This window comes from Desmodus rotundus, chromosome 6 (genome assembly GCF_022682495.2).
Source record: "Desmodus rotundus isolate HL8 chromosome 6, HLdesRot8A.1, whole genome shotgun sequence".
Classification (NCBI taxonomy): Eukaryota; Metazoa; Chordata; class Mammalia; order Chiroptera; family Phyllostomidae; genus Desmodus; species Desmodus rotundus.
The window spans coordinates 115,605,077-115,674,528 of NC_071392.1; the positions used below are offsets into that span (position 1 = coordinate 115,605,077).

Genomic DNA, 69,452 nt, shown 5'->3' on the forward strand with positions numbered 1-69,452 from the left:
GCTGTCGGCCGGGGGGCGTCGCTCGGAGTTCCGGAGGGGGTCCCGGCGGCGGACGCGCCGGGCGAGGGGACGGCCCCACCACAAAGCGCGCTTTGTTCTGCACTCCCCCCGGGAGCTGGAACCAATGGATTGGCGGCAGCTGAGGTCATCTGTCAGGCAGAGCCGGGGGTCAGGCCCGCGGAAGGGGCCGCGAGGGCGGGCGGGGCGGATGAGCCGGCGGGGTCGGTGTGTGCGGGCCCACTAACCAGGCTGCTCTGGCTGGGGGCTCTGCGGCAGGTCGCTGCTCCTCTAGAGGCCTCATTTCATCCATCTGTCCCACAGGAAAGGTCATTTCTGTCCACCTCTCGAGACTACTGTGCCAAGGACGGAAGGGATGACGATGGTGGTGGCGGTGGCGGTGAGGGGCTATGTAGTGCGCGCTCCCACCTTCCTGTTCTGTGGAAGCGCTGCAATCGGCATTGGGACCCCGGAGGCTGGCAGCAAACGTGGTTGCTAGCACCCAGCACCTGTGTCTGGTCTAGGGGAGTCAGAGCCTCTTCCTAGTTCCCTGCTTTGACCCCTGATGCCAGATTTGTCTGCCTTTTGCCAGGGCTGCTAGGCGGAGCTGTCAAACCTGAGTCCTGGGACCCCTTGAAGACCATCCGGGTGGAGGGTGTGTTCCAGCTCAGAGCAGGGCTAGGACCCCTTCCCCTGCTGCCCGCCTAGATGTTTTTTCTGACTGGAGGTGCATCCGGGTCTGGATACTTCCCTCCACCTCCCATAAAACTAGATTCCACTTATCCCTTCATTCACACCCCCTCAGCCTGTGTCTCCATGTTCCCATCCACATCATGAGACGATTAGGCTTCTCAATACTCCACACAGGGTCCCCTGGGTGGGGGGCAAGGCAATCAAATCCAGGGAGCCCCAGCAATTGCCCCAAAGAGTGTGTGTGTGTGTGTGTGTGTGTGTGTGTGTGTGTCTGGAGAAAGGGCTTACGGCTTTCTGAGGATTCTCAACTGTCTTCATGACCCAAAAATGGGTCAGAAGAAAGACTGGATGGGTGTACAGAGGGCAAGAAGCCCCCCAAACTCTGCCACTCTGGACAACAATGTGCCAGTACCTTAGAAGTTGCAAATTGAACCCTGGCTGGTGTGGCTCAGTGGATTGAGTGCTGGCCTGCAAACCAAACTGTTGCCAGTTCGATTCCCAGTCAGGGCACATGCCTGGGTTGCAGGCCAGGTCCCCAGGAGGGGCCGAGTGAGAGGCAGCCACACATTAATGTTTCTCTCCCTCTATTTCTCCCTCCCTTCCCCTCTCTGAATATAAGTAAACAAAATCTTAAAAAAAAAAAGAAGAAGTTACAAATTGAGCTATGTATTTGGCCAGGCTGTCCAATCCTAGGCGCACAGTTCAGAGAACACAGAGTGATGGGTGAAGGTGTTCACAGCAGCAAAATAACCGTAAGCCCTCAGATGTCCATCAACAGGAGAATGACCAATAAATGGTTATATTCAGACCACAGAACACCATGCAGCAATGAAAAGAATAAGCTCAACCTATATGGAGCTCATTCATTCAACAGGTTCATTGGACACTTGCTACGCACCATTCGTTTTGGGCACTAGGCCTGCAGTGATAAACAAGACAGACCAAGTCCTGTTTCGAGAAGTTACATTTTAGTGGGTGAGAGAGTCATCAACAGACACAGAAGATGATTTCATGGAGTGTGATAAAGGCCAGGAAGAAAGTCTGAGTCAGGCGATGGACTGATGGGGACGGGGCTGTTTTAGACACAGGTCAAGGAAGGCCCCTCTGAGGAAGTGGCCGGAATGAGAGAGGCTTTGGGAGAACAGAGGCACTAATGAGGCAGATGGCTAGGGCACAATGACAGGGAAGAAATGCAATCTGCAAAATAATGTATAAAACAAACACATTCTTTACTTACCCACACTAACACTACCAGAAAAAGTTCTGGAAGGAGATTTGCCAAATTAATGAAGGTGATTGTTCCAACCAGGGAGGCAAAGGGACAACCAGGACTAGGACTCACGGTAGACTTCAGCTGGCCTCTCATATTTTAATTTAAAATATTTAATTACTTAGCATTTCAATATCATAATGTTTAAAGGTGAATATACTCACATATAACTTGTGAAATTCAAAAAGTGTTTAAATCTACCGCGGTGAGGAGGGTTGGTTCCCAGGCAGTGAGGGGACGAAGGGAGCCTTTCACTGGACCCTAGCTCCGAGGGGCAGTGGTTTGTTTGGGGAGGGGCAGGCACACCGTTGGATCAGGGGAGCCCGTAAGAGACATGTGGCTCAGCCTAGAGGATCAGGACGCTTTTTGGAGGAGGTGCCACCTTGGCTGAGCCAGGGACTGGCTGGCTCAGCATCCCTAGACTATACCAGACAGGCCTGGAGAAGTCATGACGTGTCCACCGGCACAGCGCTAGAGTGGTTAGAATACGGAGAACCTGAAGCTATATACTCCCAGCTCAGTCTCCTCATGCCCAGACTCCCCGCTTCTCTGGGTAACTGATGGGTCTTCTCTCAGCCGGGCCCCTCTACCCACCCCCTTCCCAAAGCCTCGTGGGCTAGAGGCCCAGCCCGGCTCCAGCAGACCGGGAAGCATCGCCACCTGCTGGCTGAAGAGAGAAACGCAGCTTTCAGCCTCCACTGAGAACTAGGTTTCACCCTTCAAAACCCACCTCCTCTTCCTTACGAATAATCAACACCTCAGGTCCAAGTCTCTTCTGCACCCCCAAACAGTGTCTAGCAGGGCCCCTAGTATTGCCTGCTGGAGTCTTATCTGCAAGAAGGAAAAACCCTTTCAGGAAGGGGCAACCATTGTGTCACTAGCCAATCACTGCAGGAGGTCATTACCCTGGTGAGCTGGGGGCACCTCCTGACAGCATAGTCTACAAACCATGTCCTTAGATCCCTGACCCTGGCTGCCAACCTTGGGGATAGACAGTCCAATGGACAGCTTGGAGAAAGCCCCCAGGGAGGGGCTTGTCCAATGTCATGGTGGAATGCATATGAGCTGGCCCTAGAACACGGATCTGCTGGGAGCCAGCCTAAGGAGGGTGGAGGGGGTGTCGCCACGTTTGGTGACTCAGTCTAGATCAGTAAGTCCCAGCTTCTGGTCCCTGGCCAGCAGCAGCAACACTACCTGGGAACTTGTTAGAAAAGCAAATTCTCTTCCCTCACCGGTGTGGCTAAGGGTTGGTTGGGCGTCAGCCCGCAAAGCTAACGGTCGCCGGTTTGATTCGGGGTTAGGGTGTGTCTTGGGGGTTGGAGGGTGTATGGGAGGCAACCAATCCATTTTTCTCTCCGTCTCTTTCTCCACCCTTTACCCTCTCTCTAAAACTAAATAAGTAACATTGTTTTTTTCAAAGCGAATTCTCAGGTCGCACCCAGACTACTGAATTAGAATCGCTGGGTGGGGGGGGAGGGGGCCCAGCCATCTGCTTTAACAAACCAGTCTGAGAGCCTGAACCATTGGTCCGAAGCAATCACACCCCTCTTTTTACTAAATACACTTTTATTTCGGAATGATATTCGATGTATGGAAAAGTTGCCGAGACAGTACAGAGAATTCCCAACCTGAGCCATTGTCAACATCGTACATGGAACTAAGTCGTCAAAGCTAAGAGACTATCATTTGCTATTGTCAACTAAAATCCAGGCTTATTCGAAGTTCCAGTTTTTCCCACTGATGTCCGTTTTTGGTTCTAAGGATCCAATCCAGGATATCACACTGCATATAGGACTACATTCCTTTTCGATTCTATCGGTCACCTCAGTCATCTTTCCCTGGGACAGAGAATGGGTGGGACAGCTGCCGTCTTCATTACTGAACCACAGAGACCAAGGCTTGAAAATGCCAAGTGACCAAGATCCCTTAGCAGGGCGGGGCAAACAAGGCCTGCCTCACTCCCTGCCCTTCCTCTAAGCCTTCCCTTCCCCCAGGACTCTTGGACCCCTTGGAATGTTCCACCTGACCTACCCCACCTCACCAGTGCAGATAACGAGATGCCCCTCCTAAAGTGGGCCCAGCCCTGGGAGAAATCCACCCCCTGCCCAATCAACTCTTCCCCTAGATTTGAGGCTGGAACAATGTCTAGTGACTTCACCTGGGCGGAGAGAGGCCCTCCCTGTGCAAGAGTGAGAGAAACACTGCTATTTGCCTATGCAAATAATTTATGAAAGATGAAAAATGCCACATTATTTTCAGTTTCTCTAAGAGGAACAGTCTGTTTCCCCACCCCTCGAATCTGGGCCAGCCTTATGATGTGTTCTGACCCAAAGAACTTACCAGAAGTGACATTGTACCAATTCTGGGCCTAGAACTCAAGAAGCTCACAACTTCTGCTCTCATCCTCTTGGAATCCTGAGGCCATCATGTGACTAAGCCTGAGCTAGCCTGCTGGAGAAGCCACATGGAGAACTAGTCACTCAGCCAACAGCCCGCCAACTGCCAGACAAGTGAGTTAGAACATCCTAGATGCATCTGAGGTGACAGCTGATTGCATGCAGTCCCAGGAATCCACCTTAGGTGACATCAGAACTGTCCAGATGAACCCAGTCCAAACTGCCAACCCACAGAATTGTGGGCAAATAAATGACTTGTTTTTAGCTGCTAAGGTTGGGGATGGTATGTTACACAGCAAAGGCTAACTGATAACAATTACTCATTTCTCTCTCGGTAGTGGGATTCCAATTTTGTTTCAGGAGGCAGTGTGCCAGTCCCAGGAGTTGGGATATGATTGGTCCACTCAATTGTGACAATTCTGTTCCCTGCTGTCTTAGCCTTCTTTGCATCTAGGGGAGACAATGGTAGCTGGTTAGGGCCAAGGAAACCTCAGTGGAAATATGCAGGGAAGAGAGCAGGAAAAAGACCTCTGAGAAAGGTTTGACTTTATGATAGAAGTTGACAAGTCCAGCTGGCTCCGCCCTTCCTTCTCCCCCACTACTTGTTTCCTTGAACATAGACATGATTCCTGGAGGCACAGCAGCCATCTTGTGACCATGAAGCAACGATAATGAGGGAAAGACTGAAAGGACTACAGAGATGTGCGTAATACCTTTGCTGAGTTGTTAAACCAATGCCGTTAGTCACCTGCCTCTAGAATTGACACTGTACAGAAAAACAAATTTCTCCATGCTAAACTAGGTTTTCCTTTGCTTAGAGCTCAATGAGTCCCACATAACTGGATATACAAAGACAAAAATGCGGAAGGATCCTTGTCCTTGGTACTCTGGAGCCTGCAGCTTGTGGTTCTCCAAACCCATCTCCTTTCTCATTTCGTCCTCCCAATAATCCCTCAAAAGCAAAGACATGACCCATTTTCACAGGGGTAGGAACTGGGCCTCCCACACCATTCAGCAGTGAGTCCACGGCCTTGCTGCTAGAGAAGAGAGTGCTTAGTGCCCTTCTCCCTCCAGGCACAACGAGAATGTCCCCCTGCTACACCTTTTGCATGGCCCCGTCCACTAGAGGCCAGATGAGTCTTTTGGGCTTTCCGGAGTGGTGGAAGGTGCCAAGAAGCCTGCTATTGCAAGTCTGGTGTCGAAGCACCTAGGTATACCCTTAGGTCCGAGATGGTGGACTGGACAAGCTTGGCGGGGATGGTCTCTCGCTGTAGCTGCTGGTAGGCCGCATAACGGTGACAGCCCCCAAAGGAGTAGAAGTAGTCACCACCCTGGGCTCCTTTGATCCACAGGACATCGATGGGGGGCACGCTGTCTGGGTCCTCCTGGAGAGAAGGGGACACAGGGTACGTGAGTACGGGACAATGCCTAACAGTTTACAAGGCAGACTTTGCTGGCCGGTGTTGAGTTCCCACAGGGGAGCACAGTGGCTCAGGCCGGCTTGCGGGAAATGCTGTCAAGTATTCAGGAATTCTGTGAGTTGGTTGACATCACCTTGGTAGCTTGAAATTCAGCCACAGTGAGAGTATTTACACCAGGGAAATGGGCAGATGCTACAAATCTGGGGTTTTCCTCCCTGGAAACCAGGTGGTTAAACATTTATCAACATACCACATGCACAGATATGTGCATATACGTACATGCATGCCATTCATCTCTCCGGCACTGTTCTAGGCTCTGGGCATAAGGTACAGCCAGGATGAGACAGACGCAGCCCCGCCTTCGTGGGTTTCAGTCTAGCGGGACAGATGGAATGAAGAAGTGAGTGTTGGAGAGAGAAAGCCTAGGAAGACAATAACACCGGTCACCATGACACGGATGGGGGTCCCCAAGGCCTCTCTGAGGTGACAAGGGAGCAGAGAACTGAACATAGAGAAGCCCACTTGGAAAGATAGAGAGTCGGAATAGTTTAGAATAAGAGCCTGACTGCCAGGTTCAAACCTCAGCTCTGCTACTTAACTGCTATGCGACCTTGGACAATTAATCTCTTCGTGCCGAAGTCGTCCCATCTATCAAGTGGGCAGGAAGGAAACACACACACACACACGTGCGGCACTTCGAACAGTGCTTGGCACACGCAAAGTGCTCGATGACAGATGTGAGGGAAGACCATTCCCGGCAGAGGACACGGCAGGGGGCAGGGGCCAAAGGCCTGAGGCCAGCACAAGTTCACCACATTGGAGGTATGGCAAAAATGCCAGCTGACCAGGGAGCACTCAACGGGGACCGAGGAGAAGTCAGAAAAGTCAGCAGGAGCCGGACCACGCGGGCTTGTTTCTAAGGGCGGTGGGTGGGCCCTGGAGCACTTTAAACAGGGGAGGGCGGCAGGATCTAGTGAACATTCTGTGAAGTTGTCACAGGAAAGCTCCAGGCTTGGGGGGTGGACACGGGCCAAAGCAGGGAGGGCAGAGGTGAGGCCTTGGCAGGTATTCCGTGAAGACACCAGCCTGGGGGAGTGGGGAGGGGAAAGAGAGAGGTGGACAAGTTTGGGACATGTTTAGGGGGCCGACCTGAGGGGACTGGCGGAAGGGGTGAATGTGAGGAGAAGAGAAGGGGAATCTAAGTTGACTTCCTGTTACGGGCCTGCAGCCAGCTGGAGTGGCTGGTCCTCTAAGTAGGGAAAACCTGAGGTGGAGCTGGGTGGGGGTAGAGCATGCTGGGGAGACCACATTAAGTGGGAGCTGCTTGGAAGTCCCTCCTCCACTGGCCCATGGGTTCTCCCTTATTAGGCTGCTTTGATGGGTTCATTCATCCACTTATTCCAGAAATGATTATTGAGCAGTTATGAGCAGTTACGAGCCAGGGCTCTGGACCCAGGCAAACCTGAGTTTGAATTTCAGCTCCTCCAAACAGTGGCAGGGGGACCCTGAGCAAGTGGCCTTGTGTCCCTGAGCATCGTCCCTAACTGGTACCATGGGAGTGAGACACCCTGCAGGGCTGCCGGTGAAGGGCTAAGAAGCTGGTGCAGGGAGGCACAGAGCGCAGCCTGCAGGGCAGCGGAGCGCTGGCGAGGGGCAGCTGTGCTGGTGCTGGTGGCGTGGTGGGCGGTGGATGGGCAGAATAACAGCTCCCCAAAACGGCCACATCCTGCTCCCTGGAGCCTGTGAATACGTTACTGACGTGGCACAGGGGACTTGGCAGATGCCATTAAAGATCTTGACAAGGGAGATGCTGCTGGCTTTGAAGACAGAGCAAAGATGCTGTGAGCCAAGGAACGTGGTGGCCTCTAGAAGCTGGGAGAGGAGGCAAGGGAACGCATTCTCCCCGAGAGACTCCGGAAAGGAATGCAGCCCTGCTGACAACTTGATGTTAGCCCAGTGAGACCCATTTGGACTTCTGACTAGAGAATAACAAGCTGTATTGTTTTAAGCCACTAAGTTTCTGGTACTTTGTTACAATAGGCATAGAAAACTAACTGGTTCTTGCCCTCACAGAGCATAGGGTTCTAGCATGGAAGGCAGGTGTCTAAACAATCCATTAAAACCCAGAGGGATCAGAACTATGCCGGTGGGTGTTCAGGGGGCCCCCATCCCAGGAGGGGTCATCAGGGAAGACACTGACCCTGAGACAGGAAGACCGAGGGGTTAGAACTAATAAAGAAGAGATGGAAGAGTGTCCCTGGCAGGGTAAGAAGCCTGTGCCAAGGCCCAGGGTGGGAGACAGTGTGCAAGACCAGATCCTCCACGAACAGCCAGGCACTGAGCTAGTGCCGAGGAAACAGCCAAGACACGACTTCATATGAGGGGGGGTGGCAGACAAGGAAACACCAACAAATAAATGTATAATATAATTCCACGTGGCCATAAGTGCTTCATGGGGCAATCCTTCAGGTTAAGGGGACACAGAGAGAGGCGGGGGCTCCATTTGCCCCGATGGACAAGGAGGCGGAGACTGAATCAGGTGCGGGGTGCAGGCCCTGTAGCTGCCCGGGGAAGCAGTTCCAGGCGGCGGGGCAGCGGCGCAAACCCTAGGACTCAGGGACATTTGGGGGGGCTGTAGAGGTGTTTGGCGCAGGCTCGGGTCTCACGCGGTCAGCTTCCAAGGGTCTGAGGGAAGGGGACAAGATGCCCCGCAGGCCTAACCTGACACATATGCCCCCTCCCCAAAGTTCCTGCCAGGATCCCACCTGCATTCTTGAACATCCTCCTTCATTGATGGGGCCGATCCCATCCTCTCCCTGTTCCAATTCAAACAAGGTCCTCCCAGCAGACAGGACTTGCCAGGTTCTCCTGCTACTCACTTGCATCGCCAGGGGTGGCAGCATAGCTTATCTTCAGGTAGTATGGTGGCCATGCTGCTGGGCAGTGGGGCCAGGCTGTGCCACTTTCTAAGTGACCTTGAAAAAGTTGCTTAAATCCTCCCGTGCCTCAGTTTCCTCTTCTGTAAAAGAGGAACAATACTATCTACCTCATAGTGTTGGCAGGAAGAAGCTAAGGCACTTAAAACTGCTGCTGGGCACTGCAAGTGCTATCTTTGTGTTAGCGATCCTTATTTTAACTATCCTGTCAATCCCCTGCTTGCTCAGGTGAGGTAACGAGGCCCAGAGAGGCCCAGCCACTTGCTCAAGGTCACACAGCAAATCCAGTGCTCCGGCGGAGCTGGGAACCAGCCCCCTCTAGCGTCCTGTGCGACCTGCCTCCTCTGGCACCCTTCCTCCGACGCGCGTTCCCGGGGCCTCACCCGGATCGTGTCCACGAGGCTCTGCACCTTGGCCGGGTCCAGCACAGACGGCAGAGGCCGGATCAGCACGCTCAGTGGCACGTTGTGCACCGCGTCGATGCAGCCCGAGTGGATGCTGCCCCCCTGCGCGCCACCGCTGGGCCCGGGTCCCTCGGACGTCCCCCGGCCCGCCCCGGCCCTACTCAGTGCTCCTCCCGCGCGCAGCCCCATTGCGCCGCCACCGCCGCTGGACTTGCGCCTCCGCCCTCACCCTCCCCACCCGGGACTTTAACCCGGCCGGGCCGTACCATTCCTCGCAGGCCGGCGGGGGCCCGGGTCAGGATGCCTTTCTCCCCAGACCCGGCGGTGGTCCGGTCCCATCCCGGCACCCCACAACCCGACGTCGGCTCGGCTCGCGGGGCGCTGCGGAAGCCGTGCGGGGCTCCGGCTCTCCGCTGGGGGGCGCCTCGTCCTCTCCCCTGTGCCGCGTGGAGTCCCGGCAGTGGAAGCGCCCGGACCGGCTGACTCAGGGTGAGTCTGCAAGTCGTGGGCCTGGAGAGCGCCGGTGACGCACAGTCCGGGGTGACTCAGGCCCGCGGGGTCGGGGTGGGGACAGGGGGGCGGTGACTGAATCTATGGAGCGAGGATGAGTAGGCAAAACCGCGATACTTGGCCGCCCGGCAGTCAAAACCCTTTGGATAATAGCCCCGGAGGTGACAATAATAACCACAGTGACAGTACGAATCTGGAGCTGTGTCAGACACTGTCCTAAACACTTTGCATGTACACCAACGTGCTTAAACCTTGAAACAATCCTGCAAGGTAGGTAGGATTATGATCCCCTCTTTACAAATGAGGAAACTGAGGCACAGTTATTTGTCTAAGCTCGTGGAGCTAGGAAGTGGCGGAAGCAGGGCTCCAGGGTGCGCCCCCTACCCCACCGCTGGTTGCCTCAGGTGCTGCAGAAGTCACTGTCACAAGAAGCCTTCTGGAGTCGTGCTGACAGTGTGTGGGCAGTGCCCTAAAGTTCCACACTGTCGCGCCAAATCCTGACAGCACCCCCGGTAATTATGGAACCGCGTGTCCAAGGTGCAGCAGCTGAAAATGAAAGTGGGGTCATCTGAGTCCAGAGCCTGGGGCCACTTAACCACGAACACCTGCTTACAGATGGGGACCTTGACCCTTCAGCGGATGGTGGCAATGACTTAGATGCAGGCGTGCTGACTGCCAGCCCCATTCTCCTCTGTTTAGAGCCCCCTGTTCCCTTGGGCCCACGTTCAGCACCCAGTGTCCTCTGGGGCCAGGGAGAGGTAGGCAGAGGGTCTGGGTTTAAATTCCAGGTTTTTATCAGCATCTGTGTGAACATGGGAGCTTTGGCACAGGTTCTCATTCAGCCAGTCCCTAGCTGTGTGGTCAGAGGCAAGTTGCTTAACCTCTCTGACCCTCAGCCGTCTCTTCTGTAAAGTAGTTGTGGGGAGATTTGGGAGACAGTCAGAGATAATGGCTGGTGGACGGCAGGGTAGGGGGAGTAAATTAGTGCTTAGTGGTTGGCCAGGTACATGGTGGTTTTATCAGGAACACCCAGAATGCTTAAGGAGATGTTATTTTTGACTGAGAGCGTCAGGAAAGGTTCCCTGGAGGGGGGCATTCAGACTGGACAATGGTGTGGTCCTGGGGAGGGAGAGGGAAGAAGCAGGTGATGGTTTAGGGTGTAGGCTCTGGAATCACTCGCATGGCATGGATTTGAATCCCGGCTCTACCACCACCTACCAGCTGTGGTATCTGGGGGCAGGGGTGGTTATTCAACTTCTCTGTGCCTCAGTTCCTTCCCTGAGTTTCCAGGCCGAGTAAGTGAGAATAGCACGTTAAGTGTTTAGAAAGGTTCCTGGCCCTAGAAAGGACTGGGTGAAAGGCAGGTATGAAGGACATTCCAGACCCAGGGTCAGCTTGAGCAAAAGCAGGGAGGTGGGACAGTGGCTTGGTTGTCCTCCTCACCCTGACGGGCACCTGCAAGGGGAGTGCGTAGTCACCCTCTCAGCTGGGGAAAACCAGGAATGGTACCCACTGGGGGGGCGGGGCTGCAACATGAGCCAGTTACTGACACTTTCTGAACCCCGTACAGAATGGGGTAATGCTGCCCATCGCTCCCAACTGTTGTGAGTGTGAATTGAGAAGATGTATATAATAAGTGCCCAGCGTGTGGCCCCCATTTTATTTTGAAGATCACTCATGTTGGGTTCTTAGTCTCTTGCAAACCACCTTAGAATACTGAGGCCCTCAAAATGTAAGCCCTGTGAACAACTCAATCATACTTTGTTTCTGGAAGTAGAACTGACACCCATACCTCAGCCCCAGAATTACGGAGAATTAGAGGATTTCATCAAGAGGGAAGTTGTCGCTTCTAGAGCCACTTCCTCATTACTTCCTCAATAAGAAGAGGCAGGAGAGCAGCATCTGGAATGGAAAAAACAGGGATTTGACCTGAATCTCTCACTGTGGTATGACCGGTGAGGCCCCACTCCTGGTGTCAAGTTCTATATGGTAAGATGCCTGTGGTTCAGCTCAAAATGCCTTAAATGTTAATTAAAATTTGTTTATTTCCAAATATGTTTGGAGGTAGGTGTATCCATGGTTGGTAAAGTAGTTGATCACTGTCGTCAAAGACCCAGGTTCTTTCCATCTTTTTGTACTGCCATTTCCCATGTTCTGGTTTTTATTCTCAGGCTTTCCCCTCATGGTCCCGAGATGGCTGCTGTGGCTCCAAACATCACATCACATCACTATAAAACAACTTTTAAAGGTAGAAGTTAGGATATCCCTTTGTGCCTCTTTTTTTAGGAATGAAGAAACCTTTACTGACCGCTGTGTCTACCCTTCTACCCCCTTGCCAAGGAGACTTTTCCTCATTACTCATTGGCAAGAATTATATAACATCTGTGCCTTAACCAATCCCTGGCAAGGGGGGTAGAGTTACCAAGGTAGGCTTAGCTTTACTCTCATTCACCTATGGGCTTAAGAGGGTTTGCCTTCCACCGAAGTTCATGGCCCCTGATCTCTGAACACAGCTGGCAAGGCCTGGTGGCTGCCACCTCGTTTTCCTGTGCAGAATCTTCTTTCTCCACTCCCAAGACTGTGTGGTCTGTGGGCCAGACCCCATTGTCAGGGGCTGGGGGAGGCAGCAGAAAGAAAGGAGGTCCTGACCGGGCCTGCCCAATCAGCAGTTGCATTGTATTGGCCCACCTGCCTCTAAATCAGTGAGACTGAGACTCCAACGTCTTGTTGGGTTTCATATAAGGTGCCTTCCGCGGGGGCTAAGGTACATCTGGAACTGGAAGCTGGAGAAGTTTTGACACATGCGCAATATCCTTTTGTTTTAGTTTGGATTCTCTCAGAAGGCGACCCTGAGATAGAAGCTTGTGAGGATGTAGTTTCTTTGGGAGATGTTCTAGTTATTATCGCTGTAAAACAAACCGCTCCCAAATGCAGTGGCACAAAACAACTGTTTTATTATCATCACGGATTCTGGGTCACGAAACCAGACGGGGCACAGTGGGGGCTGCTCGCCTCTTCTCTGCAATATCTGGGCCGTCAGCTGGGAGGTGACTGGATAGCTGGGGCTGGAATCATCCGGAGGTGACTTCATCCACACATCTGGCAGATGGTACTGCCTGCCAGCCGGAACAGCTCCACGTGGCCTCTCCACGTGGCCTGGGCTTCCTCATAGCATGGCGCCAGCTTTCCAGAGCTGCCGCCCCAAGAAAACCTGGCAGAAGCTTCATGGGCTTTTCCAGTCTGGTCTTGGAAGTCATACGGAATCATTCCTGCAGCATTCTATTTACAGGAGCTGGCACAACCCCAGCCTCTCCCCCCAGGCTCAAGGGACAGGACAGAGACTCCACCTCTTAATGGTAGAGTAGCAAGGTCGTAAAAGAGCCTGTGGGTGGGAAGTATTGATGTGACCATCCTAGAAGACACATCTGTTGTAGGAGACGATCCCAGGAATGCCCGGGGGGGGGGGAGGTGGCAGTAAAGGGCACAGTGAGGAGCAGGTTAACATGGCGGGCAACCAGGGCTCACTCTTCCTGGGGACTCTGAGAAGAACATCACATATCACCTGTCAGTCGTCACTGTCCCTCTGAGGAGCAAGGGGTGAGGGTAGGGCTGGGCCTTTTTTATTCACTGACTCCTGTCCTTTATTGGTTGAGGGTGGCCTGAGGCTGTTAAATCTTTGCCATTTCTGGGCTGCGCAGCACTCAGACTGAGCAAGCATCTGCGGGCCCAGAGGATGAAGCTGCCTGCTTACAGTGGCCTCAGAGTGGCCGAAGGGGATAAGGGGCAACCCTAACAATCTGTCCTCCCCATCCCGCTTCTGGGCCCCCCGCCCCTCCCCTCCTCTTTCATTTCTGACAAAGAATCTGGTCCCTCAAGCATTCACTTGGGTATGCGAAAGACTTCTGAGTGTTTGGGAGACAAAAGGATTTCTGTGCCACAAAAGGAACATTAAAATATCGTATTCCCCTGCCCCTAAAATGCTCTAGTCCATTTCCACAGCTTGGCTTACAGGGCTCTGCCCTGCTGCTTGGTGCCGTTCTTTCTGTTTTTTTTCTCCCATCTCCTCTATGTCACCTCTGCCAACCTGTAAGTTCCTGTACTTATTTTAGGCAGAAAGTTTGTCTCTTTCTTCTGCAGCTTCAGTGCCTGCTATCCATCTCCTTGGGGATCTTGAGGCAACTTTGCACTTAAACCACTTCTCCTCATAGTCACAAAATGACTGCCAGTTCCAACTGGGACAACCTCCTTCTTTGTCCACGTCTTAGCTTAGGCTGCTATACCAAAATTCCATAGATCTGTTGGCTAAACAACAAACACTTATTTCTCATAGTTCTGGGGGCTGAACGTTTGAGGTCAAGATGCCAGCAGATTTGGTGTCTGGTGAGGTTCCACTTCCTGGCTCTTCTTGCCGTGTTCTCACATGGTGGAAGAGGGGAGAGAGATCTGAGAGCCCTCTGGGGTCTCTTCTTATAAGGGCACTAACCCCATTCATGAGGGCTTCACCTTCGTCACCTTAAACACCTGCCCGAAGCTCTACCTCCACGTGCCATTATATGGGAGGGCTAGGATTTCAACATATGAATTTTATCGGGACACAAACATTCAGTCCATGGCAGTTCACATCCAGGAGAAAAGAAAGAGAACCTGTCCCCCAGCGATGATGGAATTAAAGCTTTTCCCCTCAGTCTGATTGGGCTAGCTTGAGTCACATGACTACCTGGGATTAACATTCTCCAGGGACTAGCTATGTGCTCAGCTGCTTAAACATGGGGGCTGGAACCTGTCAACCCACTGGGATACTGTGATTGGCTTAGAGGAGACCAGTCAGCCACCACACAGGAGTCAGCCTCTTCTGAGGCATCTGGATGGGTTAAGTGATGGGTGGGGGTCTGAAAGGCTGCTGAGGAAAGGGTGGAGCAAAGGCCTGAGTGTCAGGGACAGGTGACCTTGGCACAGCGTTGATTTCAGCCTATGCTGTGGTGGGAAGGTTTATGCAAGCCAGGGCTCACCTAGCGCTGCCCATTCCCCCACCCAAGCCCCCTGTGCCCCCACCTTTCCCATCCCTGAGGGAGCTCTGCCCACACACCGGCACATTGCAGAGGTGCTAGGGTGTTCGCCAACGGAGGTGGGAGCCGATGAGGAAAGGCCAGCCTCCACTGTCACAGGTAGACATGCCAGACCGTTTGGGCCCTTCCGGACCCCTCTCAGAGAGCGGTAGTACCCAGGCCCAGTGTTGCAGCAGCCTCGCTAACACCTTCTGCCTCCTTCTTCTTGCCCCTCACTCCTGCTTCCCGGGACCACCTCCCAAGGAAACAGCCGCACTCAAGTCTCAGGCTGCTGTCGGGGAACCCAAACTAAGGCAAAGGGGGAATGTCACAGGTCATCCCAATGGGTCTATGCCTTGCCTGGGTTAGAATCGCACGCATCTTGTTAGACGTGTGACCTTGGGCTGGCCACCTGTCCGTGCCCCAGTCTCCTACCCTGCAAAATGGCCATAACATGGCGCCTCGTTTGTAGGGTTGTTGGGAGAATGAAAAGAAGTGAGGTAGGTAAAGCCCCTAGAACAGTGCCCAACACATTGTAAGTGCTCAGTAAGTGTGAGTGGTTTGATCACATTCAGGGGTGCCCAACCTTCTGGGGTCTCTGCGCCACACCGGAATAAGAAGAGTTGTCTTGGGTCACACCTTGAATACATTGTGACATAAAATCACAAATACATCTCATACTGTTTTAAGTAAACTTACGATGTTGTGTTGGGCCGCACCCATAGCCATCCCGGGCTGCTCGCGGCCCGAGGGCCGCAGGTTGGACACCCCTGTATGAATAGATCTTCCATGCCTGCCCTTCTAGACTAGCCTTGATGTATTAGCCAAGACTGGCTTGCAAGTGAAGAGAGCTGATGTGAATTAGCTTAATGAAAATGGGAACACTCGGCTACTCCCTTTCCTGGGGGGTGAAGTGGGGCCTCGGGGCTGGAGTGGCTGCTCCATAGTCACTAGGGGCATGGGCCCTTTCAGTCTGCAGCTTCATCATTTTAGAGCAGGGTTTCCATTCTCAGGGCCACCTTCTGGTTCAAGATCGCTGCTGACACGCCAGCCTAGAAGGAGGGGGAGAAACAGAAAGGATATATGACTTCCTCCTTTCCAGAATGCTGTCTCACAAGTTTCATATAATACTATCTCTTGCAAGTCATTGGCCAGAATGTGGTCACATAGCCACCCCTGGCTGAAAGGGCAGCTGGGATATGTAGTTTTCATTCAGTGAAGCCACATGCTCAGCTAAAACTGGAGTTGTTTTACTAAGGAAGGAGAGAATGGAGGTGCATAAGTAGCTAGCAGTCTGAGCTAGGGCTCTCAAGTTACAAGTCTAATGACTCAGAGAAAGGGAGACAGAAAATTTCCGAGTTCTAGTCAGATGACCACATCTGAGCCAATCAGCCGTGGCTATTAGGGACAGAAACATTTTTTAAAAAACATAAGCAACCATAGTTGATTATGACTTAAATATATGTTGTTTATTAAAAAATAATTACTGGTCATCTGCTCTTGGCTGGACTGCTGTGCTAGACCCAGGGGATTTAATGATGAGCAAAAAGACACTTCAGTTTCTACCTCGTGAAACTTACAGTCTAGTGGGGGAGACAGAGGTGACCAAACAATCACGCTGATTGATGGAAAGGTGTACATCGATGGTAAGTGCTGGGAACAAACAGCGTGTGGTTCCCGAGGAAGTGACTGCCCCGCTGGGAGAGGAAGGGTGGTGACGATGGCTCTGTGAATGGAGTACGTTACTAGTAGAGAGAGCAGCTTGTGCAAGGGCCCTGTGGCGGGAGGGAGCAACATTGCTGAAAAGAGGCAGCAGGAACTCAAAGAGCAAAGGGCACTGGTGGAAGATGCAGCTGGAGTGATGGAAGGAGCCAGACCAGGTCGTGCTTCAAAAGCTGCCCTAAGCATGTTCTACTTTTCCCACACACAGTGGGAAGTCATGGAAGTGTTTTGAGCAGAGAATAGGGATAGGAGTGACATGATGAGATCTGCATTTTTAAAAGGATCCCTGTGGCTGCTGTGGAGAGACATGGAAGGTGTGGGAGGCAAAAGGGGTCCAGGGAGATCAGTGAGAAGGCCGGTCCATTTGCCCAGGTAAGAGATGATGGCAGGTATGGACTAGGCTGGAGACTGAGAAGACAGAGAGGAAAAATCAACAGAACCTGGTGATGGGTTGGATGGGAGGGTGGGGGAGACAGGGCTGGGAGAGAGGACTTCTGGGCTTCGTGGCTGAAACTAGATGGGTGCTTGTGTGCCATTCACGGAGGTGGGAAACCCTGGAGGAGAACCAGATCGTGGCTCCAGACCTGGGCTGGTCTGTGGTGCCTCCGGGACATTCTTGTGGAGGTGGCCTGCAGGCAGATACGGATTTGCAGCTCAGAGAGGAGGTTGGAATTGGAAATGTAAATTTGTGAGTCATGTGCATGTGGTTGGAAATGGAAGCCAAGGGTGTAATGAGATTACTTCCTGAGAATCTGCAGTGAGAAGAGGGGTCTAGGAGAGAGCCTTGAGGAGCACAAACTAGAACGCAGGGCGGAAGGGGAAGTAGGTTCCTTCCTCCGGTACAGGCTAGGTGGAGCCGCCAGACAGGTAGGAGGAGAACCAGAGGGTTGCACCATGGGGATCTTTGAGAGAATTGTGGAAAACAATCTATATGGATATTCCGGTTGAGGTGCTCTGGGCTGCAGGCAACAGCGACCTGGTCCAACGGACTTAACCAAAGAAGACATTCGCATCACTCACCACGAAGTGCAAAGGCAGCACACTGAGTGGGCTTCAGGGTGGCCTTTTCCGTGACTCCCAGGCGTCATCAGGGACGTGCACTTTCCCCATCTCTCTGCCCTGCCATCCAGGTTGTGAGCTTCGTACTACCAACCAAGGCTGGTTCCCTTGGTGGTCATGAGATGACACGCTTCTTTGTTCATGTCCGGGGGAAAAGAGACCTCATTCACTTCCTTTCTCTTAAGAGAGGGAAGAAGCAAAATTCCCCATAAGCTTCCAGCGAACTTCTTCAATTGGCTAGAATTGAGTCATATACCCATTTCCCAACCCATAGGGGATGAGATTACTCTTGGACCAGTTAAGGCCACCCCTTAAGCTGATGACCCCAAATTGCATTACTCCCAGTCAAGGAGGGAAGGATGGCATAGATGACAGACCTCCACCTGGGCCGGATATACTCCCTTCCCATCTCCCTGTAGTGTTAGCGAGTTAAAACTACATTTCTCAGACTTCCTTGCAGCAAGGGGACTGACAGTGAATTAGGTTCTGCCACTTGGATGTGCTTCTGTGGGGTTTGGGTGGCAGAAGTGGGCAGGGGCCATTTTCTTATTGCCTTGTGTCTTAACTACTGGCAAGATGGTCGTGGAGGTGCTAAGTTTTCCTGTAACATTGTTCCAGGGTGAGCCATCAGGGTGGTAGGAGACAGGAGACAGTTACAGAGGCAGTGGCAGGGACCTCTAGATCCCTGGGTCCCCCCTGCTGTGCCAGTTCTTGAACTCAGGAGGGCAGCCCCCTGACCACCCCCGTGCAGTTGTGGAAGGGGCAGCGGCTCCCTTCGTGGGCCAGTTCTGTGGGGTGGGCGGGGTCCCAGCTGAGGGCCTTCAGCCCTTGCAACAGTTTTTTTTTCAGCAGCTAATTCCCTGTGTTAACTTCCTTCCACTTGGAAGAGATTTAATACAGGAATGAGATGTTTCTAAAATGCTGAATGAGAGTGGGTTCTGTTCCCTGGGTTTGAAACAAATGGGATTGATGCATCAGCCGCTCAGGTGCAGTGTGTAGTAGCTGCAGAAGACGCGTGTGGACAGCTAGGGAAGGCAACAGGTGCCTCCTCCCCTCACAATCCCCTTGGGGACTCTGGGGGTTCCCACACTGCTGTCATTGCCGGAGACTCGCCCAGCGCCCAGCTCAGGGTGCGGCTGCCTGGGCAGAGTGTGTGAAGGGAAGGGCGGGCAGGCACCAGGGGCTAGAGGTGCACAGGACGAGGGTCCCAAAGTTGAGTGCACTGTGTACAAAAGGAGGAAACCTGAAAGGCAGCCTGAGAGGCGAGGGGTGAGAACCTCCAGCCCCTGCCCCCAGCCTGGCAGTCGCCCCCCGAAGTGCGCAGGCCCCACCACCCACCACTCAGTGCATCCGCGTGGAGGGCTGGGGTTTAGTGGCCTGGGATTGGTGGCCCCCGGTTTTGAGTAGGGCAAGGGCGGATTTGTGTTTTGAGAGCTCACCGAGACCGCTAGCACAGAAGGTGGACTGGTCGTGGCTTCCTGAACTCTTAATGACAGGTAGCCCGTGACCTCTAGCGGCAGTTCATTGTTTTTGGACAACTTTCAGCCAAAGTCAGCTTTTTTTGCAAGCATACCCTTGCTACTCGTGTGACCAGGAGGGCTGGCCAGAGACCTGGCCAGAGCAGGAAGGCGTGTGGTGGGGAAGAGTGCGGGGGCTGCGAGCTGGCTGTCCAGGGGCAAAGCCGGCTTCCAGTCTGTCTGGGAGGTGTGATCAGAATTGGGGTTCTTCAAGCCGAGGCACATTCCTTCCCGTTAGTCACAGGCTCCACCATTCCCCAATGAATTCCCCTGCTGTATTCACTTACGTCATTAATCCGGCTCTTGAACTCTTTGAGTGAGCGACCCCAGTGTTTGAGGACTATTTAGGACTGAGGGTGCCTGGAATCTGTGGAAGTCACGGGACCCCTGGGTGTGTGCGACCCCTGGTGGCAGCTACAGGCTGGTCAGGCTACAGGGAGGGAAATGGAGTAGGAAAAAATCCCTCTACCTCTCGGCACTTTCCCGCCCCCCGCCCCGTCCCCGCCCCCGCTCCCGCCCCAAACACAAGGTCTAGAGGCGCTGATGAGTGGCCAAAGTCCCTTTAATATCCCTGAATTGCGTTACAAGTAATACTGCCGGAGGTGAGGGAAGAATGGGGGTTCTGGGTCAGGAGATGGGGGGAGGAGAGAGGGGGAGCGCCAAGCGCTCATACAAAATATGGCCAAAAGGCTAGCATGCATGGAAAATTATTGCTGTCGGAAGTTCCTATTTACAGGGTGAACACCCTCCGTAATTGCTTCTGCGACGCCTTTTCCTCCCCCATCCCTGCCGCCTTCTTTCCGGGGTGGGCCTGGAGTCAGGAAGCCCTAGAGAGGTGGCCCTACTCCAGGGTCCCCTCCAGTCTCCACCCTCCTTTGTGGCTGGGGGCAGAGGGGGAGGGCTGGAGACCCCAGGACTCCTGTCCCCGAGGTGGGCGCCTAGCGATGGGGCAGAGGCGTGTGCTTAAAGCCGAGAGGGCCGGCCCCGTAAGCGCGGAGGTGTGTGCTTCTGTCCTCGCCCGGGCATGCCAAAGCGCGGCTGGGGAGGTAGTGGCGGCCATCGGGGAGCGACTGGCAGCCCCAGCCCCTCTGCCCGGGAGAGTTGCATAGACGTGGCCGGGAGGGAGCGCTCCTCCCGGGGAGCGAAGCGGGAGGGAGGCCCCAGAGGGGTCCGGGGCTCAGTCGGTCCCTGGAACCTGGGGTCCCTCGAGAAGAGGAATCAATAGGAAACAAAAGAGGAGGCTCCTCTCTCCGGCTCTCCCTGGAGTGAGAGTGGAAGGCTCGGGAGGGTGGGGACCTGCCCCATGCCTGGACCTCCTGACACCTCCCCCCACCCCCAGTTGAGGGTCAGCAGGCCAGCCTCCCATTTTTGTGCCTCCTTCCCCAGTGAGTTCAGGCCCTGATGAGGGTGGGGCTGCACTCTCACTCCCCGAGACGGGGTGGGGTGTGGTGGGGAGGACAGCCCTCTATGGCCTTTGCTGTCCGTCTCCCTGTCTGGCTCCCTGACCCCCCAGTCCAGCTGGGGAAGCCAGACCGTCCCTGGGTGAGGACAAGAGATTAAATATAATAATAAATAGATAAATAAATAAATACACAAATAAATAACTGGGGAGGCCCAGACGGACAGGGGAAGGGCATTTGTGAGGTGCCCCAGACCTCCCTGCAACAAATAAGGAGGGTACCTGCAGTCCTAGGGAGGGAAAGTGCTCGGAGAATCGGCATTGGGCAGCTTGAGTCTGGAAACCCAGGGAGAGGCTGTCGGGGTGAAAGAGCGGCTTCTTTAGGGGATGGGGCTTGAACTGCCCCTGAAGTCTGCCCCAGGTCATGAGAACTCTGAGGGGTGAGAGATGCTAGAGGGAAGTGGGGGTCTGGAGGGAGCAGGAGGTGGTTGGGAAGGACCCCCGGGATGGAAGAGGGTGGGCGGGCGATTGTGTGTGAATGTCTGGCCTAAGGCCCGGGTGTGGCGGGGATGAGGGCTGACACCTACAAAGAGACTCCCCGAAGAGGCCAGAGGGATGGCCGGGCGTTGGAATGTGGCTTAGGGGCTGCAGGCCCTGCATCCGAGTGCGGATGGGAAAACGAAGGCAGGCGTGACCGTCAAGGGCAGGTTTGAGCCTTAGACTGGGGCCTCCAGTAGAGGAGAGGTCGCGGCGACTCAGCTGAGAAGTGAGAGGAAAGGTCTGAACGCTGGAAGGGGAAAGGCGCGGGGTCTGGGCGGGAGAAAGTTCCGGCTCTGAGCCCCGGGAGGGGCGCGGACCTGGTGCCTGAGTTGGGAGCCTTGAGGGGGCGGACAGGGGGTCAAGGTCCGAGCGTTGCGAGCCGGAAAGGACACACTGGTCGGGATGCGCTGGGGAAGACAGTGCCAGGAGAGCTGTGGGTTTGGGACTGGAGAGAAAAGTTCTGGGCTGGGAGAGGGGACGCCACGAGGGTCGTGGACAGGGAAACGCAGCTGGGGGGGTGGAGAGGGCACGGGTAGGGGGCCCGGGGCGCGTGGAGAGCGAGTTCCGGGCGCGGCGGTGGCGCGGGAGGCTCAGCTGGCGGGGCCGGCTGGGGGCGGCGGGGGCGGCTCGGCTCCCTTGACGCAGGCGGCCTCGCAGTGCTTGTGGAGGTAGGACTTGAGCGCGAAGCTCTTGTCGCACTGGCGACAGCGGTAATGCTTGAAGGCCGAGTGCGTCTGCATGTGAGCGCGCAGGTTGGAGCGGTCGGCGAAGGCCTTGCCGCAGTGCGCGCAGCCGAAGGGCTTCTCGCCCGTGTGCGAGCGCATGTGGCCCTGCAGTAGCCAGGGCCGCGAGAAGGCCTTGCCGCACACGCCGCACTTGTGGCGCAGGTTGTGCGTGAGCACGTGCATGGCCAGCGCGGGCATGGACACGTAGGCCTTGCCGCACGTCGGGCACTTGCGCGCCTGCTGGCTGTCCAGGCTGCGGTGCGTCTGCTTGTGGCGGCTCAGGTTCGAGGACGTGGCGTAGGTCTTGCCGCACTCGGCGCACGCGTGCCGGTGCCCACCGCCCGCAGGTGCCCCCGCGCGCCCCGCGCGTCCCCCGGCGCTCGCGGCGTCCCCCGGGCCCCCCGCGTCCCCGCCGCCCCCGCCCCGCCGCCGCCGCGAGCGCCCGTCCGAGATGAAGAAGGCGTCCATGGAGTAGCTGTCGGTCACGGCCGCCTCCCCGCGGAAGTAGCGCGCCGACAGGCTGGACTGCGGGCTTTCGGGGTCGCTGTACTCTTCTGGCGCCGCCGGCGGGTACGGGGGCTCGGCGGGCGCCAGCTCCAGGCCTGGCTTCTGGTCCACATCGTAGCTGCTGGGCGGAAGGCAGTGCGGGGCGTAACCTGGGGCGGGGGGGCGAGAAGGGAGCGGGAGGAAGGTGAGGTGCGGAAGAGGGCTTCCCGCGTGGGGCAGATCACTCCCCAGGCCCTCCAGCTCTTGGAAGATGATGGCTGCTGGGAAGGCAATGGTCGCTGTCAGGCATCTTTGCTCTTGGTGTCAGGCTCTTGGTGCTGCGTGGGTTCAAATCCTTTTTGCGTGGACTGCAGTCAAAGTAATCCTCACCCCACCCTCCTGGAGCAGTGTCCCCGCTCTGTTCTGCTGGGTTTGTTTTCCCTAGCTTGTCAAGTGCTTGCAGTCATACGCTCTTATTTTTATTACACCCACTTTACAGGTAGAGAAACTGAGGCACAGAGTCTCAGCCCACCGCTTAGCCAGGTGATGGAGCCAGGACTCAAACCTTGGCAGCCTGAGGCCAAAGCTCATGCTTTCTCTGTTCGGACATTATTCTGCCATTCTAGTTCTGTAACTTCCCTGAATCTGTGTCCTCACGTACAAAACAGAGCTTATAATCGGACACTCCTTGCCCGGGTTTTGGAAATTCTCAGGGAAGTGGTGAGTAGAACCACGTATTAAGCTTGTATTGTGCGCCTTCCCCAGGCTGACTCTCACAACGGTCACAGACCCTACCAAGCAGGTGCCATTATAATCCCCGTTTTCCATGTAAGGAAATTGAGAAAGAGAGAAAGGGAGCACACAGTAATTGCTATATAAATATTAGCTATTAAAATTGTGCATTTTACTTGCTCAAAATAGTGATTTCACTGAAGATTATTTAATTGTCTGCCTTCCTCACCAGACGAAGCTTCCCAGGGACGGATCTGTGTGCCCAGCCTCTGCCTGGCCCAGAAGAGGTATGTGATGGGTAGATGTTGCATGAATGGATCACAAACCTTGTAGACGCCCCCCCACCCCGCCCCGTCCCCGCCCCTGCCCCCGGGGTTGCTGGGGGATTTCAGGCCAAGTGAGTGGCATGTAATAGGTGCTCCAGGAAGGGGACTTCCTTGTATTGCTCTGGAACCTGCTTTGCTCCCTGCTCCACTAGATGCCTTCTGATGTCTGCCTGTGAGAATTCACCTCCCCCTCCGCCTCCTCTTCCCTCCTTTCTAGAGTTGAACCAGAAATCCTGTCCATGTTGGGTTTGAGTGACTGGTGAGTGTGCAGGTTGGGGCTCTCCCAGGGGACTCCACGGTGGTTTCCCAAGAGCATGCCCCCCACCTTGCCTCCCAGCGCCTAGCATGGTCTTAGCACTCTCCCTGAGGACCCTGGGACCGGGGCTCCCGGGAGCGTTTCTGGCATGCGTACACAAGCTTATCAACCTAATACTGAATTAACCAAATGTTTCCACTGTCCTCCGCTTCCAGAGAGCAGTAGGGTTTAGGCGCCCCTTGCCTCTCATCTGGCATTTAGTGTGGTCACAGGGCGAATCTGTGCAGACTATCTGCCAACTGCGAAGACAGGATGTACCCTTATTTTTACCTCGGTCCCTTCCACCGCTTGCACAGGACCCTCTGCACATGGATGTGATTGGGGGTTGTCTGGGTGGAGGACTCGGTAGGGAGGGGCTGTGTGGTCAGATGCCGACAGGGCCGTGGTGGTAGCACTTTTTTAGTGGGGGAGGATTGCACAGCCTCTCAGCACCCCATTTCCCCCCTCCTGCCTGCCTTCAGGCTGAAGAGTGTCCCACCTCCCACTCCAGGAGTCAGGCCTAGTACTCAAGCCCCCAGTGTTCAGGGAATATTGTGTCAGACTGAGTTAAATACCCAGCCCCTCTCCTACTCCTTCAGTATTTCTTCCCATTGTAATTACTGATGGCAATACTATTAGCTTATATTTATCAAGCACTTGCTATGGGCCAGGTTCTGGGCTGAGTGCTTCGCTTCCATCACCTGCCTCATTGAACCATCACAAAAATTCTTATATTACAGAGAAGGAAACTGGGGTACGGAGTGGCGACGGTACTTGCTCAGAGGATGGAGCGAGGAGTAGAACTCACTGCGTTGCCCCCCAGTTTCCCTACATTGGAGGTCCCCGAGGAGGGGGCGGAGGCTGGGTGGCTCACTCCCTATAACCAGTGGCCAGGCTAGTTGGCATTCAGTATTTGTGAAATGGGTGATAAAGGTTTGCCAGGCCAGCCCGGCTGGGTCTGCTACAGGCTACCCTGCCTGCCTGGTTCGGGGTGACTTGATTCCCTACACAGATTCCAGCTGGGTGTCCTTGAGCAAGTCAGGCGTCTTTGTGTGCCTCAGGTCCTTTCACTGGTTATGGGAATAGAATGCAGTTTTTGTTGGGGGTGGCTGAGTATTCGACCAGTGCCTCGCACATTCCATCCCAAAGGAAGGATGGCGTAAGGGTTAAGCGCACCCATCAGAGCCTCTGCTACCTGGGTGGAGTTCCAGCTTGACTATTCCCAGCTGTGTGATCTTGGACCAACTGCTTGATCTCTCTTTGCTTCTTTATCCCTAGCTGTAATGTGAGGGGTAATAAAGGCATCTAGTTCACACAGTTGTAGCAAGGAGTCCACGAATGCGGGGGTGGGGGGTGGGGGCGGGGACAGTGGGTAGAGGGGATTACAGGAACTACTATAAAGGACACATGGACAAAACCAAGGGGGAGGGTGGAGAGGGGGGAGGGAGGTGGGTTCAGCTGGGGTGGGGTGGAGGGATGGGGAGAAAAGGCATACAACTGTAATTGAATAACAAAAAAAAAAAATTAAAAAAAAATAAATTAAAAAAAAAAAAAAAAAAGGAGTCCACGAATGAACAGTAAGTGAAAAGTAAATAATAACGGATACTGCTACAGGACTTATGTGTCAGACACCCGTTTGGGGGCCTCCCACACATGGATGCATTTCGCCCGTGTGACTCTAGGGTTGTCACCGTGTTACAGATGAGGAAGCTGAGTCACAAGGTAGTTCCGGAACATGCCCAGGGCCTCACAGCTAGTAACTTCGAGTCCGGATTCCAGCCCAGGGCCTGGCACATTGTAAACCCACAGTACGTGTTTGCCGTTATTGTTAAGTAGTAATAACGATCTCCCCACAGGGGTTTCCGTGCTGCAGTTTTCTTGGCGTCTGTCTGGACATACCTTGCTGCTCCTCTCTGTTTCCTCACCCAGGACATGTAATTTCTACTTCATGTTCTGGTGAGAAAACTTCTGGCAGGTAATAGAAGTGCAACGAACCAGGCAGTTCTCACCCAATCTGGGCTCCCTGCCCACAGCGCCCTCTGGCGGTGGCCTGCAGCACTGCAGCATCTTATTCCTGTATCTGGGAGATTCTTTACAGAAAAATAGGAGTACCTTCAAGAAAGGTTGCTCATCTGCCTAAGAACAGATGTGGAATTGCCTTCGGGACAGGAATTTTTGGGGCCACACCTGATGCCCAGAAGCTGTGGAGTTTGCCATGGGCTGTGGGATGGAGTGGGGCTGTTAGAAGGAGGTGGTCTAACTTGCTTTGTGAGCTTGGCCAGGTCGTTTCACCCCTCTGGACTTGGTCTCTAAGGATGAAGGTTGACTGAGATGCTTTGAAGACCCCTTCTGCCTGGTGCTGAATAGATTGCCCAGTGATGCCCATGGTCCTGTCCCTCACCCCCCATCAACCCCACCTCATTCTGCTCAGATCCACTGACTTCCTTAGCTCTGTGACCTCTGGCAAGTTCTTTAACCTTTTTATGCCACCTCTGTATAAGGAAGCTCATAATAGGATTGAATGGATTAATGCATGTAAAGACCTTAGAACAATGCCCGGCACACAATAGCTTCTCAAGCTGTTATAATCGTTATTATTATCCCTTAATTTCCTGGTGACATCCTTCCAGTGGGCCGGAGAGCAGGAGACGCATGAGTGTTTCGCGCACGTGGCAGTTAAGTAACACGCCCAGGGTCACTGGGCGGCCTTGTGCGAAGCACCTTACGTGTCGGGGCCTCAGCTCTGGAGAATTCTTTAGGACGCTCTAAGCCATACCTTAACTCTGTACATGGCACCCAGATGGGTTCTGGGTGCCTTCCTCTGCCCCACAGGTGACTACAGAAGGCTGAGCTGCTGTCCCTCAGCTGCCAGGGTGGGACAGGGCTCTCTTGTTTGGGTTCCCACAGAGGCAGGGAAGCCCAGAGACCCAGAGGGAGGAGACCCGGCTTCCATCCTGGCCCTTGCACTCATACCCTAGATCTGTGACCTCAGGCACGTCACGAAGCCTCTCTGGGCTCAAATGCCCCCATTTTAGAGTAGGAACTAGAGCCATCCCGGCCAGACGGGGTGATGGGGAAGGCTCAGAAACACTGGTGATGTGGAGATGCCGTGTACAGGTCACCTGAGAATGACTTCTGGTTTTCCCTAAGAGTCTCGATAGTTCAGATTGGAGGTCCAGAGTCCGTTTAAAAAAAATCCTCTGCACCCAGAAGAGTGGTGGGAAGGGGATTTTATGAGAATTAAGGTGCTGGACCCTCTCAGAGGCTGTCTCATCTGACTCTCTGACCCGTGGGGGGTGAGCGTGGGGGAGTCTTCCAGCACTACAGGCAGGACTGCGGCTCCTCCAGTTCCCCCTGCACCATTCCCTGGCACTGGGGGTGGAGCGCTGCACTCATAAGCCCAGAGGCCCAGAGAGGGGAGAGGATTTGCCCAGGGTTACCAGAGGAGGTGTTGGGGTTGAAACCCTCCAAAGCCTGTGTTTTTTTCAAAACACCTGAGCAGGCATGGAGACTGGCTCTGGGAGGAAAGATTTTTCTAATCAGTGGGGGTGGTGGATTTCTTCAGACAATATCCGCCAGTTGGCCTGCGTCTGAGGGGATGATGGGGTGTTCAGGGTGGGGAGAAGCTATTGTTCCAGAAAATGCTGCAGCCCCATGTGGATTTTTGTACATAATAATTAATAAAAGTGATGATTGACACTTACAAGCACTTACTGTACACAAGGTCCCCTGTTCAGTGCTTTAATTAGCTTGTGTGTTAGGGAGCGCGATGGGCACTTTTTCTAGGGTCCTGGTTCTGCAGAAACTGAGGCCCAGAGAGGGGCCCTGGCCCCACTCCATCACAAAGCAGATTGAAGTCAGAGCTCCTGCCTCCCAGTCCAGAGCTCCTTTTCTCAGTCTCTCCCAGATTCCCAGGGTCCCAAACTTCCTCCAGGGAACTTCTAGCCCCAATCCCACTTGACTTGTCTTGAGTAGGGCAGATACAGAGAGGGCTGCGTGGTGGGCCAGCTTCCCAGGTGGCCCAGTTTCCTGAGGAGGGCCTAGCCCCGCTTGGTGGTGGGGGCTGGAGGGGCTGCTGCCTGGGTATATTTAGAGCTGCTTCTTGCTGTGCCAGGGCCTCGGGCCTCGAGAATCAGCTCCAGCCAGCTGAGCAGAAAGCCAGGTCTGTCAGCAGCAAAGCGGGATAAAAATAGTTTCTCCTGTCTGCTCACAGAGCTGGGCAAAGGGGCTGGTACCTCCCCCTCCCCTTATTATAGCATCTTTGTTAGCAGTTCCCCGGGCACTGGACCAGAAATGACACCCACCTCCTCCAGGGGCCTGGCAGCTGGTATACCTGCCCACTGGGGAGGGGTCCCTGAGTCCAGATGAGCAGAGGCAGAGTGAGGTTTGGCCCAACACGACCAGGGCTGTAGGGCATGGTGCTGATGACCCTTGACCCAGACCCAGGGAGTGTCTAGAGGATTCCATGGCCCACCTCCACCTCCTGAAATCCCCCATATTCTGGTTTTTCCTGGCCGTGACCCAGTTCCTGCAGCCCACAGGGAGGTCCACAGCTCTGCAGGAATCAATAGGAAAGATTTTTCAAGGGGTCTGGAGGTAGGAGTGGGTGGCTGAGGGTCTTGCATTTCCCAGCACGGGTGGTGGGGCAGCCTCCTGCTCCCTCAGGGGGTCTTGGATAGCCTGTTTCTGGGCCTCCTGCTGGAGACCAGACCAGGTGTCGTGCACAGCATGTGCCGTTGCTTCCCTGGCCCTTGCTTCCTGCCCTACCCTCTCTCTGCCCCAGACAGGTGGAGTCAGAGAGCCCATTTCAACCTCCCTTCCTGCCCGGAGGCTGGCTGTGGTCACTCCAGGGGAGACCACAGCTGGGATGGGCCAGGAGTTTGAGGGGCCTCATCTCTTAGCGTCTCACCATGCCTACCAGAGGCCTGCAGGCTGTGGGCCCCCCTACAATGTAGGTGAAGCACTCACCAGGGAGGTGTGACAGGGTCCACCACTGATGCCCTTGTGACCTCGGGCAAGTCGTGGGCCCCCCCTGGCCCTCGGTTTGCCCCTGTAGGTCAGAGCTAATACCCCCATGTGCACTAATACCCTGTGTGTGTGTGCGCGCGTGGGGAGTCTTGGGGACACATCAATTGCTGGGCCAACATGGGGACTTGATGTGCTCTCCTGCCCCCCCCCCCCCAGGAACCACAGGCTGAGACCGTCCAAAGAGTGGAGGCTCCGCTTGGACCCCTCGTGTACCCCTTACGACCCCAGGCTTTAGGGGAACCATGGGCCCCAAATTTCATATTCCACATGGGCCTTGTTGTTCCATACTCCCGCTGACTAATTCTTAGGAAAATCAGATCTCTGGATCCTTAGAAAGTCAGAGCTGAAAGAGATCAAGTTCAACTGCTTGATTTAATGAGAAGGAAACCGAGGCTGGGGTAGGGAAGATTAATCCAAAGCCACAGAGGAAGTCTAGCCAGCCTTGAGAATGGACCTGGACATGACCTTGGACTAAAAATTGGACCTGGACCCTGAACATTGACCTGATCCCGGATGTCAAAATTTGAACTTGGACATGGATTTGTTCTGAATCTTGGACTGGACCTACAATTTCAGACGATGACCCTGGACCCTCAGACCTAGTCCTAGACCTAGGGTGGGATATAGACATTGGGTATAGACATGGGACCTGGACCTCAGACCTGGACCTCGATGTTGGACTGGACATCGGACCTGGATCTCCGAAGTCGCTGTAATCTGGACCGTGGACCCAGGTCAAGACCAAGGTGCCAGGGGAAGTCATGGTTAAAGAAGACTCAGATGCACTTGCTGTGTGTCATTGGGCACCCCCCCAACCTTCTCTGGGCCCCCTTTGCCACGGAATTGGGCAGCCCTGTTGTATCCCTGCTCCCCAGATGGACTTTCTGAGGTGTGGGGCGGATATGTTGAGGCTTTTCGGTCAGGCTCCTGGGCCTGGCCTGAGCGACTCCCTGGCGCCATCAGGGGGAGTGAGGAAGTGGGCACCGGTGTGATGTGTCAACCAGATAAGCCCCCGGGCAGAAGTAGGAGTGCTTCCTCGGCCTGCTAGCAGGGAGACTTAATGTAGCGGTGGAGGGCAGACAACTGTGTTATTGGATTGGCATTGATCCCTCATCTGCCTGGGTCGAATGCTCTCTGAAGGAGTAGGAGGGCAGGACCAGCAAGGGGTGCAGAGGCAGGGGGACCTGGGGCCCAGCTGGGGCTCACAGATAAGGTATGAAGAAGGTAGGCACTCAGCTGGGGTCCAGAGAGACCACTGCTTTGCAAAGGGTGGGTGGCAGTCTTCTCTGGGATGGTGAGAGTCCACGGTATCCCCCCCCTGGAAGGGAGCCCGGGCCTGTGAAGGGGGGCACTTGGTGGAATTGGAGGGCTAGTTTCTGAAAGGGTTAGGAGGATATGAGTTGGCATCTCACCCACAGACTGAATCTGCGCTCAGAATCACCCAGGAGAGAGGAGGGGAAGGGAGGCTCCAAGGAGGCAGAACACAGTGGAGGAGGGAGGGGAGAAAAAGAGGCATCGTATTGGAGAGGATGGTGAAATTAGATCTGGTCTTCCTTCTTTCCGGAGCTCTGCAGAGCTTTCCCCATTTGGGGGGGCTGCCCCTCCCCTAGGTATGGGTTCTGTGGTTTGGGGGGAGCCCGAAGGCCAGACACGCCTGCTGCACCCTCTGCCCAGCCCATGGAAGCTGAAAAGGACCGGGGCAGGGAAGCAAAGAGGAGCGACGCTCTGTGTGTGTGTAAGTGTGTGGGAGTCCTCCAGGAATTCTCCAGCACTCCCAGGCATTCCCTGAGCTGGGGGTGCGCCTCTTTCATGTGGGGTCTTGCATCTTCATCAGTTAGGAGCCTTTGATTCCCTTGACCTGCACCTTCACAGGCCCCTCCTCACCCCCCGCATTCCCCTCCCACCATCCTTCTGACCCTGCAGCCCTTGCTGCAGGAACGGCTGGTAAGAGGATCTTTCTAATAACTGGAACTATCTCCAGCCCCAGGCCCTCCCTCTCTCCCTCCCTTCTCCTCCCTCCCTGCTTGCCTCCCTCACTCTCCTCACCTCCCCCCTCCTCTCTTTCTCCTTGTTTACCCAGCACACTTACACACGCTGGGAGAGAAAAAACGTCAGCTCAGCAATTTTTCACACTTCCCTCAAACGCTCAGCAAGGTTATTTCCGGCAGAGCAGAGACAACGGACCACTCGGAGCTGGCAGGCTCTCCGAGGACCCTAGCACCCCTACCAACCATGGAATGAGGGAGCCCTAGCTGCCCAGCCTGGCCACACCCCAGGGACGAGAGAGGCCCCTGAAAACAGGATAAGACAGGCCCTGTGTTTCTCGGTCATAGCCAGCTTGAAGGGTCACCCCTTGGTCTCTGGCACCAACTGTCTACTGCAGACATGGCCAAGGCAGCCAGGCCAGGGTGCCTGCCTGCACCGCGGGGCAGCCTGCAAAGACCGAAGCCAAGAAAAATGCCAGGTCTCAGAAACTCTGCCACCCTAGCCAGGCATTGGTTGTTAAATACAGCCCTACAAAAACCCTGACAATGGTCCCCTGCATTCTTTTAGACTCTCGTGCAGGCATCTCCAGGGCCTCCCACATCACACTAGACCTTCATAGAAATGGAGATTGTCAGAGTTGGAAGGATACTTAGTTCATACTATCCAAACTCTTTTACTGCTGGGGAGACAGAGGACCAGCGAAGGGAAGGCACTTGCCCAAGGTCACATAGCAAGCCAGAGATCTAGAGCCAAGGCCTCCCAGAGCTCTGGGCCGGGTATCAGACTATTGGGGCAGTTTTGGGATTCCCATGTGGTCAGGGAGCTGATGCAGAGCCCTTTGGGGAAAGAGCCAAAGATAAGGGCGGTTCTAGGGTGCTGAATCCAGTAGAACCCCTACAGGAGCGCCTCTGCTGATTGCGTTGCTGTGACCCTGCCCCCACCTTTCACTCAGGGGCTCCTTCTAAAGCTTTTTTGGACTGAATTCAAGGAAAGGCACTCCTGCCTTCCTCCTGAGGACCAGCCTGCAGTTTTGGCTGTGCATGAGGAAAGTCTCTGGGCTTCTCTGTCCTCAGCTGGCCTGGGGACAGAACCAAGGGCACCTCAAGGGGTGCGAGCCCAGGGCCTCTGTCTGTCCCCGGAGGGATCCCCATCGCAGCATTGCACGCATTTCAGTTTCTGCCCAGCTCCCAGCACGCACTCCCCAGCCCTGGCACGGCCCCAGGTCCACCCTCTGTCCTGCCAGCACTCAGCCAAGCCCAGCCATGTCCCTGGGCTTCCGTCCTGGACCCCAAGAGGCCCTGGGGTCAAGGAAAGAGGACAGTAGAGTAAGGAGCATGTGGGTGACAAGAAAGGGGGCTGGTTCTCTTGGCTATCTGGGTGAGCCAGGGGCTGAGGTGCCATAGCTGTATTCCTGATCACTCCCTAATTTCTTTGACCTTGATGAGGTCACAGAACCCTTTGCCCAGTGCCCTCTTGCTACCTGGCTTGGCAGAGTGATGGAATGTGGGTGAAGTGCTTGGAAATCCCCAAAGCAGGAGCTCCCACTCTCCTGGGCTCCTACCTTTGCCAGGCTAGCTTCCTCCTCATCCTCAGCCTTCCCCTCTCTCCTCTCCTCTTTTCTCTCTCTCTCTCTCTCTCTCTCTGTCTCTCTCCACCTCTCTCTCTCTCTCTCTCTCTCTCTCTCTCACACACACACACACACACACACACACACACAGAGTCACTCCTCCCCCCCCCCAAAGCTGATGCCACATGTGATGTCAGATTTCTTATTGCCAAAGGGATGCCTCCTCTCCAGACACCTGCCCCGGTGGGGGCCAACCAAGAACGGTTTTGTGATCCCTTTGATGGGTCCACAGAAGCAGTCTTCAGTTCTTCCCCACACCCTCCAGAGATCATCCTGTTCTAGGCCTGAATGACCTCTCTTGTCCCCCAAACCCTTGTCCCCGCAGGAACTTGCCCTGAGAAGAGATGGAGGGTGTCGGGGGTGGGGGACTGAGAAGGAGCAGCAGGGCTGATTCTGGAGGCAGGTGAGAAGCTGGAGTGGGGAGGGACTCCAGCCCAGGGGACCAGGAGTCACTTTTGGGGAACCCCTCCTAGAAATCTCCTCTTCTTCATGGTCCCCAGGACAGGCCCAGCCTTTGGCAGGCATGTGGCTGAGGGTAACAAAAGAGTTGCTGAGAGAGGGGCCCTGAGAACACTTGTCTGGCATCGCCAGGGGGAGCAGGTTGGAAGGGAAGGAGGGCGTCCCAGCTACCCCCTGGGAGCCAACCCCATCTCCCCAGAGATTGGTAGTTTGGGTCCGCTTACCTTCCCCACCAGGGGAGCACACTTAGGTGGCCAGTTTCCTTCACTCAGCCAGGGGGAGGGGACCTTCGGACCGCCTTGTGCATTAGCCTCCCCAGCATTAGCCCTTCACGGGCGCCCCTCTATCTCCTTTCTCTCGCCACACCTCACTCCAGCCCCGTTCTAGGGCCACAACTTTCAGAGTCCGGTCTGGCGCATGGCTTCGGAATGGGCCGACCCTGCGACTTTCCCTTTGTAGGGACCTAGCCCCTGCCCCGCCCGCCGGGCCCTCCGGAAGCCCGGGAGGCGCACGCCGCCAGGGAAGTCTCCTCTCGGGGCTCTCCGCCGGCGCACCCCTCCTCGTAGCCCGAGTTGGTGAGGGCCCGAACCCCCTTCCCTCCACCCCCGCGCCGGTCCCACTCACCGTTGTCCCCGGGCGGCCCCCGGGCGCCAGGCAGCACGTAGGCGGTCTCCAAAGGGTGATAAGTGGGGGCTGGCACCCCGCTGCACTGGAAGCCATCCCCTTTGATCTTCTTTACCAGGAAGGAGCGCGGCATGTTGCGACTGGCGGGGGGCTCGTCGGGGGCACTTGCGTGGGGCCCTGGTGGGGGGAGGCGGCCAGCCGGGCGCGATTGGCTGTCTGCGCGGGGTTTCAGCACTGGACAGCTCCCAGCGGGCGGGCTGGCGGACAGCAGCGCCGAGCCGGCCCCAGTGGCAGCCGCCCGGCTCGGCTCGGGCTTGGCGGCGGCGGCGCGCAGACAGGCGATCGCTGGAGCTGTGCTCAGCACTCCGGCTGCCGGCTTTATATGGGACGCAAGCTGGAGGAGATCAGGTGGTCCCCTAGCAATGGAACTGTTCAGCGCTCTAATCCATCAAATGTCCCCCAGGACAATCGCTCCGCACACGTTCCCCTGAACCGGCGGCGGTGGGGGCAGGCCAGGCGCAGGGAGCAGCGGGCAGGCAGGAGGGGAGAAAGTGAGGGCGAGAAAGGCGCGGAGACAGACACAGAGAAAGAGGAGTATGTATGGGGTGGGGGGAAGAGAGAGAGGAGAGAGAGGAGATCCACGGAGAAAGACAGAAAGAGACATGCAGAGAAAGAGAGACACACTGAAGAGGTAGAAATAGAACCAGAGAGACCAAGATAAGGACAAAAAGACACGAGAGAAACGGAAGAAGGACGGAGATGGAGAGAAGTAGCAACATACACTCACACACCCACGGGAGGCAGAGAGAGACCCAGACACACAAAAAGAAAGCCCTCCAGCGATGCAAAGAAAGGAAAAGTGCGAGAGAGAGGGAGAAGCCCAGGGGAGGGGAGGGAGAGCCTCCAAGCAGGTGGGGTTCAGGCACATGGGGACCCAAAGAAGGGGTGCAGAGGAAAAAAGTGTGAGCTCGCCAGTGGCGACCTTCCTGCCTCCAGTCCTTTCCCTCGCCCTCAATGCTGAAGTGGCCAATGTGGACACTCAGCTTTAACTGGAGGAAGTAGTCCCCCCACTCCAGAGCAGCTTCCCACTGGGAAGCCTCCTATTGGGTTTGGGGTTCAACTTTCTTTTCCCAGAATTGTGGGGGGGGAGCAACTCCTCCACGCCGACGCCTGCCCCGCTCAGCCGGTCCTGTTCCGGTGCCTAGCTCAGGCGGGCGCTGCCAGAGGAAGTGAAAATCGTCCAGTAATTAATTTCCCTGCTGCTGGGGGGTGGTGGTTTTGACACATCCGAGGCTGTGTCTTTCCCTGAAGCGGGGAGCAGACAATAGAGACACGTGGACTGGGAAGGGAGAGGGGGGAAGGGAGGGGGAGCGGGGCTCCTGCTGGAACTCTTCGCAGGTCAGCTTCTTTGTCTCCTGGAGAATCCAAGCAGACCCCCCCAACCCAGTCCAGCCAAAACCTGAGGGAGCTCCCACATCTTGGCAGGACTGAGGAGCAGGAGAGCTCAGCTCCCAGCCCAGAAGCTGCTTGGCAAAGTGCCATGGTGGTGGGCTGGCCTCAGCAGTATGGGATGGCCAGTACGCAGGAGTCCCAGGATGAGACTCCAGGAATGCCAAGATCTCATTGGTCAACAGTGCTCTGTTTGTGGGATGCGAGGCTCAGGAAGCAAGGATGTGCTTTCGGGACCAGGTCATCCAATAGCGGTTGGGAGACTGAGACACAGGGAAGGCCGGGAGGCACCCGAGGTCCCACGATGAGTCAGCAGAAATTCCCAGAGACCCCTGTGATCTGTGGGCATCCCTGAGTTAGGGGCACACACAGTCTTTGAAGGATGGTCTAGAAACCTCAGGATAAAATTGGGGTCCCTGACCTTGCCAAGGCCCTGTGTGACCTGGGGGACCCTGCCCATTTTCCCAGCCATCTTGCCTCATAGGTTGTCTGCTGGGACTTTTTTAAACCTCAGTCAGTGAGTGTGGAGATGACAACACCCCCTGACTCAGAGCACACCCTGTATTCCCTACTCCAGCCACGTGGTCTTCCTTCTGGTCCCTCCGGTTTTCTGCTCTCTCGTTTGCCTTTTGGCCTCCATTCTGTTCAGATTGCCCTTCCCTCCTACACCCCCACATGTCCTCAGGAGGTGGCTGAGGCATCACTTCCTCCGGGAAGGGGCGCCGACTTCCCACACTGTGGACTAGGCCAGCTTGCCCGTTAGCCCCTGAGCTTGATGAGGACAGGGAGTCTGTCCCATCTTGGTCCAGCATATGCTTACAGGGTGTAGTTGTGTACCTCAGTCCCCCCACATTCTAGCCATGGGTACTTGGGCAAATTATTCAACTGCTCTGTGCCTCAGTTTCCCCATTTATAAAATGTCAGTAATGTCACTCTCTCGGGGGTTGTTGGGAGTATTACAGAATCGCTCTGTATAAAAGTCTTGGCATGGTGCTGGCATACAGTAGGTGCTCAATTCATGTGGGTTCTCTATGTACAGTTGTGCCTGGAGCACCTAGGATTCGTGTCTCACATGTTTGTGGGCGAATGTGGAGTAAGTGGTGACTTAGACAGTCCTTGACCCTGATTTCTGGGAGGTGACATTCACTGGTCACTGAACAAGAGAACACTGAAGTCAATCTCCTTTCAGATACTTGCTTAGTGCTGTTACGAATATAAAACTGGGTGGGCAGTGGAGGTGGCGGCACCTTTATACAGGGTGATCAGGGTGTCCTGGAAGAGGTGACACCTGAGCCGAGACTTGAGCATTGAGATGGAGCCAGCCATGGGGGAGGCGAGGAAAGAGTGCTCCTGGCAGAGGCTCCGTGAATTCAAAGGCTCTAAGACAGGAATGGGCTTGGGCCATAGAGGAAGTCATTGATAGTTATTCGTGGTGTATTCACATTTTGGAGTTTGGGATCTGGGGTCTCTGCCCTCAGGGGGTGCCTCAGTTGCATAAATCAGAGAAGTGGGTGCCTGTGAGCTCACCTCTGCCTGCCTGATGGTTCTCATGTTCTAGCCCTCCTACAAAGAGATGGTAAAGCAGAGCCCAGAAACCTTCACAAGACACTGAGGGTCTGTGGTGACTTAGGGACAAAGCCAGAGCAGGACTGTCCCTCATCAGGTCTTCTCACGGGGCGGGATGGGGAGGTAGCATACCCCTGAACTGACGGGCAGAGGCCCCACAGAAGTGATGGGTCCAAGGTCCGCCCTGTAGTGTCAGGCTGAGCGAGAGATCCTAGGTCTCTACCCTCCATGTGGAAGATGGTGTGGGCAGCTTTAGCAGATAAGAAGAAACCTTCAGCCCAGAAGGTGAAGTTCGAAAACACCTGTGGGGGAGGGGAAGGCCTTCAGCGTGGGTGAAATACGCGGTGGCCAGCGGGTTTCATCACTGGGACATGGAGAAGGGCATTCTGTCCCCACGCCTTCTCTGACACCGGCTTCCTGGTTCCAAAGAGTTTACTCTTAGGCCTTTATTTCTCCAAGTCACATCAAATAAAGTCCTCGAGCTGGAGGAAATAGGAGGGGGTTGTGAAGAAGACCTTGGCTGGATGGAGTAGTCTGCAGCCACTAGAAACAGTCCTATGGGGGAGAGCTCGTGGAATCACGAGAGGTGGGGGCTGCCGATTCCAGAAATGCCTCATAGCACGTTAACAAATATGAACCAAAATAAAAAATAAGCAAGCCTGGAAAAGTGGAAGGAGGGTGGTAGGACTATAGGGGTTCTCCCCCTTCTTTTTGTGTTTTCCCAAAAGACCATAAAATGTTTGGGTTCACTGAGAATTTATCTCGAGTACCTGCTGACTACTCCCTTACTTCCTAAGAGACGAAATGGTGAAGTTTTGTAACACATGTCAGGGTGCTCATTCTTCTGACTCTGGGGCAGGTAGCACTGCTGGTGGCAAATTTCCCCAACGGCAGCAATAATTGTTGTTATGTCAACAGCAACATCACCGAGCAGCTCCACGTGCCTGGCGCCGTGCTGAACGCTTAGCCTTCACAGAAGTGGCTTTGCCAGGGGCTTCAGCCAGAGGGGGTTGGAAGCAGCCTGCTCTCTCTTCCAGTCCACGCTCTGCCGTTTCCCGGCTGTGGTTCTCGGTGCCCCCAATGGAAAATGGGGGTGTTTGTAGGGCTTGTCTCCCAACATCGCAGTGATGGTTAAAGGTACCTGGAAAGTGCTTAGGGCAGTGCCTGGCGCACGGTAACTTGACTTGGCAATTGTTGACTATTTTCATTTACGTATCTTCTCTTTTCTAAGCCCCACCACGCCTCGAGGGAGAAGGCTCTTATTATTGGCCCATCCAATAGATGGGGGTAAAATGATGGTTTCAAGGCTTCGCGGTCACTATTTGGAGGAGCTGGGGAGGGTCCTACTGCCTGTCTTCCTGGGAGCAGGGCCTGGCATGATGGGCCAGCTGAGGGGGGCTGTTGGCTCGGCCCCCCTCACGCTATCTTGTTTGCTTCTGTATCTTCCAGATTTTAACCCTGCCCTACCTGTCAAGGAGGGTAGCTACTCGGGTCTGGGTGAGAATTTCAGTGCTGCGTGACCCCAGGCGGCTGGCGGAGCTGCCTAGAGCCCCTCCCTCTGCCTGCCTGTAGAGAGGGCCTGAGGTACCACCATGTCTGCAGGCTTCACTCCATGGTGTCAGCAAGACCTGCCCTGGCAGTCGGGAGCCCAGTTCCAGCCTGGGCTTTCCTCCCCGTGCTTCTCCTTCTGGCTCCAGCCTTCTCATCTGTCCAATGGGTACGGGACAAGATGGTCCCTGAGCTGCTGTCCATGGCCGGTAATTGAATTCTGTATGAATTCCAAGGAGGAGAGTGGCTACAAATGCATCCTCTCCACGCTGATGGGGCTGTTTCTCTGGTGAGCGTCACTTTTGCTGCCCTGTTTCTCCGGGGCTGTTTACCCAGGCCCTTCTCGGAGCCAAAGGGAAGGGGGTAGGAGAAGGCTGAAACAAGCCACTTCCCAGCTCTGCACACCAAGACTCACAGAGATGCTCTGCCTAGGGGATGCGGTGGGCCTTCTGGGATCTTGTAAATGCTGTATTCTCCTTTGGGCCACTTTGGTCCTCTGGGAAGCAGATGTGCCATTGGAGATGGAAGTGCAAAAGATTTATCGCAGATAACACCTGTGAAGGAGACAGGAGCGTCTTTGGCCCAGGGTGCACAGGTCACCAGGTCAGACACAGGTTGGATACCTGTGACGGGAGAGGTGGGAGAAAGGAAGATCGGGTAGGAGGAGCCTCGGGCAGCGGTGCAGCTCTAAGGAAGTCTGGCCAACCCTACAGGGGGCTCCAGTGCAAAGAGCAGTCCCCGTTGGACAGGACGGCCAGGCCCTAGGTTCCTGCTGTGCCCAGTCATTGGCCAGCACTGTCCTGGGGCCCAAACACTGGCAGACTGAGAGGGTGCTGCAGCCAGAGGCTCTCAGTGACTGTGGTCCGTCGGAGAGCCAAGCAGCCGGCACCTCCCCATGGCTGCTGCATGTTTTTCTTTACTTTATTCATTTAATACACACTTACAGCTCTGGGCTCTGTGCCAGGTACTGATCTACACACTTCACACGTATTACCTTAGTTAATCCTCACACTCACTTTTAGGCAGACAGGAGCGTTAGCCCCATTTGGCAGAGGAGGCAGCTGTGCCCAGAGAGGTTAACTTGTCCAAGGTTTCACAACTAATAGGTGGTGAGCCCCAGCCCCATCCTGGTTTGCTCCAGGGGCCGTGCTCCGACCGCCCCCACCTCGCTGCCTCCTCTCCAGCTGCAGAGGCTCCGGAGGAGATTTCTGGGAACTTTTCCATTTTCATTCCTCATGGGCTCAGGAGCTCAGAGCCTCACCAGACTTCCGGGAGGTGCTGACTGGGACGGTTGGGGCCATGGCAGGGTCCCAGATGCTCCTAAGGCTTCTACCCTGCTACTCAGAGTACACTCCACTCCCCTCTTTGCCTGGTTAACCCCTCCTTCCATTGCTCCTTTGCTTGACCCCAGGATCTAGCCCAGAACAGAGATGATGTATGGTAACAAGAACCATGTTTCAAAGCTCAAGGTTATAATAATGTTAGCTGCCATTTATTGAGCATCTATTGTATGCCAGGGGCCCAATCCAACCCTTCACGTGGAGAGGGCCTAACACTATCCCCATTTTACAGATGCAGAAATCAAGGCTCTGAAAGGCAAGGTGACTTGTCCAAGGAGACCCAGCTTGGTGTCAGGATTTGAACCAGGCTGTCTGGCTGCAAAGACTGGATTTTAAACCAGAGTCCCTCTAAGAGACTGGGCGGGTGGGAGAGGGCCCTCCGAAGGGGGTCTCCCTCTCCCTCATCCTTCCCCTGCCAGGGCTGAATGCTCCTCGTTCACTGCCCATCACCTACACAGTGTTGAGCAAATGGTGAGCACTCAATAAATACATCTCTTGAATGAATGAATAAACTAGTGAATGAAAAACCTCCTTGTGGCCCTTTTGGCCTGAGCTTGGGTTGATTTGTCAACCCTTAAGATTTCCCTTTGCGTTTGCAGATAGTTGAGTCCCTCTCCCGATGGCCACAGATCTTGGCATTCCCCCATTAGTGCCTTTCCTTCAAAGTTAGAGATATTCCCGAAGATGCTAACCTCTGTCCCTGACAAGGTCACACCTGAAGCAGCTCCCTAAAACCTCAGAAAGGACAGGTTGAAGGAATCTGATCACCAGGCTCCCTGCAGGCTCTCCCAGGAGACTTGGCAACTGGACACAAGTTTGGATTAGGGGTAGAGGGCTAAGAGGCCCTTACACAGTAACCCCACATTCGAGCAAGTAAGCTGGTTCGGAGTTTGGGCCCGGGCCACCCGGAGCCAAGTTTTAATCCCCGCTCTGCCTCTTCCAGCTGTGCCACTTGGGGCAAGTCACTTTCCTCTCCGCGCCTCTATTTCACCTCCGTAAACTGAGGCCAGCGATAGCACCTACTGAAGAAGGCTGGAAGAGGCCTGGAGCGTAGTTCGCCCTTGATAAATAGAAGCTCTACTTGAACGGCCTTTGGGATACCAGCCTCATCCCGTCCCCACTTCCATTTGACAGTTGGGAAAACTGAGGGACAAGACAGGGAAGCGCCCTCTTTGGGACTTTCAAGCTCCTGCTTGCCAGATTAATAATGGCTCCCTCGCCCCGCAGTGGCCTCTCCTGTTTCCCTCTCTTCTGCACCAGCCGAGCCCAGAACCACCTCTAGCAGATGCTGAGGCGGCTGTCAGAGCTGCAAAGTTGGCATTTCCAGGCTCCCAGGGCTCCTGGAACAGAGGAATCAACCCCTCTCAGCACCCCCGGCTCTGCCTCCTGCTCCCTGCCTCTGCTCGTACACCAGCTGGGACCCATCAGCTTCCAGAGAAAGCCAGGAGGTGGCCCAGGTGTACGGAGGCAGGGGGCTGTCAGTATTGACCTGGGCCTGACCCCAGGCTTGGTGGGTGGACAGACTCCTGAGGAGTCAGAACATCCACATGCCCCCAGTGCACACCTTCACAGCCATCCCTCGGTCTGGCCTAGCTGCAGTGGGGCAGGGGAGCAGAGAAGTTAAAGCTTGGAAGGCCTGGGTTCAAATCCCTCCTCTGCTACTTACTAAAAGTTATCTATCCTGGGCCACCTACCTATCCCTTTTGTACCTCAGTTGCTTTGGCTATCCAATGGAGATGCTGATACTAATGGTACCCACTGCACAGAGCAGGTGGGAAGCAAGTGGGGTATTTAGGATTGCAAACAGCTGGTGCTCCATAGTACCAGCCATTGTTAACCTTGACCCCGGCCTCTTCCTGGGTGATCCAGTTGACCTTGTGGACCTTTTGGCCCCAAGAAGCATCTCCTTGCTGATTCCTGTGGCTCTGATGGTCAAGGCCATGCCGGCCCCTGGTGCTCACAGGGGTGCGTTAAAAGGCCCGCTTGGCTGAGATACCAGATGAACTTACAGAATCCTCACCAGCATTTTGGAAGTGGACAGCATGATTATACCCATTTTATAAAGGAGGACACCGGGCACAGAGAGGTCAAGAGATTACTCAAGGGCACCCAGCCAGGAAGTCCGCAGATTTCCTGAGCACCTTGTGTGTGCCAGGCTCTGTGCTGAAGGGACAAGCACAGTGTCCCACAAGACAATGACCTGCTCTCGTGCAGCTCACATCCCGCTGTGCCTACAGGTAATAAACAAGTAGGTAGATATGCCAGCTTCCTGCTTACAAAGCACTAGGAAGAGAAGTGACAAGGGACAAAGATAGGATAAGTGGGGGTGTTTTACATGGGGGGGGTCAAGGAAGACCTCTCTGAAGAGGCGACTTCTGTGCAGAGTCCAGATGCATCAGGTGCTTGGCTGGGACATGGGATTCATTCTAGCCTTGCTGTGGCAGGTTCCGTCTGAGGTCCTGGAGACCCCAGGACTGGTGGCAGCTAGGGCTCAGTGGCCTGGGTCAGCCTCAGAGTGGGCAATGACCCCCCCCCCCCCCACAGCTGGCCCACCTGTGTGGAGCAGTTAAAAGCACAGGGCAAAAGTGGTAGAATCTCTGAGCCTCACTCTTCTCATCTGTAAAATGGGCACTAACAAGCAAAACACGCTGCAGAGATCCGAGATGATTAACAGACAATCCAGGGAAAGTGCTGAGTGCAGAGCCAGGCCCACCGCAAGTCCTGATCGTGGTGGCTGGAGTGGACTGGTGGCCTTGCTTTCAGCTGCCCAGCACCTTCAAACACCTTTGCCTTATGAGTCCCCTCCTCCCACTGGTGGGGTTCATACTGGCCTTCCCTGCTTCCTCTGCAGCCAGGGGTGGTCACGCAGCCCAGGCTAGCCCTGTGCCATTTTGGCTAGAGTGTGGCCGCCTGTGTCCACTGAGTGTCCAAAAGCAGAAGAGACAATGGTCCAAGGGTCGGCATAGAGCCTCGGTGTCGGCAGCGTAGGCGCTGGCCTTGGGGCGCTGGCCCCAGGCCTGGACTTTGACCCAATTAGGGGCTTTTATTTTCATTTTTTCCGGATATGAAGCCTCCAATCCTGGTTTCTGGCTCCCTTAGATGTTCCTCAAGCACGCGTGCCGCTGGGCATCCTGGATGATTCAGCGCCGCGCTGTCGTCTGGGCACTCCCGTAGAATTCTCTTCCTCAGCCGGAGTAGAACCCACAGGCTCCACCCTTCCGCCCAGCAGGGCCCTGTGGGGATACGAGGCAGACAGTTGTTTCCACTGCTCCGCCCCAGGGCCAGGGGCCTGGGCCCACGCATGTCTGTGCTCTCGGCCCCCAGCACAGTGTGGCTCAGAGGGGATTCTCAGTGCGTGTTCACGCTGTGAGCGAGTACGTGACCCAGATTATGGTTCGCACACATCTGCCCATCCTGGGTGCTTCCCTGACCACGTTCCAGTTTTTCGATGTTTTTCTGGAAGCGTAGGGCCCACACCTGGACACAGAAATATATGAGCAGAGCTGAGCAGAAAGGGACTGTCGCCTCCCTCATTCTAGATATGGGACTTCTAACGACATGACCAGACATTTCAAAAGCTTGTTGGAGGCTGTTTGTCCTGATTACATACATTAAGCTAAAATCGAGTGTTCTGTCTTTAGGTTCCCTCCCATATTGCTGCTAAACCTCATTTACCACCCTTCTCCCATATCTCATTCTCAGTATGGCATTGGCCCCTCACCGCCTCCCCCCGCCCCCCAGCAGACGGCAAATTGACTGCAGCTTAAGAGCCCACTTTGATGGGTTGGTCTCAGTTGCCTGGAGCATGGTGTTGAGGTGGATTCTGGAGCTGAGCTCGGGCTCAGTGGGAAAGACGGCTGTAACTGACTGACGATGGTGCCTTCCGAGGCACAGGAAGGGAATGAAATGCTAGTATGTTCTTGACGTACTTGTCATTCCCTGTCACAGGTGCGCCTAACCTGGGGTCCACAGAAAGAGTTCAGGAGGCCTGTCATTCACTTGAATAGGAAAAGTATGATGTCTTCACTAGCCTGTATCTGAAAGTGAACATTCCTCCGGCGATGAACGCAGGCGGCAGAGCGCAGAGGTTTAGCAGGACCTGTGACTCTGTCCCTAACAGCGATCATAGGGATTTCCCTATCACACTGCAGACGGTCCAGATATCTTGAGATACCATTTACACTCATGATGACTTGGAAATTACAATAGTTATTTGCTAAATCTTGTGTTATATAAGAAAGAAGCACATGTAAATTTATTTTTAATATTTGGTAACTGTTCCAATATAATTGATTTCCCTTGTAATACTGTGTATTTCACTTTATTAGTTTAAAAACATTCTGAGAAAAGGTCCACAGGCTTCACCAGATATCAAAGGGTTCCGTGAACTCTGGCCTGGTCAGGTGTGAGGAGCTCCCTCCCCACGTTTCCAACTTCCCTCCCTTATTGTGGGTCAGGGAGGGGAGCAGCAGGGTTAGATGCAGTCTTCCAGACCAAGAGAAGCCGACCACGCGGCCCACTCCTGGGCCAGCTTCCCCGAGGTGACGTGGGAGGAGATGGACCAGCGGAAGCCTTTAAGGTGATGGAGAAGAGGCTGTGCAGGCTGCTTCTTGACCAAGGTGGACTCTGTTGTGACAGAGTTGAGAAGCTGGTGTTTCCCAACGTGATACAAGGGAAGGAGGCTGGGCCTGGTCCTCCTAGAGGTTGGAGGGAAGTTGTAGCCCCAGGGAGACCTCAGTTCAGCCACCCTTCTGAGCTCAGAGGCCCTGCACTGCAGGAGCCCATTGCACAGGAAGGAAGAGGCCCATGGGAAAAGGAGGCCTCGAACCCCTTCATCCCGTATGTGCAGCTTACCAGTTGTCACCTCATTCATTCACATATTCATTCATTCATTCACATTTAGCGCCTAGGAAATGGTCACTAGGCAAAGGAAGAAGTGTAAGAGTCATTCGCTCCTTCAAAAGACAAAGCAAACAGACAATGACAGCATAAAGGCTCTAGATGCTTCGGTGGGAGAAAGACCATGAGGTCCCTAACCCAGCCCAGAGGGATCAGGGAGGGCTCCCCAGAGGCGGTGACTTTTGAAATGAGTAGGAAGTAACCAGGCTCTGGGGCACTCAGGGAGAGTGTTCAGGAAGCAGGAACAGTAGCATGTGCAAAGGAGCTGGGGAAGAAAGAAGACACTGGACTTACAAAACATTCGATTAGGGGATGGAGGTGGTTAGGGGATTAGGAGATGGCTGGCAGGGTGACACGGGAAGCCTGGAAGCCATGCTTGGACAGTTCCCGGGCTGTGGTGAGGAAGGGTGTGGGCCCCTGCTGCCCCATCTGTCAGTGGCGCTGAGCTGTGACTGCAGTGGCCGGGGGAAGTTCAAGGTCACTGTCTGGGGTAGGGGAGGTGGAGACCATTTCATCAGGGCTGGCAGAGGCCAACTGGGAAGCTGGGCCCCGCGCCTGCCTCTCCCGGCAGCGCCACGAAGGCCCTTCTGCTGCGAAGGCTTGAGTGGGCCCTGTTCCTTTATTTATGGGTTGTGTGAGCAATTTGCTCCTTGCCGGCCGGCTGGCTGGGTGTGCGATGCGCAGATTACTCACGCCCCAGTTGTGGTCCGGCCTCTGCAGGCTGCGGGGTAATGAGTGAGGTAATTAAGTGTAAAAGACAGGAGCGGGCAGGGGAGGGCTGTGGGGTGGGGGGCCAGCAGTCACTAGTTCTTTTCAGGAGCAGGGAGTGAGATAATGTGGGATAATAGCCCAACCAGGCCCTGCCCAGGCAGCCCGGCCTGGGCCGAGAGGTGCCCCCCGAATGGCCAAGACAATTCAGCCTTTTCAGGGAAAATGGCGGGGCTCAGGCAGGGCCCTGCTCCTGGGGACAGCTGTATGGAAATGACAGCTCCTCTTCTTGGTCCTGTCCTGTGCTGGCTGAGCGTGGGGAGCAGGCGCCTTTGGATGGGGGTGAGGCAGAGAGGAAGTGGATGGGACCATGGAAGTGTGACAGGCAAGGCGCGGGGTCCATGAGGGGCTGGGAGACTGAGCCGTGTGGGGGGAGAAGAAGTGTGTTGAGAGCAGTAGGTGAGATCGTTGGTGGCTCCAGAGTCCGCCTCACTGGGTGGGGGCTGTGGCGTGGCCACTGGCTAGCTGTATGACATCAGCCTAGTTGTGCTCCCTCCCTGGGGCTCTGGGAGGCTGTCCAAACAGTCCCTACCTCACAGGAGGGTTTGGAGGGCTGGCAAGATGGTGCACAGCACCTAGCACACCGTGAGTGCTACGTACATGTTCAAGACAGTCAAGTTCAGAAGCAGAGAGCGTCGGTCATTCATTCATGTATTGCACACGTTTTATTGAGTGCTGACCAACCATAGTCTGTTGGTTTCTGGTGCTGGGATGTAGCAGGGAGTAGATCATACGTACATACATATGCATGGAGAAAGAGAGCTCTTTCTGGCAGTAGACTGTCCAATTCCAAAGCTAGAAAGAAGGATGGAAATATGGTAATAGCTGATTCTGGCAAGAATCGTCACTGGATGCTAAGCCATTGTGTGAAAATTTGTTGGGGACGGGATATTGACGTAGTCTTAAAGTCTCTCACCGCAGATAATGTATTAATTGCAAAGGGAAGGAGAGTAGATTTCTGTTGGAGAAACAGGGCAGATGCGACCCAAAATGAAGTGATGCAAGGTAACGTCACCTGTTGCGGGGCAGACTGGCGTGCGCCTCCTGGTAGGCTGCCCGAGGAGGAGCGCGGAGTCGCTCCTGTGGTGTCCCTGCTGAAGATGCAAAACCTGAGGCCAATCGAGAGACCCCATCCGGTAAACTCCAGTGGGAGAACCTTCCTCAGAATAAGTGGCCTGTAATCTTGGTGAGCGTCAAGATAATGGAAGGCAAGGAGAAAACTGAGGGACTGCTCCAGGTGAAAGGAGACAAAAGAGATAAGACAGCTAAATACAAGGAGTGTTTCTGGACCGCTCTTTTGGCTTATTTTAAAAAACACGATCGTGGGGACGACTGACAACATTTGAGTGGCTTCTGAAGACTCGGTGACAGTGATGTATCAATGTCAGCGTTCTGATTTGGGTGATTGTATTGTGGTTATCGCATGGGAGAATTTTCTTTGTAGAACAAAGAAAATTGTTTGTAGAACATACAGACTAAAGTATTGGGGGCGGGTCATGGGGAATTGGATCCACAACTTACAAGTAGTTCAGAAAGAAATCTCTGCACAAAGAGAGAATGATAAAGCAAACGTATTGAAATGTAAACCTTTGGGGATTCTGGGTGAAGGATATCTAGGAATTGTTTGTACGATGTTTATAATTCTTCAAAATAAAGTGAAGAAGTTATTCAGATGAAACGTAAACCATATAATGTCAGGTAGTGGTAAGCGATACAGAGAAAAATGAAGTGGGCTGGGGAACAGCCTGGAGGGGTGGTGCTATTCAAGCATGCGTGGTGCAACGGGCCTCTCTGGGAAGGGACAATTGAGCAGAAACCTGCGTGAAGGTGGGGAGTGGCCCTCTGCTGATGTGGGGGGAGAGCCTTCCGGGCTGAGGGACCCATCAGAGAAAAGGCCCAGAGTGGAGCCGGCTTAACATGTTTCCTTTACTACGTAATAAATTACCGCAAACTTAGCGGCTTAGAACAGTACCCGTCTAGCATACAGTTCTGTAAGTCACAAGTCTGGCACAGGGGCCTGTGCTGTGTAACACAACTTCGTCACGGGAGTAAGCGCCTTCACACTCACGGTTCGGGGGAGTATGCTGGGCAGGTACGCCTGGGGGCGCTGGAAATCTTGGGGGCCATCTTAGGATTTTCTGCCTGCCACGATGGGGGGTGCTGAAAAATGTGGGAGCCAGTGTGCCGGGAGAAGAATGGGCGAGGAGGTGAGAGGTAGGAGAGAGCAAGGTGTCTTAGGTGGAGGAATATAACCCTACGGGAGACGGAGGTTCAGAAACGACCTCGTGCATTGTGGCTCCCGAGTAAGGGAAGGATCCATGCCAATTTCCCAGGGACTCATGTAAATTAAAGAGCAACCCCCGTGGTAGGATCCTATGGATGATTTAAGTCAACGGCATGCCTACCTAAGAGTGGCCCTTGGGGTGCCTGGGGGCTGCTGGGCGTGGGCGATGGCGTGCATTTGGCCCAGCAGGCACAATGCAGGAAGCCACAGGCTCTTCCACGACCTGCGGAAAAGTCTGAAACCTAAAAAAAAAAAAAAAAAAAAAAAAATCGGCTGGGTAAAACGAAACCAAAAAAAACTTACCAGAGTTGAAAGCAATAGGATTTAATTGTCAACAAAGTAGCATCAGGGTCACCGGTGACCCACAACCGATTCAACACTCACAGCAGTTGTGTGTGTTCTGTCTCCTGGGACTGCATCTGGTTCCCATTTTTAAAGGACTCCACGGCCCATCGTACCACGTGCCGTGTGCAAAATAAAAAGGGGGCGCAGTGAACAGCCTCCCTCACCGCTGACCACCCCTACCTTTCTCCCTTCCCCCGAGGCCAATTTCCTGCGCTCAGCAGTGTGTGCACATCCAGGTAAACATGTGCACACACTTGGCTCCCCCCGCACCTCACTTTTCACCATGGAGGGGCTCTGCCTGCTCTTTTCCCCTTGGCAGTGTATCTTGGAGATGCTCTGGATTGGCTCCTGTGGAGCTGCTGTTCTCTCGTACTGCCGCAGAGCAGTCTGTTATTCAGATGAACTGTCGTTCAAGAACTAGCCCTGCTTGCAGCCCTGCCCCCTCTTCTCCTCATACCCTGAGCATTCTTGGCCTCACCCTGGCCCCCGGGATGCTCCCTGCAGCTTAGCTCATCCTGCTACTTCCACTGAAGTGGTGAGCGTGGGATCTGGCTTGCCCAATGGCTGCCCAGCAGGGCTGGGTCACACTACCCAGAGTAACGGGAGAGTTAAAGTCCCAGCCCTGGGGAAAACAGTGTCCAGTGAAAATCAGCAGACACAGGGGAAGGCAGGTGAATGTATCAGGTGCCCAAGGGCAGCGTGGGGGCTGAGGGAAGGGATCAGTCCTGCCAGTATGGATGTTCTTTGCCCACGTCTCCTGTGCTCACACACAAGTTTCTCCAGAATGTCTCCAGGAAGCGGATGGCTGGCTGGGTTGTGGAGTAAATATAAAATAATGCCCAGTTATTTGTCCAAGGCGACCCCCATCACCAGTGTCACAGAGTCCGTCTTGTTCCACATAAGTGATTACATTTGAATTCGTTCAGCTTTTCAGTTTTGCCAATCTAGTCGACAGGGAGTGAACTTTGGATTTGGACTTCCCTAACTGCTAAGAGGGCGAGCGTTTACCCCTGTGTTTATTGGCTGTTTGGGTTTGCTCTTCTTTGTTTAAATCTTCAGGCTATTTTTCTTTTTGATCATTGGTCTTTGTTTTATTGATTTGTAGGAGCTCCTTATAATTTTGGATACTAATCTTTGTGAGTCAGAGTGTTAGAAGCATTTCCCAGCTTGTGGCTTCTCTTTTTCTTTTCTTTTCTTTTTATGGTGAACTTTTGAACAGTCTTAATTCTAAGGTAGATGAATTTATTAATATTTGCCCTTATGGTTTAGACTTTTTGTTCTTGTTTTAGAAATTCTCTGCAACCCCAATCCATCCCAGTCTTTCGTAGACAGGGTCCGGCAGAAGTAACGCCACTGAGTGTGGTGGGGAGGGTACGTGAATGTCTCGCACGAGATGGGCAGCCATTGGAACATTTCACCCGAGATGCCATACGGTGCGCGTGAGTGTGCTACTGTTACGTGCAGAATTCCATGCTTATGGTTTTGTAATAAGAGATTTTTATGTAATAACAAAGGAGCGTTATTTGTGCTGAACTCTGTAAATGTATGCATAATGGGACACATTCTACATTCTATTTTGTAGCTACTTTTCTTCTTAACAATGTAACATGAGTGTTTCCCCACATCCAAATGTTCTACAGCATCGTCGGTAAGCGGTTGCGTGGTTTTCCACTGTATGGAATATACCATTTACTGAATCCCCTGTGGATGAATGTTTGGGTGTTCAGCTTCTCACTATTCTCAGCAATGCTCCCAAGAACATCCTGCAGCTATTGTGGTCCACATTTGTGATGATTCCGTTCAGGTAAAATCTTCGGAGAGAAATTGCCTGTCCAATGGAAGGTTTCTGATACATTTTACCAGATTTGCTGGGGTCTCACTCTTGATACTTTTCCGGGAACCCGTAGGCCATTGTGTGAACTTGCCCTTCCCAAGCGTCTAGAATCAGCAAGGTAGACGGATGGCTCTGGGTTGGGGTCCTGGAGACGGTGTTCTGCGCGGGAGCAGTGGGCAGGCGTGTTCAGTCGCCCGTGCGTGTGTGGCGATGGCCACCCTGCTGGATGAAGACCGTGCCCACTCCCTTCCCTCCCGTGCCCTCGCAGGTAAGATGCCTTTATTCGGTGGTGTGGAGAGGAAAGAGCCAGGAAATGCCCAGTGAGGCCAGTACGGGTGATGATTCTTGGCTCACGAACTGTATTTTGAAGGGCGTAAGTGGCTGCCTCAGCGAGGCCGTCTGTGTTGAAGGCTGGAACTGAGGCCACTCTCAGCTGCTGCCGCTGGGGCTGAGCACATAAGGTTCTCATGAAATGTTTGTCCGACGAATGAAGGGATGTTAAAAGTCCCCCAGAGAGCTGTCAGGCTGAGAACTTGAAAACCTTGCTAGGGGTATCAGACTTTTAATCCTTAGGCATTTATTTCAGCGAATACCAACATATATCCTTTTTTTAAAAATAGTAATTGATAGTAACTTTAATTTATGGCAGTAGTAAAAGTTTCCCATTAGCATGAATTGGCTTTATTTTTTTAATGAGGCAATTTAAAGAAAATATTAATTTTAATGAAATACAGACAGAATGCAAATGGGAGTGGGAAGGGGAGGCGGCATGATTATGTAGAAACTTCGAGAAGCCTTGCCTCCATGGAAACCTCCTCCTTGGAAGAAGCCTAAGACCCAGCTGGGTTGGGTCAGAGAAAAGCAGGGCCTGGAGATTCTAGGTGGGGGGCTCTGGGAGGCTCTGGAGGATGGGCAGGCGGGAGAGGTGTACAGAGCTCTTCGTGATATTGGCATCATATTTAGGGACTAAAAAGTGTGTTTTCCTCTTTATGTCACTTGACACAGCAACTTTGTGAAGTTGTAGGAAATGAGGAGCCCACCCCATCCATCACTTTACTGAGGGAAACTGAGGCATACAGAGAAGCAGTGATTTGCGGATGGTCATGGGGCGAGTGGGGTGGGGGGGGAGGACGTGGCCCGGTGGTGGGTGTGGCATTTGTGGGGAGGCGTGTCCAGACTGGGGCTCCTGGCATCGGGACACCCACAGCCCTTTCAGGGTGACAACAGCAGCCGAATGCATTAGCATTTATTGAACGCCGACGGCTGTCTGCTGAGCAAACTTGGCTCTCTCGATGAGGGCCTCACACTAACCCTATAGCAGGACGGCTGTCATTATCTCCCAGAGACTGTCCAGGGAGGGGTTATTGATTCATGGTGCCTGCCCTTGTAGAAACTGGAATTCCAATCAGGGAGAGGGGAGACGGAAAATAACCACAGGAAGACATAAATAAATGAGATAATTTCATATAGCGATAAATGCCATGAAGAGAACCAACAGGGTAGTATGACAAGGTCTCTGGCAGTAGGGAAGGGACTGCCCCGTGTGAGCCAGGGGAGGCTTCTCTGAGAAGGTGCCATTAGAGCTGGATCCAAGAATGTATTGGATTTGAACCCGGAGCATTTGAGAACTCTGCTCGTGACCCCAAACCTACCTCATCTCTGTCTCATGTGGGTCCCAGAGTGCTTCTGCCAGAGATGCCTTGCTCCCTTGTTAAGAATCCTGGAGTCGAGGCTGAAGGGTGGTGATGTCTGGGGCTGAGGAATGGAAGGATGCGCAAGACGTGAGTCCGAAGCCTCTTACCCTCCGGGCTGCCCTGCCCACCTCCAGGGGCTCTGTGTTCTCGGCCGAAGCAGAAGAGCGTGTGCGACACTTGAAGGTCTCTCCAGGTGGTTCCCCTGGCCTGGAGAGGAGACTGGCCCTGCCAAGAGCTGTGGCTTACGGCTGTGCAAGTTGTGCTGGGCTTGAGGTGCCTGGCCAGGGGTAAGAGGCTGCCTTGCATCCTCTCGGGGGGCTGCCTTGCTCCGGGAAGAAGGGGTACCTATTTCTAATTCACACAGAGGAGTTCCCTGGGCCAGTGGCAGCCCTGAGCTTGGTGGAGGACCGTGGTAGAGATTAGCCCCCAGTCACCTGCCCTTTCTCTAGTCTGCCTCCCTGCTTTGTCCCTGGCAGCCCGGGAAGGTAGGAGGGTGGAGCATCATCATTATATGAGGATTTTGGCCCTCTGTGATTGCAGCAAGGGGGACTTTGCAGACGATGACAGGCCTTATGGGGCAGCAAAGAGGAAGGGCTGGGACTCCCTGGGGCCTTTGTGGAGCTGGCAGGCTGAGGGGTGGGCGGGGCCAAGGGAGGGGGTGGCTCAGAAACGCCTTATCTCCTCTGGGCCAGTGTCAGCTCAAGTCCCCAGCCTGCAGCACAGGCTGGAGCTGCCAGCCTGAGACTGGGGACTGCAGTGAATTTGCATTTATATTGGAGACTTCTGTTTCCAGGGCCTGCGGGGAGGAGGGCGGCCACCGTGGTCAGCTGAGCTCGATGCAGGAGAGGAGGGGCCTACAGCCCTGTCCTGCCAGGAGCAGGGGAAGTGGCCGGTGGGCTGGGCCTGCCTGGCGGAGGAACAGTGGCACAGAAGGTTCTCTGGGCACCAGGCCGGCCCTGACAGCCTGCCTGTCCACCCTCCCTGCTGCTTGCCAACATCAGCTGAGAGTTGGCTCTGCCCCACTGGCCTAGGAGAAAGGTCAGAGGCCTGTGCCAGCAAAGGACTGGCCAAGGCAGAGCCCTCCTGTGACTGAGTGCAACTGTATATTGTCAGTCTTACCTTCATCTCAACCCGGAAAGTTGTTTCAGCCAAGAAAACCAGGCCTCCGAGAGGCTTAGCCGTTAGTCCAAAGTGATCGGGCGCGTAATCCAGTGCCTCGTGGGGCTGCCTCCCAGGGACACTCAGGAGACGCATGGGCTCCGGGAGACACCCTCTCACTCAGGCACAGATGAGCTGACACCCCTGTGATGTCTAAGAGTCAAAGGAACTCATCACAGACTCACCACATTGTTAGGCCTGGTTTAGAAATCATGTTTCATTTTATGAAGTCCATGGTCACGACCAGGTTTCTCCTGTGCTTGGGGAATGCAGCTTCTCCCTGTGAGACTTCATAGTGGGAAAGGAATGGAAGGAAGGCAGAAGGAAGGAGGAAAGAAATGGAAGGGGGGAATAGATGGAAGTAAGGAGGGAAGGAATGGAAAGGGAGTGATAGAGAATAATAGAAGAAAAGTCAAGGGCAGAGGGTGCCAGGGAGAACCGCTGTCCCGGCCCCTGGAAGTGTGCTCACTGGTTACCCTTGTGTGCCTGGAGCTGTTGGGAGTACCCTGCATGACCCTTCCCGGCTGTTATACACATCGGTGCTCCCTGCTCTCTGTCCTCCTGCTCCTCCTCCTGCAACTGAGGCTTTCAGATCGAGGGTAACAGGCTGCAAGCCCTGCTCCCAGTGGGGGAGCAGTGACCGCCTGGTGGGGGCTCCATGGAGCAGAGGTCAGGCCCCTCTGTGATCCTGGAGCTCAGTTCAAGGTGACTGGTGGCCAGGCTTTGTCTCCATCCCTCAGTGCTTAGCTGCCTCTGGAGGGGGGCTCAGCCTTGCTCTCTGGGTTCTCTTCACTCCCTCCCTCCCCCATCCCACCAGACGGAGGGCTTGGCCCCATTCCCCCAGCCTGTGACTGTGGGCTTGCAGCTGACACACCTCCTGGTCCTGGCTCTCCATCCTGCCGTACAAGCCCTCCCTGTCTGTCACCAAACAGTCAGGACGTCCTGTTCCACCTGGCAGGCTGGCTATTGCCCAGCTGAGTCTTAGGAATTGAGGACCAGCTCTGAAACCCACTGCTTAGGTTCTAATCCTGGCTGCGCGTCTTCTTAGCTGTGTGGCCTAGGGCAAGATCCTTTGCCTCTCTGAGCCTCCAGCTTCTCATCAATAAATGGGCATAATGATAGGACCTGCCTCTTGGATTACTGTGTGGATTATGTAAGATCATGCATAGAAAGTGCTTGGCTTGGTGCCTGGCATCTAGTAAGCACTCAAGACATATTAGCTTTAATTATCCAAGCTCTACCTTTCAGTGCCTCTTAGAGAGTAGTAGGGATGTCAGGTCCCAGAGACCTGCCCTTGTGCCTCCTCCATTAACCCCTGTGTGGCCAGTGTCGCCTCACATGCCTGTTTCAGCAGCTACAGGATTGAACCCTGCTACTGTTATACTCTTGCTTCTTCTCCCAGCTAACGCTTCATGAGTGTTTATGACGAACCAGGCATTGTTCAAGCTGTTTTAAAGTATGGCTCCCAATGCCTTGGCACTCCTCCTGTCAAGAGGTGGGGTTTCTGTCACCTCCGGTGATCACTTCCAGGAATAAAATGGGGCAGAAATGACATTGTGTGGCTTCGGAGAATAGGTTAGAAGTGGCCAAGCCACTTGTGCTTGGGTCTCAGGGACCACTCAGTCTCAGAATCCTGCAGCCATGCTGTGAGGAAGCCCAGGATCCAAGGAGAGGCCACGTGTAGGCGTCTTGACCGATAGGCTCAGCCGAACTCGTCTTGACTGCCAGGCGTGCAAGGGAAGACGTCTCTAGGTGATTCCAACCCCCAGCCTTCACCGCTTTTCAAATGAAGCCCCAGAAGGCATAGGACAGAAGGAAGCCGTTGCCAACGTGCTCTGTCTGAATTCCTGGCCCGTAGGAATCTGCGAGCATACGAAACTCATTAGTGGCACTGTGTTTTGGGGTGGTTTGTTATGTAGCAGTAAATAAGTGGAACCTCCACGTGGACTCCTGGAAGTCTCATGACAACATAAGTAGTTGTTACAATCATCTCCATTTCACAGACGAGGAAATGAAGGCCCAAAATGCTCCAGCAAGTTGCCCGAAGCCACGGAGCTCATAAGAGCTGGAATTGGAGCTCGTGGGTGTGCTCGCAGCGGGGTACTGAAGAACCAGCCCTGCCCCACAGGACCTGGTGGGCTGGAGAGGGGATTGGGTATCCATTTGAGGGCCTTGGGGGGCTGTGGAAGGGCACTGGCATGGGATCTGTGAGATTAGCAGCTCTTTTGGGTGCCACATGGAGGGTGGGTGAGGAGGGATTGGAAGTGGCCCACGAGAATGGACAGTGCCGTCCTGCCATTGTCCACCCTCTCTGCTCTGCCTCTCAGAGCTGCAAAGGCAGCAGCAGGAGCCCTGGTCTCAGGCCCCCGTGTGCTTTGCACCTGTCACAGCTTGGCCCAGCCAGGGATGCCAGCCAATTGGAGCAACCTGGGCTGTGCCTTCAGATGGGCAGAGCTGGGTGGTGAAGGCCAGCAGCTTCAGGGCCAGTGTGAGCAGGAAGAAGTCCCAGGAGAGTCCTCTGCCCTCATACCTCAAGGTGGGCCACAGAGCCTTAGGATCATCTATACCAACTGCATCCCTTCGTTCTGGAATTGGCTGTGAGTAGCAGAGAGCCCAAAAGAAGAATGACTTAAATGAGACAAATACTGATTTCTCTTTGTTATAATCAGTCTGGAGGCAGGCAGTCCTAGGCCAGCAAGATGGCTCCTTGGTCCCCAGGGTCCCAGGCTTCTTCTATCTTGCTGTTCCGTCCTCTTCAACACCTCACGGTCCAAAATGGCTGCTTGCCCTCCAGCCATCATGTCCACATTCCATCCAGAGGGAAGGAGGAAGTGGCAAAGAATGTCCCCTCTCTTTAAGGACTTCTCCCAGAAAGTGCACTCTACTTAACCTCCTCCTGGCCAGAATGGAGACATGTGGCCACACCTAACTTGAAGAGTCCAGAGAGTGTGGTTTCTGTTCTGGGTGTCCATGTGCCCAGCTACATCTGGGTCTTCTAATACTGAGGGGAAGGGTAGTAATGGGCGTGGGAAACCACCAGCAATGCCAGCCATACCTGGAAACTCGGCAGCCAGATTATTTTGAAACTCAGATGGGATCATTTTACTTCCCTGCTTGAAACTGTGTTGTGCTCCCATTGCTCTCCTGATAAAGGCTGCATCCTCAACCCACCTTCAGGGCTGCCTGACCTCGCCATGGCCCGCCTCTTGAGCCGCATCCACTCCAGCCCACCTTAACGCTGAACTTAAACCATGCTCGCCCTCACCCTGGGTCTCCGCTGTGCTCTGATTATTTGGAAAACCATCATCAGATAGGATCAGCCACAGAAGCAGTTAACAACTATTTAGTCCTGTGGTCATAAAGCCCCTACTGTGTGTCAGGTACATACATACATTTTCTCATTTTAATCCTCACAACAGTCCATTGAGGTCAGTATGGTCGGGAGCCCCCTTCACGGAAGCACAGAAAACGCTGTGCTGTGACTTCCTTGCTTTGCTGACGAGAACGACACCTGATGGGTCTGGTGTGCCACACCTGTGTGACACTTTCCCTTCGAGTGTCTCATGTAGTCCTCACAGCCTCTGTGCCCCTTTTGCAAATGAAGAAATGGGGAGTCAGAGAGGAACAGAGGGGTAGCTACCTTCTGGTTGGAGCCCAGGCTTGCCTGCCCTTTGCCTCCCCTGGGGAATGAGTGAGGATGGGCCACACTGGGACTCCATGGTCTAGGTGAAGGGGCCAGCAATTCCAAAGTCCCGTTTTCATATGAGGAAGCTGCAGTTCCTTCCCTCCGGGAACTCGCCCAGAGTCTTATACACCATCAGGGCCACTGCTGGGAAGGGACCCCGGTCTCCTGACTCCCAGCGCAGAGATCTTGCACACTTGGCTCCTTTATGCAACAAATATTTATTGAGTACCTACTGTGTGCCAGGCCCTGTGCTAGCCTCTGGGATCACAGTGGTGAATGTGGAGCTGCTGTTTTAGGGCTGGGGAGGGGAGGGGGAGACAGATACTCGGCAAAGAAATCATCAATAGCTGCTGTCTTCCTCTTTGTTTCTTTCCTTCAACAAGTATTTATTGAGAACTATATTTCTCTAGGACAGACACGGTCCTAACTCCAGTGGCGGAGACAGGCACCAAATGAGGAGACATGTAAATAAACAAGAAACAGTCAGAAGGGGAGGGAATGGGGGTTAACTTTAGATGGGGCGGTCATGGAGGGCCTCTCTGGGGAAGTGAGTAGAACTGAGACCTGGAGGGTGTGAAGGGGCCAAGCAGGGTGTTCCCAGTGGAGAAAACAGCAAGTGCAAAGGCGCAGAGGCAGGACTGAGCCTGAGATGTGGAAGGAGCTGAGAGAAGACCACAGTGGCTGGAGCAGGGTGAGAGGGAGCAGTTCAGTGGGGAAGGTTGGCAGGAGGGAGAGGGCTTGGGAAAGGCCAGGATGCCATTGATGGGCACTGAATAGAGAGAAGAAATGACAGGCTGCCCGCCCCCCATGGGGCATCTCTCTGGGAGGCCAGTCATCCCTGCATCTGGGGGTTTCCCAGCCAGACCCCCGAGGGGCTGGGGCCAAGCACCTGCTGGCCTGGCACTGCCTGCCTCGGTGGAGATAAAGGCCCCCAGCCCCCTGCAGGGGAGCCCGCTCAGCAGTGCCTCCACCTGCACAGCGGCGCAGTTCATTGTATGCTGGCTCTGACTGGCACACCTGGTGTTCGCACCAGCCTGCTGGCTGTCCTGATTTAGGAGGTTGTTCTGGCTGGTTCCGGGGCCTGTTTCCTGAAGTCCACCAGCTGGGACTGGGCTGGCTGAGAAGGAGGAAGCAGGCCATGGTGGTGGCCAGGGAAGAAGGCACCCTTCACCCTGGCAAGCCCAGACCTCCCTTCTGTGGCCCTCCCTCCCCATGTGGCGAAGAGCATGGCGCTCGGGCAGAAAGCAAAGTTCAAGTGCCAGTTTAGCTGGCTGTGCTTAGCATTTCTTCTTCCTCTTTGGTCTCAGTTTCCTTGTGTGTACCCGGGGGTTGACCTGACTAAACTCACGGTATGAACTCAACAGCCAAGCCACCTGAACCTTCATTCTGCTGTGTAGTGGCTGTTTGAACCTAGCTGAGTTACTTCCAGTGCCTCAGTTTACTGCCTATAACATGGGAGGTATAATAATAGCAGCTATTTCAAGGGTTGTGTGAAGACTGAGTACGTATATCTGGGGCTTAGAACAGTGCCCGTCCCATTGTAAGTGTGGTGATTAAACTCTGATTGTTACTACAAAGACAGTGGGGGCAACTGGGTCCATTTGTTTGCAAACTTTTTGCTCTTTGTTTTTAACAGAGAAGCTCTGCATTGCTCAAGAGAAATTTTACTCAGAATCCCAGCTGTTAGGAGGGGATGGAAGGGGGGTCGCCTGCCCCACCTGCTCTCCTGTCTCCGTGTCAGTAGCCCCAAGGGGCCCACTGGAGCATAATATGAAAACTCCTGTTCAGTTTGTCTCCTTTGGCTCCCAGTCAGGGAAACTGAGACTCAGAGAGGGGTAGGGAACAGGCCCCATAGGGAGTGAGTAGCTCAGTCTAGCCTAGAACCTAGATCTGGTTTTCTCAATGCAAGACAATGGGCAGGGCTGGGAGAAAAGCAAGGACCAGAAGCCGCTTAGGGGACTGGGTGCATTGTGGTGTCAAGTCATTAGCATGCAAATGACATGCAAACGAATGCAAAACAGCATGTTTTATGCTAATTTGCAGAGTCGAGAGCGACGACATTTTTGGTAATAGGGCAGCAGCCTTGGTCCCTGGGCATTGCCGAACACGCGTCCCTTTTTTCTCTCTTTCTTTCATTATTATGATTGGGCCCATAAATCTTGGTTTGGCTGTGATCCCACCCCTTCTCGCAAGCCTGGCTCTTGTCACCTTCACGTTCCTGGTCTTCTCTGGGCCCCAGGACAGACCTGGGCAGTGGGTCAGAGAACCAGGACTCAGGAGCCACCAGTCAATGCCAGGGGGTGAGCCCTGTCCTGGAAGCTGCTTCTTGGGAAATGGGCCTTGGCCAGAGTCCGATGGGGCTGGGGACCAGGGCAGGTGCCTCTCTGTGTCAGCAGGCCTGTGGGTATCTGGGACATGACTGCCAGGCCTCCCAAAAGCTGTCCCTGACCCCGGGCTTGGCTTCCTGTGAGCTCCCAGGGCCACTGTGGGTTCTGTGCCATTCTCCCTTTTGGGCTGCCTTGCTGCTCAGGATGAGCTGCTCTGGGAGGGCAGGGCCTGTTCCTTTCTGTGTCAGGGCACCTAGTGCCCGGGACACAGGCTTGGGATGTGTTTGGTGTTGGAAGACTGAATGAGTACATAGAGATCTGGCAGTGTACCTATGGGTGGGCGCGCAGTCTCCAAAGCCATGCGGCTTGAGTTCAAATCCTGACCGCGTTACTTTCCAGGGTTGGGGGAGGGAGAGGACTTCTCATAGCTGACGGGATCAGGGCACCCACCACACTCCTCATTCATGCTTTGTGCTGGCCGTCTCTGCTCTCACCGACAGTAGTACCTCTGAGGTATCGTGGTGGCTTCCGCTTGATGGAGGAGATGTGAAATGACTTGCCCAAGGTAACACCCTCAAGGGGGTGACTGAGGAGCATTTATAGTTACTGAGGATGAGCGAGCTCCTCACTGGACAGTGACTGAAAGTCGCTCAGTAAAGCTGCTGTTTCAGGGTACTCGGGCCTCTACCTGTGCTATCAGCCAACCTTTTGACAATGTTAAACTTGATCTGAGCCCAGGGCTCCTGGGAAAACAGTCGTGGTGAAGCAATCCCCCAACCTTTTGTTTTCTGGAATGCCTCTACCATTTTATCTTCAGGGAAATGGGTGACCCCCAAGGAAGCACCTTCCTAAGTGACTTAGATACTGTCTGTCTTTCTCGTGACTCCCATGTGAGACTCAGGGGTAACTCCCTTGTTTGCCTGTGACCTTTCCCCTTTTGCCTGAACCTGTTGATCAGGCCAGACAAACCATCCCTCTTCCTATTCTTTGTCACATGGTTGACTGGCTGAGATTAGAACTGTTCGTCCCACCTGAAACCAGATACTGAGGACAAACATTTCCTGTTCCCTTCACTGATGAGACCATCCCGGATTGCAAGATGCTGAATTCCCCACCTTAACCTGTCTGCACCGCCCCGTGAAAGTCTAAGTGAGTCTGCCTGGCCCACACACTGTGATCTGGGGATCCAGGGCGCTGCCCTTGTTGCAAAAGCTTGAATAAAATCATCTTCCCTATTGTCCCACGTGTTGTGTCTTCGATACATCCACCCTGCCCTTTTCCACTTGAGGCCCAGGGCCGCGTGAGGGTCCTGTGTGTGACCTTGGAGCACTTCCTGAGCATCTCTATTCCTCCGGTACTTCCTTTGCAAAGCGAGATGCTCACTGGCCCTCCCTCCTTAGGTTGCGACCAAAGGAGATCGCGCCAGAAAACGCTTGGCTCGGAGCCCGACCCAGAGTGAGCGCTCCAGAAATGTCAACCATTGTGCGTGCAGCAGAGGAGTGGAGAGGGAACTGGACGGGACCTGCGGGGGAGCTCGCGGCGGGAAGTTGGGGGTGCACGTACGTCTGGAGACCTCCGCCCCCTCCGGTGTTTGGGGGTGCCCCGTGTCCCCACATCCCCATCCTCGGATCGCAAGCTGGGGCGGGGGGCACACTCCCTACTCCTCCCCTCCCCGCCGCCTGCCTTTGATTGTGGCGAGCAGCGAGTCGCGGAGTAAATTAACTTTTTGCACACTTCATTATGCGCCGCCCCGCGTCCCCCGGGGCCGCGGCCCCGCCCCCGCCCCGCGCCGACAACTTGATTGGGCAATTAATCTTCGCGCCCCCCACACCCCCGCCCAGCCCGGGGCTTTTGTGCGCCCGATCGCCGGCCGCGGGCGCTCGCCCGGCAGAGCGGTCTGCTAACGCTGATAAGGCGCCCAGCGCCGCCCGGCCCCCGCCTTTGTCAGGGCGCCGGGAGGCCGGGCCGCCGCGCTGCCGTCTCGCACCCATCAGCGCGCCCCCGCCCCTCCGGCTCGGTCCATCTGTTTGAGCTCACAATCCTCCAGCGGCTGGGCTGGGGGAGGGGGCTCGCTGTTGGGCAGGGAGCCAGCACCCCCTCCAACCCCGCGCCCCATGTGTGAGGAGTGCACCCCCCTCCGACACACACGTGCGCGCGCGCGGCTTGCCCAATTAAACAGCGCGGTAGTAATTAAGGGTGGGAGCCCGAAGCACTGCAGCGGCAGTCTGAGGAACGGGGAGGGGGGTTCCCAGCAGTGTCCAAAAAAGAGGGGACCCGGCCACCCATCCTGCACCCCAGGTGTGTCATGTCTGGTTCCCGGATTGGGGGTCTACGGGCTCCAATGGCTGCGGTGCTGGCGATGGGGAGTGGGGCGGGGAGGAGGGAGTGAGAATCCCTGGGAATTTGTCTGATAATTCCTGCCTCTTTGTGCACTATTCCGGGGTTTTGCCAGCAGTTGAACCAGCCTCAGAAAGGCAGCCTGTGGTTCCAGTAAGGCTGAGGACCTGGGCCCTAAATAGAGGTTCAGTCTGCGGCTATTGTAGAGGCCGATGGCAGGGTGTCCCGAAAGAGGCTCAGAAAGTGCCCCCCACTTGCTGCGCTAGTGGAGTGTCAGGTGACAGGTCCGTGCCTGGGGTGGCGGAAGCGACGGGCTGAGACTATCCCGGTGCGGCGCTGGGACGTGCGCACGAGAGTTGGTTCTGGTGTTTTCTGGGGTTCTCCCAGCACGGGGCCGGGGACAAAAGCTGATGGGTTAGAGATGGTGCTGGGAACGGGCCAGGGGTAGAGCAGTGCCTGAGCAAGAGCTGAAAACTTGTGGTCGCTGCGGAGCTTGGGGCTGGAGTGTGTGTGTGTGTGTGTGGTCCTTGGGAAGTGTCCGCACCAGCGTTGGAGAGGTGTGAGTTTTGGATAGAAAGTCGACAGACTTCACTCGTTCTGGTGAGAGGGGTGGCCCGGTGCGCTCAGCATCTTTGCGTGCAGGATGCGAGAGGCCGCTGCGCCCGAGCAGCGCACCCGCGGCACCGACGGAGCGCGCACTGAAGGACAGTCTCCGCAGTGGTCGGGTTCCTCCGACCGCTGCGCACGGAGCGGACTTACACTCCGGTTTGGAAAATGGATGAGAAGATCAGCACAGAACGCGCGAGGTTCAGTGGGCCACAAGGGTGTAGATAAGAACAAAGCAGGACAACTGATTAGGTGTGTGGGACCCACTTGCTGGGCCCCCCGCCCACACCAGGAGGTCCCATTGCCGGAGCCGTGAAGGGGGCCCTCCTGGGTCTGCAGCCCTGAGGCCGCCCTGACCTCACGCAGCGCATCTCCCCACTCCCAGGGACCCAGCCTCCCAAGCCGGCGCTGCGGCCTGGGAGTCCCGGGGATGATGGGCAGGCCTCAGGCTGCAGCGGCTTCTCCCCCTTACTCCTGTGGAGGTGTCGGTGGCTCCTTCTGCTAATGACAACCTCCAGTCTTGCATGACGGAAAGGCCTTCTGGGCCCACAGTCCAGAAGGGGCCCTGTCAGCAGGAGCTGAATTAAAATGGAGAAATACAGCCTCCCCTCCCCCTCCCCCCCTCCTCACTTCCCCCCTTCCCACAGCCCCCCCAGGCCGTGGGTGAGTAGTTCCTGAGTCCCCTTGCCTTGCTGAGCTGAGTTAGCTGGCTGTGCATGGCCTGTATGCCTCCCTGTGGGCACTAAATTTGGGGACACCCAGGACCACCAGGTGGGTTTTAAAAAAGAGCGGTTTGACCCTGAGGCTCCTCCCCACAAAGGACCCTCCAGGTTCAGCTCCCTCATCAGCTCTGGTCCTGGATTCTAATGTTCTGGCTTTAAATAGCCCAGAATTCAACACTGTAGGCTTCCAACTTTCTGGAATGGTAGCACCCTGTACATCTTACACAAACATTCTGGATCACTTTGATTTCTGCCCTTGTGTTCTAGAATTCTGGGTCTCCAGCGTCGCCCCTACTGGGGTCTATCTCTGGAAATGACAACAGAGAAAGACTCCATGCGGAGACACATAACCCAAGTCATAATAGCAGCAAGGAGCAGTTTTTCAATCGTGTTTTCATTTAAGTATTTTTTGTTAGAATCTTCTAAGTACCAGACACTGTTCTAGGCATTATACAAATAAATTAATTAAAATAAATGAACATTTGGTTACAAGGTATGGTGTGCCCAGACAGGGCTAGGGAGTGAGGGGTGTGATTAAAATTGAAGGTCAAGGTGGGAGGCACTAAGAAGGTGACATTTGATTTTCTATCCTTTCAATCACTGAGATTTAAAATCTCAGCCTATAATTGTAGATTTGTTTCTCCTTGCAGATCTATCGGTTTTTGCTTTGTGTATTTTGGATATCTGCCATTAGGGGAATAAACATTTTAAATTGTTACAGGCTCGGTTGTTTGACTCCATGATTCTTTGTTCTGAGATGAACTTTGTCTGATATTAAACTAGCCACTCCCGTGTTCTTTCGATTAGTCTTAGTGTGGTCTGTCTTTTTCTATCCTTGTACTTTTTTTAATAGATTTTATTTATTTTTTTAGAGAGAGGAGAAGGGAGGGAGAAAGAGAGGGACAGAAAGAGATTGGTTGCCTCTCACACGCCCCCAGCTGGGGACCTGGCCCATAACCCAGGCATGTGCCCTGGCTGGGATTCGAACTGGCGACCTTCCAGTTTGCAGGCCGGCACTCAGTCCACTGAGCCACACCAGTCAGGCCTCTATCCTTGTACTTTTAACTTGTGTCTTTATATTTAAAATATGCTTTTTTGCAGGTGGCACATATTTGGTTCTTTCAAAAAAAAAAAATCCAGGCTGACGATCTCTGCTTTTTAATTGGGGGTGTGTAGACCACTTACATTTACCATGATTACTGATATGGTTAGATTCAATATAGAACCTTGCTGTTTGTTTTATCTTTGTCCCGTCTGCTCTTCGTTGCCTTTTTCTGCCTCATTTTTTACTATCTGAGTATTTTTTATTATTCCGTTTTACCTCCTTTGTTAGTTTCTTAGTTATAATTCTTCATTTTGTTATTTTGTGGTTACGTTAGGATTTGCCGTGTGTATCTCTCACTTACCGCAGTGTATTGTCACGTGATGCGATACCACTCCCTGTGTCGTGTAAGAACCTTCCAATCGTACACTTCCGTTTCCCTCCCCCTGACCGAGATGCAGCTGTCGCCCTGCTCATGGGAACGTTAAACTCGACGGAATATCATCATCATTCGTGTTCAAACAGTACATTATCTTTTAACGACATTTAAACGATAGGAAGGAAGCTTACGTACGTACTGGGGTAGTTGGTATTTTGAGCGCTCTTTATTCCTGTGTGTAGGTGCAGATTTCCATCGGCGTCATTTCCCTTCTGCCTGAAGGGTTTCATCGATCATTTCTTACAGTGCAGACCTGTGGGCGAGTAATTCTCTCAGCTTTTGTATGTCTAAAAACATCTTTATTTCAACTTCATTTTTTCAAAGATATTTTAACTGGGTATAGAATTCTATGTTGATACATTTTTTTCCCTTTCAGTAAATTAAAAGATGTTGCTCAACTATTTTCTCCAACTATTTCTGTTCCTCTGTACTTAACAAGCACTTTAAAAATATTTTCCTCTTTGTCACTGGTTTTGAGCAATTCGATCATAATGGGTAATTTTCTTTCTGTGTCTTGTGCTTGAGGTTTATGAAGCTTCTTGGATCTGTGAGTTTATAGTTTACATCAGATTTGGAACTTTTTAGCTTTTTTTTGCCAAATATTTTATTTCCTTTGGGGACCTTAGTTACACATATATTAGGCTGCTTGAAGTTGTTCCACAGCTTCTGATACTCTTCTTGTTTCTTCTAAAATTATTTTTTCCTCCATGTGTTCCATTTTTGGAGAGTTTCTATTTGCTGTGTCTTCAGATTCACTAATCTTCTTTTTTCTGCTGGGTTTAGTCAGACATTAATCCCAGCATATTTTTTCATTTCAGACATCGTTGTCCTCGTTTCTAGAAGTTCATTTGGGTTTATGTACATCTTCCATGTGTCTCTTTAACTTTCAAACTTAGAGAACACAGTGTTGATCATTGTTTTATTGTTCTCATCCAGGGCTTCTGCACCACTTCTTGGTCAGTTTTGGTTGATTCACTCTTTTCTTCATTATGGGCTTTGTTTCCTTGCTTCTTCGTGTAGTTGGTAATCTTTTTTATAAAATATTTTTTTAATCTTCACCTGAGGATATATATATTTTTTATTTGAGAGAGGGAGAGAGAAAAATCGATGTGAGAGAGAAACATCAATCAGTTTCCTGCTGTATGTACCCCAACTGGGGATTGAACCCGCAACCTAGGTGTGTTCCCTGACCAGGGGTCAACCCACAACCATTTTTGGTGTACAGGATGACGCCAATCAGCTGGTCTACCTGGTCAGGACAGGGGCTGATAATCTTTATTTGGATGCCAGACATTGTGAATTTTACCTTTTTTGGATGCTGTGTATTTTTATACTTCTATAAATCTTTTTGAGTTCTGCTCTGAGATTCAGTTGGGTTACTTGGAAACCATCTGATCCTTTCAGGTCTTGCTTTTATGATTTGTTGGGTGGGTCCAGAGCAGGGTTCTGCGGAGAGCTAGTTCTTTACCAATAGTGAGAAAAGCCCTTCCTGAGTACAGCTGTCCACCCTTATCCATAGCTTTGCTTTCCGCAGTTTCCATTACCAGTGACCAACCATGGTCTGAAATATCAAATAGAAAATTCCAGAAATAAACAATTTATAAGGTTTAAAGTGCGTTCTGTTCTGAGCAGTATGATGAAATCTTCAGCTGTCCTGCTCTGTCTATCCCGGGACATGAATCATCCCGTTGTCCAGCATATCTGTGCTGAATATGCCGCCCTGTCTCGTAGTCACTCCGTCACCATCTGGGGTATCAGATCGACTGTCACGCAATCTCAGTGCTTGTGTTCAAGTCACCTTCTTTTACTTCACAACGGCCCCAAAGTGCAAGAGTCGTGATGAGGGCAACTCAGATATGCCAGAGAGAAGCCACGAAGTGCACCTTTAAGTGAAAAGGTAGGTACGGCTGTGAAAAAACATGGTGTATATATAGGGTTCAGTTACTAGGTGCAGTTTCAGGCATCCACTGGGGATCTTGGAGTGGATCCTCCATGGATAAGGGGAGGCTGCTGTACTCTAACCAGCGTGCCATGAATTAATGACTTTTTTTTTTTCTATTTGGCACTATTTGGGTCTTATAGGAGTGCTGGGCACTGTTTTCTAATCTTTCCCCTTGGTTTTTTCCCAGCCCAGAATAATTTTGTCACACAAAAGTGCCAACGAGAGCTTAGTCTAATACTCCAGGGAGATTTGCTGCAGGTCTCTGGAATTCTCTGTCCGTGCAGCTCTTTCCTTTGTGATAATCTGCCCGCGAACTCTGCTCTCCTCGGTCTCCCTGGACTCTCAGCTGCATTTCCCTAGCTCAGGGACTCTGCCGGACTCCGCCTGGGCTCCCCTTCCTGTGCTAGGATCTGGAAGCTCTTTCCAGGTGTAAACTAGGGCGATCGTAGGGCTCACCTCAAAAATCACCATCCTTCATTGCCTGATGCCCAGCGTGTCAAAAACTGTCATTTCATATATTTTTGCCTGTTTTTGTTTCTTGGTTGTTTGAAGTGGGAGAGTAAATTCACTCCCCATGACTCCATCTTGGGTGGGAGCAGACATCAGAAGGGAAAACTTGAACACAGACTTGAAGGAGGTGATGGAGTAAACCGTGAGGATACGGAGGTGAGGAGAGGGAGAGGACTTAGGTGACAGGAACAGCAGGTACTAGGGCCCTGTGCCAGCGTGCCTGAGAGTGAGGAACTGAAGGAAGCCAGTATGGCTGGAGCAGGGGCCGCTGTGGAGAGAGGACGGGGAGGGAGGGGTGAGGTGCCAGGTTGTGCAGGACTTTGCAAGCCATGGTGAGAACTTTGGCTTTTATACCAAATGAAATGGGAGCTGAGGGAGGGTTTCGGGCAGAGGAGGGACATCCTGTACTTACATTTCATTGGATCTCTCATTGGACTGAATTAACTGAAAAGGAGCAAGAGTGAAAGCTTGAGACAGCTGGAAACCAGTTTCCTAAACCAGGTGAGGGATGATGGTGACTCAGGCACGTAAGAGGCCACATTGCTAGGGGTTATTAACTAGGAGGGTGTTTGAGGGTGGCTGGGGAGCTGCAGGTGTTCTGCGTGTTGGTCTGGGTGGGGGTTACATCATGTGCCCCCTGTGTGCAGATGTACTGTGCTGGGTTTACACACACAGTCGTGTGTAAATGCCTCAATTTAAAAAATAAAATACGGCCCTGGCTGCGGTGGCTCAGTGGATTGAGCGTCGGCCTATGAATCGAAGGGTCGCGGTTCAATTTCTGGTCGGGGAACAGGCCTGGGTTGTGGGCCAGGTCCCCAGTTGGGGTGTACAAGAGGCAACCAGTTAGTGTTTCTCTTGCACATTGATGTTTCTCTCCCTCTCTTTCTCCCTCCCTTCCCCTCTCTCTAATCATAAATAAAATTAAAAAAAAAAACAAAGATAAAGATGATTCGGACCAGGCTGTTATCAGTGGAGGTGAGGAGAAGTGGGTAGATTCCAGACTCTTTTATAGGTAGATTCAACAAGATTTGAAGATAAAACTCATGTTTGATGTGACAGAAAGAAAAAGGTCCAGGATAATGGCATGGGAGGGTTTGAGAATCATTTTTGCCTCAGGAGTGTAGTTTGTGTGATGGATTCTAGAGCTACTGGTGGCCACTTTTGCCTCCATGAGGTTATAGAGCCTCCTTGAGAGTGAAATCAATGGTGAAGAAATCAAAGCACCTGGATCCAGCCATACCTGAAGACCTCTGGTCTTCTCAGTGATATGAAACAATAATTCCCCCTTTCCCATATCTTTCACTTGTAACTGGAAAGTCCTCACTGATACAACTTTCTCACATGCTTTCCTCTGTCTACACCATCCCTGGGACCCCCTATTGAAGCCACATCCTCATCATTTTCAGCCCCAGCCCTGAGCTGAGGGGGGAAGAGAGAGCCAAGTCCAAATCCTGGCTGCTCTGTTGTTGTCTTGCTGTGTGGCCTCAGGCAAGCCTCTGCACCTCTCTGTCCCCCGTTTTCTCACTAGTCAATGGTGAGGCTTTGAGTGCCTTAGATGGTAGACTATGCGTGATGGGGAGGGGCCATTGTTGGTCTAGGCTAGGACAGGGAGCCGGTGGCCTGACCCATTCTACCGGACCTGTCCCTGGAGTGAGAAACAGTTTGGAGCATAGAGGCCTCTCTCTAGGTCCTGAAGGTGGAGCACAGACTGGCTGGTGGAGGCGGGGTCTCATCTTGGGATGGAGACAGAATGGCAGACAAAGGGGAGGCAGGTGGGTGTGGCCAGGGTGCCCCTGGGGAGGGCCCAGCGTGGGAGGGAGGGAGGAAGGCAGGGGTGCGTGCAGCCTCCTAAACCCGGGCCTGTGAAGTCTCCAGCTAGAGGTTGCGAAAGGACCCTTCCCCTCAGTGGGGTGGGCTGGGAGGCTTATCAGGTCACGCCCCTGTATTATTGGAATAAGTGAAGGAGGGACTTGAGGGGTGGGGAACTGCTGAGACTGTGATAAAACATTCTCCCCTTCCTGCAAAACACACAGGTCCGGGTGGGGCCTGCGAATGTGCATGTCTTACAGGTGCGCAGGCGGTGCAGGTGCTGCTGGTTCTAGGGACACACTCGAGGGCCACTGCTCTGCCGAGCACTCGGTCGCTATGGGTCCCCTCGGTGCAGACACCAGGATGGGACCAGAAGAGTAAGGGGCATGAGGCCCGTGAAAGGCAGAGGGGGGGAGAGCAGAATGGCCAGCGAGAGATTCAGGCCACGTGCAGGTCTGGCAACGTCACCCCGACGGGGAGCCCAGGACAGGAGTTTGCCCGTCGTAGGAGCCCCATGTTGGGCAGGAGGGCCGAGGTCGCCCTGCTGGCTCTGTCACTGGTTGGAGGGTCCAGGAAGAGCGTGGCCTCTGCACAAAGGCTGAGTCCGGAAGCTTGTCAGCTCACTGCTCTCCTCTCAGGTCAGGTTCTTTCTTGAAAGTGAGGCCCACTGGCCCCCCCCCCCCCCAACTTCCCTCCACGGCCGTCATTGTTGGCTGCTGTGCAGGTTCTGGGCGGAGCATTTACTCCACGGAATGCAGTCTCAGACCCAGAGCAACCTGGCGACTCCAGTACAGTTGTCCCCATTGCACAGATGGGAAACTGAGGTGCTGAGCGACTTAGTCATTTGCCCGGTGGGGGAGCCAGGATTAGGACCGTTCTTGTGCTGCAGCTCTCACTCCTCTCAGCGTCCCTGGGAGGCGAGGAACATTAGTCCCTTTTAGAGCTGGGGAGTCTGAGGTGTGGAAAGGCCAATGGCTTGACTGACCTTGTAGATGGAGTGAGCGGAGGCTCTGCGATTTGAACCCTCGCTGACCCATCTCTTCTACTTTCCAGGTGTCGTCTCTTGAATGCTTCTGGGGGGTGTAACAGCAGAATCTCGGGGCGGGAAGAGGCCTCTCTGGAATTTGACCAGTGGGGACATTGAGGCCCAGGGAGGTAATCAGCCACGCCTGAGAGCCTCTCTGTGTCCCAAAGGGGGCCCTGGCGTGTGTGGAGTGTTATCCATCCCTCATTCACGCATTCAGCACCCAGCGCTGGGCCCCTGTGGGTCAGCCCTCCAACCCGAGACACTTGTGGTGCACTGGGGAGGCAGACAAGGGTACAGGCTGGCCTGCAGCGGATGAGTAGGCAAGTTCAAGAGGAACAGGGTGAGAGTCCATTTGGTTGTGTCCAGGCCGACTTCTCCCGCCAGCTCTGCCTGCTGCTGGCGCCCATACTTGCTGAGGGTTCTGCCTCTTCTGGGACAAAGGCTGGGGGGTTTGGAGGCTGAGAAGGAAGCCTCTGAGCCAGACTGCAGCTGGACCCTGTCCCAGTTTACCAGCAATGTGGCCTGGGGGGCTTCCTTCACCTTTCTGACCTGGGTTTCTTCAACTGAGCTGGGGAAAAGTTCCCCCCAGAGGGGTGGCAGTGGAGTAGGAAGCAGCCCTCCAGGCAAAGCACAGGCAGGGGCTCCATGCGTGGCCGGCCCTCCTGGTCTTTGGCCTCAACCTCCCCTCTCTGGCTCTGGGCAGCTGCTGGCCCACCAGCCCCTCTCATGGAAGCCACTGTTTCCAGAGCGCCAGCCTCTCCTGGTGTGACATCAGGGCTGTTCCAGGAGCCAGGAGCACCGTGTAGGTGGGGGAGGCGGAGGGGGCTGGACAGGGGGCAGCTTTCTTCCCCCAGGCTCCCCCCAGGTGGGCCTCCTCCTTCCCCCCTGAATGTTCATTTCTCCCTCCTCAACTTTTTCCATGGC

The 69,452-nt window shown here is 54.0% G+C and overlaps 2 protein-coding genes across 3 annotated transcripts; both read right to left on the reverse strand.

The window, feature by feature from the left end:
* Positions 1–3,508: 3,508 nt before the first annotated feature.
* SRXN1 (sulfiredoxin 1) lies at positions 3,509–9,328 on the reverse strand. Of its 2 annotated transcripts, XR_008427143.1 has the most exons (3): positions 9,097–9,236; positions 6,057–6,152; positions 5,602–5,741 (listed from the first exon to the last, which is right to left on the reverse strand). XR_008427143.1 is itself a non-coding variant. In XM_024559774.4 (2 exons), exons 1-2 carry the CDS (start codon positions 9,304–9,306, stop codon positions 5,538–5,540), a joined length of 414 nt encoding a protein of 137 aa, XP_024415542.3. In that variant the 5' UTR covers positions 9,307–9,328; the 3' UTR covers positions 3,509–5,537. The 2 variants fall into 2 exon arrangements, 1 of the variants encoding a protein (XP_024415542.3); XM_024559774.4 differs by lacking the exon at positions 6,057–6,152 and having other exon boundaries at positions 3,509–5,741; positions 9,097–9,328.
* Positions 9,329–21,499: 12,171 nt separating this feature from the next.
* SCRT2 (scratch family transcriptional repressor 2) lies at positions 21,500–33,414 on the reverse strand. Its single transcript, XM_024559238.3, has 2 exons — positions 33,198–33,414; positions 21,500–22,290 (listed from the first exon to the last, which is right to left on the reverse strand). Exons 1-2 carry the CDS (start codon positions 33,328–33,330, stop codon positions 21,500–21,502), a joined length of 924 nt encoding a protein of 307 aa, XP_024415006.2. The 5' UTR covers positions 33,331–33,414.
* Positions 33,415–69,452: the final 36,038 nt, after the last annotated feature.

Bases quoted from the DNA above. Each gene is read 5' to 3' on its own strand.
- SCRT2 (XM_024559238.3), bottom strand. From the start codon at position 33,330: ATGCCGCGCTCCTTCCTGGTAAAGAAGATCAAAGGGGATGGCTTCCAG. The intron at 22,291-33,197 runs GTGAGTGGGACC...CCCCCGCCCCAG, and splicing joins GGGGCCGCCCGGGGACAACG to GTTACGCCCCGCACTGCCTT.
- SRXN1 (XM_024559774.4), bottom strand. From the start codon at position 9,306: ATGGGGCTGCGCGCGGGAGGAGCACTGAGTAGGGCCGGGGCGGGCCGG. The intron at 5,742-9,096 runs GTGAGGCCCCGG...CCTTCTCTCCAG, and splicing joins GCCTCGTGGACACGATCCGG to GAGGACCCAGACAGCGTGCC.